Source organism: Triticum aestivum, chromosome 3A, assembly GCF_018294505.1.
Source record: "Triticum aestivum cultivar Chinese Spring chromosome 3A, IWGSC CS RefSeq v2.1, whole genome shotgun sequence".
Lineage (NCBI taxonomy): Eukaryota > Viridiplantae > Streptophyta > Magnoliopsida > Poales > Poaceae > Triticum > Triticum aestivum.
The window spans coordinates 682,444,950-682,515,646 of NC_057800.1; the positions used below are offsets into that span (position 1 = coordinate 682,444,950).

The 70,697-nt window shown below is 47.1% G+C and overlaps 5 protein-coding genes across 5 annotated transcripts in view; 3 read left to right on the forward strand and 2 right to left on the reverse strand.

Annotated features, from left to right (window-relative positions):
* The first annotated feature begins 24,680 nt into the window (after nt 1-24,680).
* LOC123063175 (2-hydroxy-palmitic acid dioxygenase MPO1) lies at nt 24,681-27,058 on the forward strand. The gene is made up of 4 exons (XM_044486907.1): nt 24,681-25,177; nt 26,341-26,403; nt 26,507-26,578; nt 26,661-27,058. Exons 1-4 carry the CDS (start codon nt 24,869-24,871, stop codon nt 26,775-26,777), a joined length of 561 nt encoding a protein of 186 aa, XP_044342842.1. The 5' UTR covers nt 24,681-24,868; the 3' UTR covers nt 26,778-27,058.
* A 7,390-nt stretch (nt 27,059-34,448) lies between these two features.
* Nucleotides 34,449-35,773, forward strand: LOC123063177 (uncharacterized). The gene is made up of 3 exons (XM_044486909.1): nt 34,449-34,887; nt 35,000-35,181; nt 35,265-35,773. Exons 1-3 carry the CDS (start codon nt 34,578-34,580, stop codon nt 35,448-35,450), a joined length of 678 nt encoding a protein of 225 aa, XP_044342844.1. The 5' UTR covers nt 34,449-34,577; the 3' UTR covers nt 35,451-35,773.
* A 20-nt stretch (nt 35,774-35,793) lies between these two features.
* Nucleotides 35,794-40,354, reverse strand: LOC123063176 (probable serine/threonine-protein kinase At1g54610). The gene is made up of 7 exons (XM_044486908.1): nt 39,961-40,354; nt 38,984-39,289; nt 37,454-37,771; nt 37,159-37,374; nt 36,794-36,894; nt 36,586-36,709; nt 35,794-36,395 (listed from the first exon to the last, which is right to left on the reverse strand). The coding sequence occupies exons 1-7, from the start codon at nt 40,201-40,203 to the stop codon at nt 36,033-36,035; spliced, it is 1,671 nt and encodes a 556-aa protein (XP_044342843.1). The 5' UTR covers nt 40,204-40,354; the 3' UTR covers nt 35,794-36,032.
* Nucleotides 40,355-41,901: 1,547 nt separating this feature from the next.
* Nucleotides 41,902-43,947, forward strand: LOC123059068 (uncharacterized protein At2g34160). Its single transcript, XM_044481711.1, has 5 exons — nt 41,902-42,279; nt 42,989-43,037; nt 43,133-43,195; nt 43,305-43,369; nt 43,473-43,947. Exons 1-5 carry the CDS (start codon nt 41,902-41,904, stop codon nt 43,563-43,565), a joined length of 648 nt encoding a protein of 215 aa, XP_044337646.1. The 3' UTR covers nt 43,566-43,947.
* Nucleotides 43,948-69,949: 26,002 nt separating this feature from the next.
* Nucleotides 69,950-70,697, reverse strand: part of LOC123063178 (ubiquitin-conjugating enzyme E2 27) — a 4,713-nt gene continuing 3,965 nt past the window's right edge. Inside the window, exons 4-5 of the mRNA XM_044486910.1 lie at nt 70,339-70,428; nt 69,950-70,254 (exon numbers count right to left, since the gene is read on the reverse strand). Coding sequence (XP_044342845.1) covers nt 70,147-70,254; nt 70,339-70,428 — 198 coding nt within the window. The 3' untranslated portion in view covers nt 69,950-70,146. The remainder of the gene's footprint in view (nt 70,255-70,338; nt 70,429-70,697) is intronic.

Below are 70,697 nucleotides of genomic sequence, written 5' to 3' on the forward strand. Positions count from 1 at the left end.
TTGCCTAAGCACCGCTACAATATGATCGAGATGTAATATCTTGGAGGGGGGCACCGCACACGGCTAAGGAACGATCATGAAGATCAATTTGTGTGTCTATGTGGTGCCTCCTGCCCTCGTATATAAAGGAGTGGAGGAGGGGAGGGCCGTCCCTCTCTATGGCGCGCCCTAGGGAGTCCTACTCCCACCGGGAGTAGGATTCCCCCTTTCCTAGTCCAACTAGGATTCCTTCCATGTAGTAGGAGTAGGAGACAAGGAAAGGGAAAGGAGAAGCGAAGGAAGGAGGGGGCGCAACCCCTCCCCCTCGTCCAATTCGGACTAGGCCTTGGGGGGGCGCGCGGCCTGCCCTAGGCAGCCCCTCTCTCTTTCCCGTATGGCCCAATAAGGCCCAATACTTTTCCCCCGTATTCCCGTAACTCCCTGGTACTCCGAAAAATACCCGAATCACTCGGAACCTTTCTGATGTCCGAATATAGTCGTCCAATATATCGATCTTTACGTCTCGACCATTTCGAGACTCCTCGTCATGTACCTGATCTCATCCGGGACTCCGAACTCCTTCGGTACATCAAAACTCATAAACTCATAATATAACTGTCATCGAAACCTTAAGCGTGCGGACCCTACGGTTCGAGAACAATATAGACATGACCGAGACACGTCTTCGGTCAATAACCAATAGCGGGACCTGGATGCCCATATTGGCTCCTACATATTCTACGAAGATCTTTATCGGTCAGACCGCATAACAACATACGTTGTTCCTTTTGTCATCGGTATGTTACTTGCCTGAGATTCGATCGTCGGTATCCAATACCTAGTTCAATCTCGTTACCGGCAAGTCTCTTTACTCGTTCCGTAATACATCATCCCGCAACTAACTCATTAGTTGTAATGCTTGCAAGGCTTAAGTGATGTGCATTACCGAGAGGGCTCAGAGATACCTCTCCGACGATCGGAGTGACAAATCCTAATCTCGAAATACGTCAACCCAACATGTACCTTTGGAGACACCTGTAGAGCACCTTTATAATCACCCAGTTATATTTTGGAAATATGCCCTAGAGGCAATAATGAATTAGTTATTATTATATTTCCTTGTTCATGATAATCGTTTATTATCCATGCTAGAATTGTATTGATAGGAAACTCAGATACATGTGTGGATACATAGACAACACCATGTCCCTAGTAAGCCTCTAGTTGACTAGCTCGTTGATCAATAGATGGTTACGGTTTCCTGACCATGGACATTGGATGTCATTGATAACGGGATCACATCATTAGGAGAATGATGTGATGGACAAAGACCCAATCCTAAGCCTAGCACAAAGATCATGTAGTTCGTATGCTAAAGCTTTTCTAATGTCAAGTATCATTTCCTTAGACCATGAGATTGTGCAACTCCTGGATACCGTAGGAGTGCTTTGGGTGTGCCAAACGTCACAACGTAACTGGGTGGCTATAAAGGTACACTACAGGTATCTCCGAAAGTGTCTATTGGGTTGGCATGAATCAAGACTGGGATTTGTCACTCCGTGTAAACGGAGAGGTATCTTTGGGCCCACTCGGTAGGACATCATCATAATGTGCACAATGTGATCAAGGAGTTTATCACGGGATGATGTGTTACGAAACGAGTAAAGAGACTTGCCGGTAACGAGATTGAACAAGGTATCGGGATACCGACGATCGAATCTCGGGCAAGTATCATACCGCTAGACAAAGGGAATTGTATACGGGATTGATTAAGTCCTTGACATCGTGGTTCATCCGATGAGATCATCGTGGAACATGTGGGAGCCAACATGGGTATCCAGATCCCGCTATTGGTTATTGACCGGAGAGTCATCTCGGTCATGTCTGCATGTCTCCCGAACCCGTAGGGTCTACACACTTAAGGTTCGGTGACACTAGGGTTATAGAGATATTAGTATGTGGTAACCCGAAAGTTGTTTGGAGTCCCGGATGAGATCCCGGACGTCATGAGGAGTTCCAGAATGGTCTGGAGGTAAAGAATTATATATAGGAAGTGCTATTTCGGCCATCGGGACAAGTTTCGGGGTCACCGGTATTGTACCGGGACCACCGGAAGGGTCCCGGGGGTCCACCGGGTGGGGCCACCTGCCCCGGGGGGCCACATGGGCTGTAGGGGGTGCGCCTTGGCCTATATGGGCCAAGGGCACCAGCCCCAAGAGGCCCATGCGCCTAAAGATAGAAAAAAGGGGAAGAGTCCTAAAAGGGGAAGGCACCCCTAGGTGCCTTGGGGAGGAGGGAGTCCTCCCTTGGCCGCCCCCCCCCCCTAGGAGATTGGATTTCCTAGGGCCGGCGCCCCCTAGGCTCCCTATATATAGTGGGGAAAGGAGGGCCTCTCAACCTAAGCCCTGGCGCCTCCCTCTCCCTCCCATGACACATCTCCCTCCTCCCGCAGCGCTTGGCAAAGCCCTGTTGGAATCCCGCTACTTCCACCACCACGCCGTCGTGCTGCTGGATCTCCATCAACCTCTCCTCCCCCTTGCTGGATCAAGAAGGAGGAGACATCCCTACTCCGTACGTGTGTTGCTGGATCAAGAAGGAGGATCATCGGTGATTTGGATCACGATGAGTACGACTCCATCAACCCCGTTCTCTTGAACGCTTCCGCGCGCGATCTACAAGGGTATGTAGATCCACTCCTCCCTCGTTGCTAGATGACTCCATAGATTGATCTTGGTGACACGTAGGAAAATTTTGAATTATTGCTACGTTCCCCAACAGTGGCATCGTGAGCTAGGTTTATGCGTAGTTTCTATGCACGAGTAGAACACAAAGTAGTTGTGGGCGTTGATTTTGTTCAATATGCTTACCGTTACTAGTCCAATCTGGATTCGGCGGCATTGTGGGATGAAGCAGCCCGGACCGACCTTACACATACTCTTACGTGAGATTGGTTCCACCGACTGACATGCACTAGTTGCATAAGGTGGCTAGCGGGTGTCTGTCTCTCCCACTTTAGTCGGATCGGATTCGATGAAAAGGGTCCTTATGAAGGGTAAATAGCAATTGGCATATCACGTTGTGGTTTTTGCATAGGTAAGAAACGTTCTTGCTAGAAACCCATAGCAGCCACGTAAAACATGCAAACAACAATTAGAGGACGTCTAACTTGTTTTTGCAGGGTATGCTATGTGATGTGATATGGCCAAAGGATGTGATGAATGATATATGTGATGTATGAGATGATCATGTTCTTGTAATAGGAATCACGACTTGCATGTCGATGAGTATGACAACCGGCAGGAGCCATAGGAGTTGTCTTAATTTATTTATGACCTGCGTGTCAACATAAACGTCATGTAATTACTTTACTTTATTGCTAACCGTTAGCTGTAGTAGTAGAAGTAATAGTTGACGAGACAACTTCATGAAGACACGATGATGGAGATCATGATGATGGAGATCATGGTGTCATGCCGGTGACGATGATGATCATGGAGCCCCGAAGATGGAGATCAAAAGGAGCAATATGATATTGGCCATATCATGTCACTATTTGATTGCATGTGATGTTTATCATGTTTATACATCTTATTTGCTTAGAACGACGGTAGTAAATAAGATGATCCCTCATTAAAATTTCAAGAAAGTGTTCCCCCTAACTGTGCACCGTTGCGAAAGTTCGTCGTTTCGAAGCACCACATGATGATCGGGTGTGATAGATTCTTACGTTCGAATACAACGGGTGTTGACGAGCCTAGCATGTACAGACATGGCCTCGGAACACATGCAAAACACTTGGGTTGACTTGACGAGCCTAGCATGTACAGACATGGCCTCGAAACACAAGAGACCGAAAGGTCGAGCATGAGTCGTATGGTAGATACGATCAACATGAAGATGTTCACCGATGATGACTAGTCCGTCTCACGTGATGATCGGACACGGCTTAGTTGACTCAGATCATGTAATCACTTAGATGACTAGAGGGATGTCTATCTGAGTGGGAGTTCATAAGATGAACTTAATTATCCTGAACATAGTCAAAAGGTCTTCGCAAATTATGTCGAAGCTCGCGCTTTAGTTCCACTGTTTAGATATGTTCCTAGAGAAAATTTAGTTGAAAGTTGATAGTAGCAATTATGCGGACTAGGTCCGTAAACTGAGGATTGTCCTCATTGCTTCATAGAAGGCTTATGTCCTTAATGCACCGCTCAGTGTGTTGAACCTCGAACGTCGTCTGTGGATGTTGCGAACATCTGACATACACGTTTTGATGACTACATGATAGTTCAGTGCGTAATGCTAAATGGTTTAGAATTGAGGCACCAAAGACGTTTTTGAAACATCGCAGAACATATGAGATGTTCCAAGGACTGAAATTGGGATTTCAGGCTCGTGCCCACGTCAAGAGGTATAAGACCTCCGGCGATTTTCTTAGCCTACAAACTAAGGGAGAAAAGCTCAATTGTGGAGCTTGTGCTCAGATTGTCTGAGTACAACAATCATTTGAATCGAGTGGGAATTGATCTTCCAGATGAGATAGTGATGTTTCTCCGAAGTCATTACCACCAAGCTGCTAGAGCTTCGTGATGAACTATAATATATCAGGGACATATATGATGATCCTTGAGATATTCGCGATGTTTGACACCACAAAAGTAGAAATCAAGAAGGAGCATCAATTGTTGATGGTTGGTGAAACCACTAGTTTCAAGAAGGGATACTTCATAAAACGGCAAATCAGCTGCTGCTCTAGTGAATAAACCCAAAGTTGAACCCAAGCCCGAGACTAAGTGCTTCTGTAATAAGGGGAACAGTCACTGAAGCAGAACCACCCTAGATACTTGGTAGATGAGAAGGATGGCAAGGTCGATAGAAGTATATTGGATATACATTGTGTTAATGTGTACTTTACTAGTACTCCTAGTAGCACCAGGGTATTAGATACCGGTTCGGTTGCTAAGTGTTAGTAACTCGAAATAAAAGCTATGGAATAAACGGATACTAGCTAAAGGTGAGCTGACGATATGTGTTGGAAGTGTTTCCAATGTTGATATGATCAAGCATCGCACGTTCCCTCTACCATCGAGATTGGTGTTTGCGTTGAGCATAGACATGATTGGATTATGTCTATCGCAATACGGTTATTCATTTAAGGAGAATAATGGTTACTCTGTTTATTTGAATAATACCTTCAATGGTCTTGCACCTAAAATGAATGGTTCATTGAATCTCGATCATAGTGATACACATGTTCATGCCAAAAGATATAAGATAGTAATGATAGTACCACCTACTTGCGGCACTGCCACTTAAGTCATATCGGTATAAAACGCATGAAGAGGCTCCATGTTGATGGATCTTTGGACTCACTCATTTTTGAAAAGTTTGAGACATGCGAACCATGTCTATTGGTGTATATGCATGAAGAAACTCCATGCAAATGGACCGTTTTGACTCACTTGATTTTGAATCACTTGAGACATGCAAATCATACCACATGGGCAAGATGACTGAAAGCCTCATTTTCAGTAAAATGAAACTAGAAAGCAACTTGTTGGAAGTAATACATTTTGATGTGTGCAGTCCAATGAGTGCTAAGGCGTGTAGTGGATATCGTTATGTTCTTACTTCACAGATGATTTGAGTAGATGTTGAGTATATTTACTTGATGAATCACGAGTCTGAATTATTGAAAGGTTCAAGTAATTTAAGGGTGAAGTTGAAAGATCGTCGTGACAAGAGGATAAAAGATCTATGATATGATCACAGAGATGAATATCTGAATTACGAGTTTGGCACATAATTAAGACATTGTGGAAATTGTTTCACAACTAATACAGCCTGGAACACTGTAGCGTGATGGTGTGTCCGAACATCATAACTGCACCCTATTGGATATGATGCATACCATGATGTCTCTTATCGAATTACCACAATAGTTTATGGGTTAGGCATTAGAGACAACCACATTCACTTTAAATAGGGCACCACGTAATTCCGATGAGATGACACCGTATAAACTATGGTTTAGAGAAACCTAAGCTGTCATTTCTTAAAAGTTTGGGGCTGCGACGCTTATTTGAAAAAGTTTCAGGCTGATAAGCTTGAACCCAAAGCGGATAAATGCATCTTCATAGGACACCCAAAATAGTTGGGTATACCTCCTGTCTCAGATCCGAAAGCAATAAGGGATTGTTTCTAGAATCGGGTCCTTTCTCGAGGAAAGGATTCTCTCGAAAGAATTGAGTGGGAGGATGGTGGAGACTTGATGAGGTTATTGAACCGTCTCTTCAACTAGTGTGTGGCAGGGCACATGGAGTTGTTCCTGTGGCACCCACACCAATTGAAGTAGAAGCTTATGATAGTGAACATGAAACTTCAGACCAAGTCACTACCAAACCTTGTGGGATGACAAGGATGCGTACTACTTCAGAGTGGTACGTAATCCTGTCTTGGAAGTCATGTTGCCAGACAACAATGAACCTACGAGCTATGGAGAAGCGATGGTGGGCCTGGATTCCAAAATGGCTCGAGGCCATATAATCCGAGAGAGGATCCATATATGAAAACAAAGTGTAGACTTTGGAAGAACTACTTGATGGTCGTAAGGCTGTTAGGTACATATAGATTTTAAAAGGAAGACGGACAATGATCGTAAATGTCACCATTAAGAAAGCTCGACTTGTCGTTAAGAAGTTTCCCGACAAGTTCAAGGAGTTGACTGCGGTGAGACTTTCTCACTCGTAGCGATGCTAAGAGTCTGTTGGAATTATATTAGCAATTACTGCATTATTTGTGAAATCTTGCAGATAGGATGCCAAAAACCATTGTTTCCTCGACGATTTTTGAGGAAAGGTTGTATGTGATACAACCGGAAGGTTTTGTCAATCCTGAAAGATGCTAATAAGTATGCAAAGCTCCAGCAATCCTTTTGAGGACTGGAGTAAGCATCTCAGAGTTGGAATGTATGCTTTGATGAGATGATCAAAGATTTTGGGTGTATACAAAGTTTATGAGAAACTTGTATTTCCAAAGAAGTGAGTGGGAGCACTATAGAATTTCTGATAAATATATGTTGTTGACATATTGTTGATCATAAATGACGTAGAATTTCTGGAAAGCATATAGGGTTATTTGGAAAGTCTTTTTCAATGGAAAGCCTGGATCAAGCTACTTGAACATTGAGCATCAAGATCTATAAGGATAGATCAAAACGCTTAATGGTACTTTCAAATGAGCACATACCTTGACATGATCTTGAAGGTGTTCAAGATGGATCAGTCAAAGAAGGAGTTTTTGCCTGAGTTGTAAGGTGAAGTTAAGACTTAAAGCTCGACCACGACAGAATAGAGAGAAAGGACGAAGGTCGTCCCGTATGCTTAAGACATAGGCTCTACAGTATGCTATGCTGTGTACCGCACCTGAAATGTGCCTTGCCATGAGTCAGTCAAGGGGTGCAAGAGTGATCTAAGAATGGATCACAGGACATCGGTCAAAGTTATCCTTAGTAACTTGTGGACTAAGGAATTTTCTTGATTATGGAGGTGGTAAAAGAGTTCGTCGTAAAGGGTTACGCCGATGCAAACTTTGACACTAATCCAGATTATTCTGAGTAGTAAACTGGATTCGTATAGTAGAACAGTTATTTGGAATAGCTCCAAATAGAACGTGGTAGCTGCATCTAGGAGATGACATAGAGATTTGTAAAGCACACACGGATCTGAAAGATTTAGACCCGTTGACTATAACATCTCTCACAAGCATAACATGATCAAACCCAGAACTCATCGAGTGTTAATCACATGGTAATGTGAACTAGATTATTGACTCTAGTAAACTCTTTGGGTGTCAGTCACATGGGGATGTGACCTTGAGTGTTAATCACATATCGATGTGAACTGGATTATTGACTCTAGTGCAAGTGGGAGACTGTTGGAAATATGCCCTAGAGGCAATAATAAATTAGTTATTATTATATTTCCTTGTTCATGATAATCGTTTATTATCCATGCTAGAATTGTATTGATAGGAAACTCAGATACATGTGTGGATACATAGACAACACCATGTCCCTAGTAAGCCTCTAGTTGACTAGCTCGTTGATCAATAGATGGTTACGGTTTCCTGACCATGGACATTGGATGTCATTGATAACGGGATCACATCATTAGGAGAATGATGTGATGGACAAAGACCCAATCCTAAGCCTAGCACAAGATCATGTAGTTCGTATGCTAAAGCTTTTCTAATGTCAAGTATCATTTCCTTAGACCATGAGATTGTGCAACTCCCGGATACCGTAGGAGTGCTTTGGGTGTGCCAAACGTCATAACGTAACTGGGTGGCTATAAAGGTACACTACAGGTATCTCCAAAAGTGTCTATTGGGTTGGCACAAATCGAGACTGGGATTTGTCACTCCGTGTAAACGGAAAGGTATCTCTGGGCCCACTCGGTAGGACATCATCATAATGTGCACAATGTGATCAAGGAGTTGATCACAGGATGATGTGTTATGAAACGAGTAAAGAGACTTGCCGGTAACGAGACTGAACAAGGTATCGGGATACCGACGATCGAATCTCGGGCAAGTATCGTACCGCTAGACAAAGGGAATTGTATACGGGATTGATTAAGTCCTTGACATCGTGGTTCATCCGATGAGATCATCGTGGAACATGTGGGATCCAACATGGGTATCCAAATCCCGCTGTTGGTTATTGACCGGAGAGTCATCTCGGTCATGTCTGCATGTCTCCCGAACCCGTAGGGTCTACACACTTAAGGTTCGGTGACGCTAGGGTTATAGAGATATTAGTATGCGGTAACCCGAAAGTTTTTCGGAGTCCCGGATGAGATCCCGGACGTCACGAGGAGTTCCGGAATGATCCGAAGGTAAATAATTATATATAGGAAGTGCTATTTCGGCCATCGGGACAAGTTTCGGGGTCACCGGTATTGTACCGGGACCACCGGAAGGGTCCCGGGGGTCCACAGGGTGGGGCCACCTGCCCCGGGGGGGCACATGGGCTGTAGGGGTGCGCCTTGGCCTATATGGGCCAAGGGCACCAGCCCCAAGAGGCCCATGCGCCTAGAGATAGAAAAAAGGGGAAGAGTCCTAAAAGGGGAAGGCACCCCTAGGTGCCTTGGGGAGGAGGGAGTCCTCCCTTGGCCGCCGCCCCCCCTAGGAGATTGGATCTCCTGGGGCCGGCGCCCCCCCTAGGCTCCCTATATATAGTGGGAAAAGGAGGGCCTCTCAACCTAAGCCCTGGCGCCTCCCTCTCCCTCCCATGACACATCTCCCTCCTCCCGCAGCGCTTGGCGAAGCCCTGTTGGAATCCCGCTACTTCCACCACCACGCCGTCGTGCTGCTGGATCTCCATCAACCTCTCCTCCCCCTTGCTGGATCAAGAAGGAGGAGACGTCCCTGCTCCGTACGTGTGTTCAACGCGGAGGTGCCGTCCGTTCGGCGCTAGGATCATCAGTGATTTGGATCACGACGAGTACGACTCCATCAACCCCGTTCTGTTGAACGCTTCCGCGCGCGATCTACAAGGGTATGTAGATCCACTCCTCCCTCGTTGCTAGATGACTCCATAGATTGATCTTGGTGACACGTAGGAAAATTTTGAATTATTGCTACGTTCCCCAACATTACGTTGTGACGTTTAGTAGCACACAAAGTGTTCCTCCGGCACACAGGAGTTACATAATCTCATAGTCATAGGAACATGTATAAGTCATGAAAAAAGCAATAGCAACATACTAAACGATCCGGTGCTAAGCTAATGGAATGGGTCATGTCAATCAGATCATTCAACTAATGATGTGATCCCGTTAATCAAATGACAACTCTTTGTCCATGGTTAGGAAACATAACCATCTTTGATTAACGAGCTAGTCAAGTAGAGGCATACTAGTGACACTCTATTTGCTATGTATTCACACATGTATTATGTTTCCGGTTAATACAATTCTAGCATGAATAATAAACATTTATCATGATATAAGGAAATAAATAATAACTTTATTATTGCCTCTAGGGCATATTTCCTTCACGTGTGTCTATGGTGAGGCCCAGACCCACTTACGACACCAAACATGGACCGTCCTGAAAAACATTAGCACGACTAGCTCGCTCCCATGGTTGTGCATTGGCAATTTTAATGAAGTTCTACGTCAGAATAAACATGAAGGAATTGGTAGGCGTAGTAGTGCTTAAATGCAAGCGTTCAGAGATGCGATAGATATTTGCATGTTCCTAGACATTGGATATAAGGGGCGGTTTTGGACTTTTGAGAAAAAGGTTGCTGGGGGATCTTATACGAGATGCAGATTGGATAGAGCGCTAGCGGACGCACAGTGGATGGCTCGGTTCCCAATGGCTAGTATTGAACATATATCAGTCGCGACGTCTGATCATGGCCCCATTTATCTTGATCTGGGGCGAAGTCTGAATAACACAGCCAAGAAAGCTTTTCGGTATGATGTTATGTGGGAAAAACATGAAGGATTGTGTGATGCAGTGCATGCAGAATGGACGAGTATGGGTCCTTGTGGTAGCATTCAAGAGCTGCATGACAAATTGATGAGGGTCTCGGGGGGACTAACTAACTGGAGCAAACAATCTTTTGGTAGCATCCGACATGAAATAAAGGCACTGAAAAATGAGTTGGACAAGCTCCGGGGTGATCCTCTCAGAACAGTGCCAACACATGCAGAACTAAAAATCAACGAGAGGTTAATCGAGTTATATCATCGCGAGGAGATTATGTGGAGACAGCGTGCACGGATGGAGTGGCTTTCATCTGGAGATAAAAATACGAAGTTCTTCCATCTTCGTGCGAGTTTAAGAAGGAAGAAGAACATGATTCGAGCGTTACAGAACTCATTGGGAGTGCATGTGGATGATCCGATAGAACTTAAGGTCTTGGCCAACAACTTCTATCAACAACTGTACACATCCGAGGGAGTGCAGGGGCTTCAGAATGTGATCGATCATGTGCCTCGGAGAGTGACAGCGGAGATGAATTCTAGTTTGTGTGCGCCATATACAACCGAAGAGGTAAAATGTGCCTTGTTCCAAATGTTTCCAACGAAAGCACCGGGTCCAAATGGTTTTCCTGCTCAGTTTTATCAGAATCATTGGGAGGTGTCTGGGGAAGATGTCACCAACATTGTTTTGAGGATAGTCAGAGGGGAGGAAAGCCCCAAGTGCATCAATGACACCATCCTTGTTTTAATACCAAAGGTGACAAACCGAATGCTTCTTTCTCAATTCAGGCCAATCAGTTTATGCAATGTGTTATACAAGATAGCTTCTAAGGTTGTGGCGAACAGATTGAAGCTTATCCTTCCAGATATTATCTCTCAGGAACAGTCGGCATTTGTACCTGGAAGACTAATAACTGATAATATCATATGTGCTTATGAGTGTCTACACTTTATGAAACGATCCAGTTCAAAGAACAACAATTTCCGTGCTCTGAAGTTGAACAACAATTTCATAAAGTGCAGACACTCATAAGCACAGATGAAAGCCTACGACAGACTTGAGTGGCCGTACTTGAAGGCTATAATGTCAAAACTTGGTTTTGCAGATGCATGGATTGATACAGTCATGGCCATGGTCTCAACTGTGTCTTTTTCAGTTCTGTTTAACGAGGAAAAGCTTGAGTCTTTTAAACCATCCAGAGGGATCCGACAAGGAGATCCAATCTCCCCTTACCTTTTTGTGATAGCGACAGAGGGCCTTTCGTGCCTCCTGAAATTTGATTCTCAGTCATCACTTGTTGCAGGTATTAAGGTGGCGCCGACGGCTCCGGTTGTTAACCATCTTTTATTTGCAGATGATAGCATGTTGCTTTTCAAGTCAAGTGTGGAGGGGGATGATGAAGTATCAAACCTGCTGGACATTTATTGCAATGCATCGGGCCAGAGGATAAATAATGAGAAGTCTTCAATTTATTCAGTAAAGGATGTCCTCAAACAATAAGAGATGGAGTAAAGAACAATCTCCATGTACATAATGAATCTCTCAGTGAACGGTATTTGGGCATGCCAACAGATGTGGGGCACTCTAAGAATGGCACATTTAAATACCTGCGAGATAGAGTATGGGAAGAGGTGCGAGGATGGATGGAAAAACTCCTGTCTATAGCTGGTAAGGAGGTACTTATAAAGTCCATTGCACAGGCAATTCCGGTTTACTCTATGTCATGCTTCAGACTACAAAGAGGAGTTTGTGACAGTGTAACATCCATCATCCGTCAGTTTTGGTGGGGGAGCAAGAGAGTTAGGCGGAAGCCAGCATGGGTAGCTTGGGATGTAATGATCAGACCTAAATACATGGGGGGTCTCGGGTTCAGAGACTTGGAGATGTTTAATTTGGTCGTCTTGGCTCAACAAGCGTGGAGAATTATGAACTACGATGACTCTTTGAGTGCTAGAATATTGAAGCCAGTCTACTATCCAGAGTGTTCCTTGCTAGATGCAGTTCTTGGGTCTAATCCATCACAGATTTGGAGGGCAATAATAGATGGCAGGGATGTCATGGCCCAAGGAATTATATGCAGAATTGGACACGGCGAGTCTACTTATATTTGGCGCCACAGCTGGATACCCATGTCAAGTTTCAAACGTCCCATCACTTCCCTTGTACAAGACCCACCGCAGCGGGTTTCTGAGCTCATCGAGACTACTACAGCATCATGGAGGGAAGATCTGGTGCGTTCGGTATTCACACCTTTTGGCGCAGAAGAAATTCTGAAGATTCCTATTTGCACTAGACGGGTGGGAGACTTCTGGGCCTGGAGTGAGGAGCAGCGTGGACACTTTTCAGTTGGTTCGGCCTATAGGATGTTGGTGAGCACTAAAATCAACAGGGAAAACTGGCTAGATAGAGTGGAAGGGCCATCCAATATCAACACTGAAAGCAATGAGTGGACCTCCATCTGGAAGTTGAAAGTTCCGTCCAAGATCAAGGTTTTCTTGTGGCGTCTTGCAAGGCACTCGATCCTTGCTGGTGAGGTTCTTCACCGCGGCAATATGTCGACGACGGCATCCTGCCCATTATGCGGAGCGCATGACACCTGGAAACATGCATTACTAGATTGCCCGATGTCTCGTAGCACGTGGGCTCTGTCTTCAGATGAGGTGATTGATCAGTTAAGCGGAGTTCAACATGAGGGGGCGAAGCGCTGGATTTTTGCAATGAAAGATAAACTGAAACCGGATGAGTTTGTGAGGCTGGCTGTGACTTTGTGGGCAATATGGGAAGATCGAAGGAAAGCAATCCATGAGGGTATTTTTTAGAGTCCACACACAATCCATAGTTTTATTATCTCTTACTTACGTGAGATCGCAATGATAAATCAACCAATGTTGAACCCGGGCAGAGCAGCAGTGGCGAGGTCACAGCGTTGGCTACCTCCTCAAGAGGGTCATTTCAAGATAAATGTGGATGCAGCTGTAGGTCGTCGAGGCGAGCATGGATCAGTGGGCACTATATGCAGGGATCAAGCAAGACGTTTTGTGGGAGCATCAGCCTTTGGTTTCACAAATATAGGTGACCCACCCACCCTGTAGGCACTCGCGATCACAGAGGCGCTTGACCTAGCCGATGATCTTAACTTACATCACATTCAAGTAGCCTCGGATTGCAAGGAGGTCGTTGAAGAAATCAAGAAGGGAGGTGCAGCCAGATATGGTGCGATCGTCGAGGAGATAAAACTTCCTTCAGTTTCTTTTATTTCATGTTTGATAGGTCATGAGTTTAGAAGCTCAAATTATGAAGCTCACAATCTTGCGAAGTATGCTTTATCTTTGGGGTCGGGCCGGCATGTCTGGCTTGGGCAACCCGAAGGGATTCCTTTCGTCCCTGTAAACATTGTGACGGTTGAATAAAAACTTCGTGAGATTGCCTAAAAAGATAAAAAAAACTCAGCTTCTCATTCGATAAAAAGAAAACATGACTCATTCGCTCAGTCAATAGTTTATTAAAAGAAACCCTGTTGCTGGTTGACAGTTTACTATGAAACAAAAAAATCACTAAAATAGAGAAAAAAACTGATGGATTCAAAAAAATCATTTGAAAAGTTCATGAATTTCGAGAAATACGATTTCAAAAAAAGCTCACCAATTTTGAGAGAAAAGTTCACTGATTTGGTAATTAACGATATTGAAAAGTTCACGGATTTTAAGAAGTTCATTAATTTTAAAAATAGTTCCTCAAATTTGGAAAAAGGTCCACTGATTTTTAAAAATATTCGCGAATTTAAAAAATTTATTCAATTAAAAAAGTACATCATTTTTTTAAAACATATTAGTCAATTTCATAAAATGATCATAGATTTAGGAAAAGGGCCATCCAATATCAGAAAAACTTTCATCGATTTTTTTAAATCATTAATTTTCAAGAAGTTCACAAATTGTACTAAAAGTTTATCAATTTTGAGAAAAATCATCAATTCTAAAAAACGGTTCACAAATTTGAAAAAAAGTTCATCAATTTTGACAAAAAGTTATGGATTCAAAACAAAGTTCACAAATTTAATAAAAAATAGCAAAAGAAAAATAAATAAAAAATAAAAGAAAAAAAGAACAAATAGGGAAAGGGAGAAATTATAACAATAGGTGTTGTGTCCCAATTGGTTTTCGCAGTTTACCCACGAACAAAAGATCGTGGGTTCGAATCACCGGTGCGTGCACGTCTTTTCTTGTTTAGGAGAAAAAAATAAAAGCTAGCAAGGCCAGCCTACTCGAAAGGATCGATATGCGCCCGATTATAGGAACTATATGAATGGGTGCTTAAGACATCGTTTAGGAATCGCCCCACGTTAGTGGAGCTCCTATTCCAAGGGCAACTAACCAAAGGTATCCCTTGCCGAGCCCAAGTCATGACCTTCATTCTCCTCAAGTGAGGAGGGCATATTGTTGGACTAACAAAAGCTTGACTAGTTCATTTTCCCCATTCACCATTCTCGTTGCCTGATACGAGTTATTTAGTTCATGTCTCCTTGTTCTTGGGATGAAACGAAGGTTCATTCGCGACACTCATAGACGTAGTTTTATTCCAGACCCTCTTCTTTCCCTAAAAAGCTAATAAGTTAAACAAGAGAAAAGTAGAAGCGGAAGCTGGAGTCCCAGAGTGGAGGTCGCTCGGTAACTCGAGTCGATCAGTCCCATTCACTCTTGCCCGAAACAAGTGGGTTAGTCATTCCGCCCCACAATGGGTCATTTTTGATTGGCTGAGAGAGGGCCAAGTGGTGCGCTCCCACCCACCGTCACATGTCGCATGTTAGGCGCTTCCTTGGTTTTTTGTATGCGTTTTGGGTTTTTTCAGGTTTTTTTGGCCTTTCGGTCTTTGCTAGGGTTTTCCAAGGTTTTAGGGAGAAAAAATGAGGAAATATTTTTGCTCAAAACCACGTTTTTTTCCATCCACGAGAAGCACAAATTTGCTTTTCGTGGAGGCACAGATTTACTTCCGCGAAAGGTACAACCCGCCTCTCGAAATGAAGAAAATTTGTTTTTCCTTTGCTTCCGTGAGAGGCACAGATTAGCTTTCGTGAGAGGCACATCGCCTCTTGGAAAAGGAAAACCATATTGTTTTTTGCTTACGCGACAGGCACATATTTACTTCTCATAGAGGCACAAATTTACTTCTGCTTTGCTCCTTTGCCTCTCGGAAAGAGAAAAAAGGTGAGAAAAAACCGTGCTTCCGGCTCTTTTTTTCTGTCGCTTTAATTTATGAAAAAAAAATCATAGAAACCTATTGTCATGGGATCTAGTTTCAAATATCTTAGCGTGAAAAATTCAATGGTAAAAATTGTTCGAGATTTGGACGCACAGTTTAAGAGATAAAATATTTTGAATAAACAAATCTATGATAAAAGGGAAAACTTCCAAATTGTGACAATTGACGCACATGCGGGAAGGTGACAGTGATCTTTAAAAGGGATACCCTTTAATTAGTGATTTCGCCTATTCTGCCCCTCGAGCGCCGGAAAGGAGAGCTAGCGCTCACACGCGCCCAAGAGGGCTGGAGCCCAGCAACTGAGTTCGCTCGCCTGCCCTCGTGTGTTTGCTTCCTTTGCTGGATAGTTTTTTGTGCTGTTGGTATGGTAGAAAACCTTTTAGTTTTCTACCACTCCAACAACACACAAAAAAACTTTGAAAATGTGAAATAAAAAAATATTACGGATTTTATAAAAAATTCCATCCATTGGAAGAAAGTTTGTGAATTTTGAAAGATATAGAGAATTTGAAAAAGTTCATGAAAAAGTGAAAAGGTTCACCAAATTGAAAAGAAGATCATCATTTTGAAGAAAAGTTCACAAGCTTGAAAAGAGTTTATCGGTTTCGAAAAAATTTCATCAACTTTAGAGATAGTTCACAAAATTTGAAACCAAATTCATCAATTTTGAAAAAGAGTTCAAAAATTTATTTAAAAAGTTCATCAATTTTGAGAAAAAGTTTGGGGGTTTTGAAAAAAGGTCATGGAGTTTAAAAAAGATCATGAATTTTGATAAACAAAGTTCAAATATTCGAAAAGAGTTAATGGTTTGAAAAAATATTCATGCTTTTGAAAAAAAGTTAACGGATTCGGAAAAAAGTTCATGCATTTGAAAAATAATCATGAATTTAAGAAAATCACCTCCCACCGTTAGATTTGTTGCTCCGAGATCTTTGAAGCTAGATCCCATGTTAATAGACATCGACAAAAAGAATCACAAAAAAGCCTGTAAATAATAATAATAATTAATGAACAAAAACTGGAAAAATGTCAACCACAAAGACATATTCTAGAAAAACACGGAACTCGGAAGCATGATTGCCGTTTTCTCTTTTTTGGGGGAAAGCATCATAAGTGCTTTTTCCCCCATTTTTCGAGGAAAGCACAGGTTGTGCTTTTTTTCGAGAAGCACAACTCGTCGAAGGTTGTGATTCTAACGGAAACACAGGTTGTGCTTTAAGTAGAAGCACGTACTTGCTTCTTCTGAAGCACTTGCTCTATTTCCAATGGAAGCACGGGATGTGTTTCTCGCGAATGCATACATTTTTTCCTTTCAAAAAGCACAACTGTGTTTCGGATGAAAAAACATGTTTCTTTCCTGCAAAACATAGGGAAAAACCAAGTAAAAACCAAAAAGGCCAAAGAAAAACAATCTAAAATCAGAAAATGGACAGGAAAAAAAAATCTAAAAGCCTAGCACACGGTACGTGACAGCGACAGGATGCACTGCTTGACGCGCTCCCAGACCAAAAGGGGAGTAAGGGTGACCCTTGAGGGAGCCTCCGAGGGGTGACCATTGGTTAGTTGCTTCCTTACAAGGGCAACGCTTTGTCTTGCCAGCAACCACACAGAGGTAGGTTCGGCCTAGCAGGCGCCTCATATTGTTAGCGTTCTTGTTCATTCGTTTTTTTGCTCTCTTTATATATTTGAAATATTCTAGAAAACAAATATTTTGAAACTTTTTTATAGAATTTTCCAAAACGTTCACTGAAAATAGGGAAAATGGTAACACACTGTAAAAATTTTGTTCATGCAATTTCAGAAAAAAAAACTGTTTGTACCATTTAAGAAATCATGAAACTTAGAAAATGTTAATGAGTTTTTAAAATTTTGGAATTAAAAAAAGTTTGCATAATTTCGAAAAATGTTTTGTACCATTGAAAAAAAAACATACTCCCTTATATCCATAATATGTGATGGTGCTTTGTACTAAAACAGCAGAAACTAATATGCATCGAAGGGAGTAATAGACATTTTAAAAATTTCCGCTCCTTTCAAGTATATATTGGTGACATTTCCAAAAACAAGTGTACAATATATAAAAATATTGGCGTAATATTCTAAAAAAGCGTCCAATTAAAAAAATGTGACCTTTTAGAAAATCGTTGCTCGTTTCAAAAATATTTTTGCGAATTTTAAATTTTTTAATACAATGTAAAAATGTTCATTTAACTTTAAAAAATCTTTTATGCATTCAAAAACATTCAGCATCTGTTTGAAAAGTGTTTAACATTGATCCGAAGAAATGTTCAAACATTTGAACAAAATATGTTCGTTTTGTATTTTAAAATATGTTCTACGTGTATAAAAAAGTTTCGCATATATACGAAAAATGTATAACTGGTGTTTATTTATTTTTTTATTTGAAATAGATGAAAGGAATAAGCATAAGAAAATCGATGAAGAAATATAAAAAAGTACAAAATCGCATGTAAGGTTGTCAAATCAATCCAAACTGGTGTACAAAACCTTCCTAAAATCGTTTTAATGGGCGGCCCACTAAGGCGGCGTGCCCCAAGCGCCAGAAGTGAGGCAGAGGCAAGTCTTGCAATCTTTCTCAAAAAAAAAAGGCAAGTCTTGCAATAATCGAGACATAGCTTCCACACATACAGACGCATGTCCCTGAACTCGTGAGCCCTAGTCCGCCAGTCTTGCCCGTGACAATGCTACAATGCCCACACGAGGGAGTCCAAGGATTTTTAGGGCCCACTCCAATGGGCATTTTTATTCTCACCCAAATGTTGGAATTGTACTGTGTGGGAGAAAACGCATCGGGCGGACTTTACCCAATACCAATGAACAACTTGATGTCCCTTATCTCTCAAAAAAAAATCAACTTGATGTCCCTTGCCCAGTGTCAAATGGAGGAAAGTAGGAAAGTCTGAATTGTCACTCATGCCGGCCCAGTAGCTTGCTCACCTAATTATCCAACTTGGACCCTTCCTCGTCCTCACTATACCCCTGTCTTCCACTACCTTCCCGCACCCGAATTTCGTTGCCTCCACCGCACCCACCTCAAACATTGTCACTTTTTAATCAGTTGCATTATAAGACTTGTGGATTTAACACTCTTTCTTTGACATATAAGGGTCGCACAACAATATCAGTGTGTTTCAGCGGTCTCCATTGTTCGCAAGGTCTTGACAATGGTACCTATCCTTTGTGGGTGACTTTTGTCAATACCATCTTCCATCCAAGAGGTGACAAGAAAGCCCACTTTACTCAAAGGCAATAAAATGCTTGAAATGATGTGGAGAGAGACATTTGGAGTGCTCTAAGCACGTTTTTGCAATTGTTCATAGACCTACTAGACAATTGGACCCCGAGAGATAGTGGAAGATGACGGCATGTTGTTTGATCCCGCACAACAAGATTTTGAAGGACGACATAGTATGCAATGTTGGGTGATCCTATGAACCTTGCACTTTAAGATTTGGTTGTGTTTGAGAATTTCGTCGAGATGCATTGCATGATTTGTAGTTCAGAAATGCATATGCAACTTCTTAATGATTTAGTGGAGCATGTGTGTGGGTATTTTCCATAGAAACCAACAAAAGCACTTCTGGTCGAATAAACTGAACTCAAATTTAAAGTATTAATTTTGTTATAATATTTATCTTTGAGTTATTACGACATCAAATGCAAAAGAATTAGTTTGAGAGAAAGAAGAAGATGATGATTGGACAAATCTGAAAAAAAAACGATGCACATCATGGATAGTTTTTTTGTTTTGTTTTGAACAGATCATGGATAACTTCTCTTTTTTCTGAGTTGAGACCATGGATAGTTGGACGAACGGCCTAAAACTGCTCCAATTGCACGCGCAACTGCGGGCACATCCACCGCTTCGTGTCCTTATCCTCTTCCGCGGGGTCTTTTTCCTCCACTCATTCGTTTCTTTTTCTCCCAAGATCTCTCTCTCTCTCTCTCTCTCTCTCTCTCTCCTACCATCACTCGAGCTCGAGCTCTTCCTCTTCCCTGTCCTTTGTTCTTTGGTTCACCATTCACCCTTGCAGCACGCTACACCATGCGCCACCATGATAGGCCACCAACTCCCTACGACCCCTGCTGGAACCTTGGCAGCTAGATGTTGGAAGCCTGCAGCCGCCGATTTGTGACATGCCGACGGGGGTGTTGCAACCATGATGGTTAGTTGCTGGAACCATGGCATCCAGATGCTGGAACTATGGTGGCTAGATGCTGGAGCCACGGTTGTTCGTGGTGACCATGCCGACGGGTGTTGCAACTATGGCTCGCAGATGCTAGAACCGTGGTTGTGGCTCCAAGATGCTGGAACCGTCCAAGCTCCTACGACGGTGCTGGCGTCTCACGTTGGTGTTATAACCTCGGCTGACGTGCTGCAAAACGTCTTGGTAGCAGTGCTACGATTGGTTACCGGTGAGCGCCGGTGAACTGCAACCGGTGCCTCTCATGGCTGCGCAACCAACTTCGGTGGCCACGGAAGATGTTGTCGGGTCTCGATGCGACGCGGATGCTGCCGTGAGCGGGACCAACGTCGGGGGGAGAGAGGTCGCCGCCGTGCCTCGCCGGAGCTGGAGATGTGTGTGCATCAAAGAGGTGAGGACGTGCCTAGCACAGAGGGAGAAGGGGCTTTTTTTCTGGTTAAAAAAGAAAGAAAAAGGAATTGTATGGTTCTAAGAGCATCTCCAGCCGTTCGGCCTCCCAAGACGCCGAGAAAACGCGGTTTGTGGGTGAATCAGTGTTTACTTTCGGCGTGGGGGCAATTGCGTTCACAGTCGCCGCCCGCAGGTCGCCCCCCAAATCGGCGCAAACACGGTGATTTGATTCAAATTTGTACAAACACGGCACAAACTCGGCCATTTCATTCAAATTTGTATAAAAAACAGAAAAGAACTATGCCTACTACGTCGCCGCCGCCCACCTTCTACATGCCGAGGAGCCTGTAGAACCGGGTGTAGTCGCCACCGCCGCCGCCCTGCGTCCCGTCAGATCCGCCGCCGTCCCTGCTGCACCCTTGACCAGGGTCACCAACGTGCGGGTTGGACGGCCCGGGCGCGTCCTCGTCGCGTCCACGGCGCCGGGCCTTGATCTCCTCGTAGGCCCGGCGCTGGCGCTCCACCTGCTCGCGGACGTAGCCCGCCTTCGCCCACTTGAGGGCGGTCTCGTCGGCGGCGGCCATTTCCAGGTGCTCCTTCTTGACGGGGAGCAACCTTGGCTCGGTCTTCGACGGACAAGGCGGAGGGAACGAGGAGAGGGACGGCCACCCTCGTTGATGACGAGGGCGCCGCTGCGGGTGCGGCGCCCAAGCAACGTCTCCTACGGCTCCGGCTTGATGGGGCGGAGCGCCGGCAACCCCGAGGAGAGCAAATCGGAACTCGACGACGAGGAGATCGCTGCCTCCATTCGCTGCGGTGTCCAGGAACTACCGCGGCGGCGAGAGAAGGATGGGGGCGCTGGGTACTCGAGGCGCGGCGTCTTGATGTGGTCGAGGACGACCTCGAGGGTGCGGCCAGGCACGCCCCACCATTTGCGCTTCCCGTCGGTGTTGAGGGGGCCGCGAGGGATGGTGCCGTTGGCGGAGGCGACCTGGTCTTCGTGGCGGCGGTCGAAGTACATCGTCCACAGCGTGTGGCTGTCGGCGGCGTACCTCGGCTCGTTTCGCTGCGCCTCCGACAACGATGAACAGATGCAGGCGATCTCGGCGCGCCGTTCAGCCCCGGTGAGCACCGGGGACACCGGGACGCCGCCGGCGCTCAGCCTCCACGAGCCCGGCACCCGCATCTCTAGGGGCGCTGGGTAGTCGGCCTCGTAGAGGAGGCGCGCCTCGTCCTCGCGAAGATGGCGTCAGCCGAAATCGTTCCCGCCGCGGTGTCGCCTGGGTAACGCTCAGCCATTGCTCGTCGGCGGGGGAAGAGAGGGAGAGTGGCTTCTGTGGCGAGACGAGGCGAGAGAGGAGGCGAGGTGTAGCGACTGTGGCGTTCCCCTGCGGGGAGGTCGGCTTTTATAGCCGAAGCGGGACAGTGAGAACCTGCTCGCCGGGTGCCGCATAGCGGGAGAGGGTGGGTCGCGCGTCGCGGCACCTTCACTGCGCCGCCCGTGAGGCATCAATGGGAGGCTGACCGGCGCGGCAGCCTTGGCAATGATTTCTGTGGAACCGAGGCGATGAGGATGACGAAGCGGCGGGTCGCTAACTCGGCGGGCCCATTCCCGTTCGCCCAAAATCAGTTTCCCCGACGCCCCCAGCGCGTCGGGTTCGGTCTGGATCTGCCGGCGTCAGTTTTGATACTAACTAGCTAAAAACGGGCTCCCAAGGACGCGACTAGGCCGTTTTTTAGATGTCGATGTTAAAGAATAGTTGAGAAGGCTGATGAGGACGCGACTGAAGATGCTCTAAAGGCTGCATCAGGGCGCCCGGCGACCGGCTCAAATTTGCCCGGCCGACCGGCGGCGTCTAGCGCTGGCCTTCGGTGAATGTTGTTAGAAAAAGAAACCGTAGATCGAGCTGTATTCACCGGACGCGTACGGGCCGGTGCCGGGGACGCATGCGCGATGCATGCCTTGGCCGCAAGTTCTCTGCTGTAGCGGGAGCAGTCGTGCCGTGCGAGCTAACGAGCGAAGGCGTGAGCGTTACGACCTCCACCGCTGACACAAATCTTCAGAATTTTATATGGGAAATGGAAAATGAAGCAACGCCAAGATTGACCAAGCATACTCTTTTTTTTGTAATTGACTAAGCATACTCTCCTGCATTGTTCTAGAACATAGAATATACCTTCTAACTTTCCCCCCCTTTTTGCGGTTGATAGACCTTCTAATTAACCGTACCAATTTCGTACCTCCGTTGGAAAGCTTTGAATGAGTTTGTAACGAACTCAAGTATGGCCTGGCATATGCTCCGTGTACTGGATAGGAAGTTAGGAACATGATCCAAGACGAAAAAAGACCTGTTCCAAGCCGATCCATCAAAGACCAACACCTATCGAATCCCCTAAAATTTGCCAGAGGCACACCTCCAAGCACCCTCTAATAACGCAAGTCGCATCAACAGAACAAGAGCTAGGCGGGAAGAACCTTATTACATCTTCAGGGAGCTGTCACCGCCTTGTCTTCTTGAACAGGACACAAAACTAAAACGAACTCACAAAAACACCTAAAAATGGAGCGAGACCCCTTCTTGCCGGCAAGAGTCAGGGTCCACCACACCTCCATGGTCCTTAGACCCACCAGATACAAGGCGGACCGACGGCAGCGCCGGCGGAAGGCAAAGGAACCCTAAGTTTTCTCTCTTTCTTGGAGAGATGACGGTGACTACTTTGTGTCTACCATGAGCCTAGCTTAACAACTCGTTGGTTAAGACATTGAAATCTTAAGGTTTGCATGTGAGGACTGTGCACCTACTTTTTTTTCGGGAGGTGCTCGTAATCAGTCGAGTTTTTTTTGTGCGTGTGTTTTTCCGTTCTATTTACACAAATTGCCATGCATATGACTTTTTCGAATGGAGACCCCTTTTGAAATTTTCATACATATGCATGCCATGGTATTTTTTGTTTTTTTTTCTGAACGGGATCTTGTTTCCAAACGCATAGTAGCTCAGTCCCTTGGAGGCACTTTGAGTATGATTTGCATATACTCCCCAGAGTCAAAATGGTCATCATCAAAGAACATTATACCCTTAACATTGCACGATGGAAGTGGGACGCAAAGTATCTTAGCTTGAGCTCGAGTGAATAGCAAAATCCAAAAAATAATGTTTTTGAAAAAATAAATTGATTTTTTTGTGGCAAACATTGATGGATGTTTTGAGTGTTTGCGAAGTTTCATCACAGAATAATGTTCTGGAAGTTGTGACAAAAAAATCAGTGATCCAGAAATGTTAACTTTGAAGACATTTTGGAGCATCGATTTTTTTGGCACAACTTCCACGAATGTCATTTCCTAATAAAATTTTGTAAGCACTCAAAGTTTTCACCAATATTTGCTATGATTTTGAATTTGTTTACTATTTTTTGAATTGATTGTTCACAGCAGGTGCATATGAGCTCGAGCTAAGGAGTTTTTTTCAATGGAAGTGTTCCTTGTGTCGAGTGAGACGTTATAAAGGGCGGGCTCCACGGAGCCCTTTAAAAAATCATAAAAGTATATAAAATTTTGAAAATATATTTTTCTACAAATACATATATATGTTCTTCAAATATGTATAAAGTTTCATGAACCAATTCTATTATTTTCAAGAAAGACGAATATTTGGCCCAAATACAACAAAGAAAAAACCCATTGTAAACTATGCATTTACCTTTTCCGTGTGGATCACATATGAGTTATATGTCCACAAATTTGTACTCACATGATATTAAAAATACATGCTTGTGTGTATAATTGTTTTCAAAATTTTTTTTGAGCATCAGTACAGACACAAGCGCTCATATACACGCGCATACACTCACCCCTATAAACGCACACACGCACACCCTACCACTCTGAGCACCTCCGAGAGACTGAGCCGGCATATCATCTTGAGATTTACGAAGTCACCGTAGGCGCCTCGTCGTCGACGGGAACGTCTCCTCCCACTGAAAGCGCATCGCCGGAAATCCTGAAATAAATCCAGAAATAATGCGAGCACCAGGATTTGAACCCTGGTGGATTGGGAATACCACTGTCCACCTAACCAACTCAAGATGTGGAATACTAGTATTTTCGCAGAGAAAAAGGGCTCCATGGGGTCGGCCACCATATGCATTTTTCGTCCCTGTGTCCCGATTCTTTGATTTAATTAATCTATTTTAATATAGTACTCCATAAAAAAGGTTTGTGTGACGAAAATAATTCTGAATACTGTATATTTCATCTGACCGGAGCACGGTCTGACCAAACTGTAGAATGAATGATAGAGCCGCCAGAGCAGTACCAGCGACATGCCCCCGCCTTGTTCTCTGTCAAATAAAAGGAAGGCAAAAGTCGACGGCAATCTCTTAGAGTAGAGCGACACTCCTCCCCGCCCTTCGTAAGTACTGTAGGCGCCGCCGTTTCCCCCATCCGTTCCCCCCGGCGCTCCGCCTCGGCCGCGCCTCCTCCGTCTGCGAGCGGCAGCGCCCGATCGACGAATCCCGCGATGGCCGGCGGCGGCGGCGGGTTCCTCGACCTGGAGCGGCACTTCGCCTTCTACGGCGCGTACCACAGCAACCCGGTCAACGTCTTCATCCACGCGCTCTTCGTCTGGCCCATCTTCCTCACCGCCCTCCTGCTCCTCCACATCGCCCCCCCGTTCCCGCGCGCCGCCGCGGTCTTCACCGCCGTCTACGGGGCCTTCTACGTCTCCCTCGACCGCCGCTCGGGCGCGCTCGCCGCCCTCCTCTGCCTCCTCTGCTGGGGCGCCAGCTCCGCCCTCGCCGCCCGCCTCGGCTTCTCCCTCGGATGGAAGGTTTTGCATCACACAGCCCCGATCGCCACTCCTGGCTTCTTCCTTTGTTTGACTTTGTCTTCAGTATTCATCCTTCTCTGATCTGGTGTCGTGGTGATAAGCTATGAGATTTGGGAAGAAAATAATTGACTTGCAGTTGGATTGATCAGGCTATGTGCGTTGAATTTCTGTAGTGGGGAAAGGGATTTTTAGAGTTTGTGGTCATGTTCGTTCAACAGCATCACAGATAACTTAAACTGAAAAGGGATATGGAGTAATCAAAGCTTGAGGCTATTTTATTGACTGCAAATGTCTAAATACCACAATTCGCTCTGAAATGCATCGTAGTGTACAAAAATTAGATAGCAAGTAGTAAAACTTGTTGTTGCCTTTGAATTGATGAAATGAAATCCTGGTAGAAGATGAGACTGTTGGTCGTTTGACAGTTGATGATTTTATCTTATAGTGTAGCAGAGAAGTTATATTCTGGAACAAAGCATGGAATTGTTCTGAGGGGAGCTCATATAGTCATATGTAAAATTTCATGTATCTGTCGTAGAAACTGATCTGATCATTGTTCGTGGTTGATGCACAGCTCCTTACGTTGAGCTACCTGTAACTCGCAATAAACCACACTGCACTAGATGTTTGCTTGCTCCTTCTACTCCTAATTACTGCACTTTTAAAGGTCATTACACATGATATTGATCAGTTAATATCCAGCATGTACTTTCATGATTGTGATGGCAAGAAGGCGTCAGCTGTCATAGCATTTTTGTTGCTCCATGGTGTTTGGGGGATGGGGGGTAAGGGAGGGGGCTTATCTGATTCTGCCGCACTTCCGAAGTTCACGCTTTTTTTTTTATCTAGTCTCAGTGGGTCTAGGTTTCTGAGGCTTAAAGTTTCAAAAGCTAGACTGCAGGCACCTACTTGCAGATTCAATGCCTTTTTCGTCACCCCTCAATTTTTGCTTTTAGGATGAAGGATGCTGCATAGTTTGCCGTGTTGAAGATGCTTACATGGGGATTCAATCCCTTTTTCTTAACTCCTGAAATTTTGATTATGTCGACGTTTGCTTTAGGATGAATGATGATGCATGGTTTGCGCTGAAGATGCTTTGTGGCTATAGAAAATTAGATTGCAAAACATAATCGATCAAGCATAAATTCTTTGTTTTTCCGCAGGTGGTATTGGTAGCTCAGCTGTTCTGTTGGACTATGCAATTCATTGGCCATGGAGTTTTTGAGGCAAGTCTCTACCAAGCTACTATTATTAATACTAGGTTGAGCACCACCTGTAGAAAATTCTTGCCCAAGGATTACTAATACTTGACACTTACTCTGATTGTAGAAGCGGGCACCTGCTCTAGTTGACAATCTTGTCCAGGCTTTGTTGATGGCCCCATATTTCGTGCTTCTAGAGGTACGCATTCTGTAGCATCATCACTCTGATAATCGACAAGATATTGCCTTACAAGTCATGCCAATCTTGTTGTTTGCTTCAGATTCTCCACAAGTTTGCCGCTTATGAACCGTATCCTGGCTTCCATGCCAATGTGCAAAAGCTGATTGACGCCAAACGCAAGGAGTGGGCGGACAAGAAAGCAAAGAAGATGTCATGAACTGTGCCCAAGAACTCCTGATGCCTGATGCTACGTTTGTTGTGTAACAGGGTAAGACGAGAGTGATCTACCCTGTTTGCCATCTCTGTGCTATTGAAAGATGAACTGAACTGTAGACTGATATCATCTTGAGATGTGATACGCTTGTTGTATGACATCGGTGTAAGATGAGATACGCCATGTTTGGTGTTGTGTTCGTGTTGGGGAAGATTTTTTATAGAATGAACAATAAAGTAATAATATATTTTTAATAAAGATTCTGGTGCTGTGCCTGTGGTAAATTTGATCAACGGCCTGGAACGAGGTTTATGTGTACCGTGGAGGCCCAAGCACTGCTTGTCATCGGTGTGTTTGTTGTGTCGATCTTGGTTTTCCGCTAATTAACTGTGCAATTCCATTCTCCTTAATTAATGAAGGGAAATGAGACAAGTCATTTACCTTGGATTCCAAATATAGAAGCCTCCAAAGTTGAAATGTAGGCCTCTTGGATGAAAGAGCCCTGAAATGAGAGAGAGGGAGTGTTGCTTGTTCCGCGAAGAAAACTAAGGCCCAGTTCTTTTGCCAGAATCTAGGGAATCCGACCTTTATCCAGCTTCTATCAGAATATTTGAGCCCCATTTGTTTTACAATCCTATCTAGTTAAGATCTAATTAGACATGATTGTAAAACAAATGGGGTTGTTTTACAATCCTATCTAGTTAAGATCTAATTAGACATGATTGTAAAATAAATGGGGCTCAAAAATTCTGGAAGAATCTAGGTAGGAGTAGAATCCTTAGATTCTGACAAAAGAACTAGGCCTAAATAGATGAAGGTAGTGTTGCTTGCTCCGCGAAGAAAATGTTCCCTCGCAGGCAGTGCCGTAGCCTGTGACGTCTGTCTGTCCACTGGCTCCAGCTCCATCATCACACCACATCGTTTTCTTTGCGGCGCGTACATACGCGAGTCATGGCGATGACTTGCAAGCGAAAGAAGGAGAGGAGAAAGGGCCCGTGTCTGCCAAGCATGGTTTGGTTGACACTTCGACGGATGGACGGATTGATGGATTTGTTCTTGGAAAAGCAAGCAACCAACCAATCCACACAACCCACATGTGCTAAACCAGGACACAGCTATCTGCTGGGGTCACGCGTGCGCGGATTACCAGTCAATCATCGTCCAGGTACAACAAATGATGGTGCCTTTTCAGGGTCTACAACAACGATGTTAGGGCATCTTCAACGTCGCGTCTCTGTGGCCACGGATACAGGGTCAGCCATCCAATCATGTTCATCAAATTGGAGACATTTCAAATGAAACTTTAACAAACCAGGTGAAAATTATGAGAACCGGACATGACTGTTTTGTTACTACGTTTTTTTACATAGCACAAAAGTACACCTAGCCTAATCTACGTTTCGCTGGATGTGGGCGTGTGTCTCCCACGTCCAGTGAGGGCACGTCCTCCACTCCTCGCTGGATGTGGGCGTGTTCTCACGTACTACTCTTTGTCGTCGTTCGCCGAGGAATCAGAGATTGCCTGTAAACGTGCTCGACGTACTCACATGAGGTGTCTATTTTCCGTTTGCGGCTTGCCATATACCTATGTAAAATAACCACCACCGAGTCCTTGCCCGTCTACTCCACAGAATTCTCTCGTACCTAGTCTGCCTTTCAACCTTTCAACACGAACTGAAGCTTGCCTAGTTTCACATAGAAGACAAGCTTTGGGTGTTGGTTTGAGTGAGTGTGGTTGTTCCAAACTAGGTGATTTATTGGGCCTAGTGGTACTCCACATTGGAGCCCGCCAATGTTGCCAAGTCCATGGATGTTGCTTCATTCGTCTTCTGCCTCTTGATGTCCTGTGAGGTAGTGTCATCATGTAGGATCAGAAGTATGTCTAGAGGGGGTGATTAGACTACTTGACCAAATAAAAATCTAGTCTTTTTCTAATTTTAAGTCTTGGCAGATTTTTAGTAACTTAGCACAAGTCAAACAATCAACCTACACATGCAAATCTAAGAGTATAGCAGCGGAATGTAAATCATTGCATATGAAGGTAAAGGGGAGGAGTTTGGAGGAAGCAAACACAATGTAGACGCGGAGATTTTTGGCGTGGTTCCGATAGATAGTGCTATCGTACATCCACGTTGATGGAGACTTCAACCCACGAAGAGTAACGGTTGCGCGAGTCCACGAAGGGCTTCATCCACGAAGGGTCCATGAACAAGCAACCTTGTTTATCCCACCATGACCATCGCCCACGAAGGACTTGCCTCACTTGGGTAGATCTTCACGAAGTAGGCGATCTCCTTGCCCTTACAAACTCTTTGGTTCAACTCCACAATCTTGACAGAGCCTCCCAAGTGACACCTAACCAATCTAGAAGACACCACTCTTTAAAAGGTAATAGATGGTGTGTTGATGATGAACTCCTTGCTCTTGTGCTTCAAATGATAGTCTCCCCAACACTTAACTATCTCTCACAGATTTGGATTTGGTGGAAAGATGATTTGAGTGGAAAACAACTTGGGGAAGGCTAGAGATCACGATTCTTATGGTTGGATTGGAATATCTTGGTCTCAACACATGAGTAGGTGGTTCTCTCTCAGAAAATGAATGGTAGAAGTGTAGGCACGTTCTAATTGCTCTCTCTCGACTGGAGGAAGGGTGGAGGGGTATATATAGTCTCCACACAAAATCTAACCGTTACACACAATTTACCAAACTCGGTGGGATCGAATAGTTAAACTCGGTCAGACCAATTTAGTTCAAAATATGAACGTTAAGATTTTTGGTGGGACCGACATGTCAACTAGGTGAGACCGATTTCATTAGGGTTAGGGCATAACATAATCTTGGTGAGACCGATCACATGAAATCGGTGAGACCAATTTCTGTAATAGGCAAACAGAGAGTTGGTCAGGCAAACTCGGTGGGACCAATCGCTCTTTTCGGTGGGACCAAAACGTTATGAAAAGAAAACCGAGAGTTTGCATTGCGAACTCAGTGGGACCGATCGCTCATCTCGGTTAGACCAAAACGTTACGAAGGGAAACAGAGAGTTTGCAATCCCATCTCGGTGAGACCGAGATCCCTATCGGTGAGATTGAACTGATTAGGGTTTCTAGCTATGGCTATGTCAAAAGAACTCAGTGGCGCCGGATAGATCAAATCGGTAGGGCCGAGTTTGACTTTTGGTTTGGGACATATATGGATATGAGAAAGTGGTTGAGGGCTTTTGGAGCATATCACTAAGCATTTTGAGCAAGCAAGCCATTAAGAAACACCTCATCTCCTTTTAATAGTATTGGCTTTTTATATGGACTTAATGTGATCTTGGATCACTAAAATAAAAATGTAGAGCCTTGAGCTTGAGCCAATATGTATCCTTAGCATTTTGAGGGGTCCACATCTTTTGAGGGGTCCGTATGTATCCTTAGCATTTTGAGGGAGCCAATATGTATCCCCTTTTGGTAATTGATGACAACATATAGATCAAAGCTTCGACAAATGATAATAAGAATGAAATATATCGTCGCTTTGAGAAGTATCTGATAAGCAAGAGCTCCCCCTAAATTTGTGCATTATTTAAAATTTGCTTTTGAATGCAAATGCACAATCGATTAGGATCATGGGTTACTCTTTTATGTCACATACATCTTGGTGGAGCGCTCAAAATGATAGAAAATGAAATATGCACTCATCACCAAGGCAAAGTGAATGATCATACATGAGAGATAGATAGTAACATCATTCAAACACAAGCATTAAGGTATGATATGATCAAACACATGATCATACAAGTATCTCACACAAAGAGTAACATAGAGTATCATCCAAGCAAGAACACGAAAAAGTATCAAACAAGTCGCAAAATAAACAACGAGAAGCAAAACACTAAACAACGAGAAGCAAACAAACTCTCTCTCACGAAGCCTATGATCTATACACTTTCTTCCCCTTTGGCAACAAGTTACCAAAAATCTCAAAAATGCATAGTGATATGCGTCTCTCTAGGCTTGATCTTCGGGAGGAGGCGTCGAGAGGACTCCAAGGATGAAAGTGATAACCCACAAGTGTAGGGGATCAATTGTAGTATCTTTCTATAAGTAAGAGTGTCGAACCCAATGAGGAGCTAAAGGTAGAACACATATTCCCTCAAGTTCTATCGACCACCGATACAACTCTACGCAAGCTTAACGTTCGCTTTACCTAGAACAAGTATGAAACTAGAAGTACTTTGTAGGTGTAACGGGACAGGTTTGCAAGAATATAAAGAGCACGTAAATAAAAACTAGGGGCTATTTTAGGTAAATAAGCAATACAGTTAGTATAGCGAGTGTGGAAAAGTGATGGTAGGAGTTGCAAAATTGTCCCTAAGCAATTGACTACGTTACTAGACCGATAGCAAGTTTTATGTGGGAGAGGCCACTGCTAGCTTGTCATCCCTGACTTGGAATTCTATGCACTTATGATTGGAACTATTAGCAAGCATCCGCAACTACTAACATTCATTAAGGTAAAACCCAACCATATCATTAAGATATATTGGCCCCCCTTCAATCTCGTATGCATCAATTTGTATGCTAGGTTGAAGCTTCTGTCACTCTTGCCCTTCAATACATAGTCCTATCAACATACAACTAACCCTATGGTGTGATCCACGCGCGCGCTCATATGATGGGCACCAAAGGACAGAAACATAACCACAAGCAAATTAAACCAATCATAGCACTTCACCAATTATCGATAGGACAACGAAAATCTACTCAAACATCATAGGATGGCAACACATCATTGGATAATAATATAAAACATAAAGCACCATGTTCAAGTAGAGGGTACAACGGGTTGCGGGAGAGTGGACCGTTGTAAATAGATGGGAGAAGGTGATGAAGATGTTGGTGAAGATGACGGAGGTGTTGGTGTAGATCACCGTCACACGATGATGGCCCCGGCGGCGTTCCGGCGCCACCGGGAGAGAGAGGGAGAGAGCCCCCTTCTTCTTCTTCTTCTTCTTCTTCTTCTTCTTCCTGGACCTTCTTCCTAGATGGGAGAAGGGTTTCCCCTCTGGTCCATGGCCTCCATGGCGGCGGAGAGGCGAGAGCCCCTCTGAGATTGGATTTGTCTCTCTGGCTCTCTCTGTTTTTGAGTTCCAGATTCTGGCCTTTCACTGTTTCTTATATTCCCAGAGATCCGTAATTTCGATTGGGCTGAAATTTTAACACGATTTCTATCCGGATATTGGCTTTCTTGCGGAGAAAGAAGGGCACCAACCGGCTTACGGGGTGTCCACGAGGGTCAGGGGCGCGCCCCTGCCTCATGGCCCCCTTGGGCATTGTCTCGCGTTGATTCTTCTTCCCAAAAATCACATATATTCCAAAAAAATCTCCGTAAGTTTTTATCCTGTTTGGACTCCGTTTGATATGGATTTTCTATGAAACAAAAAACATGCAACAAACAGGAACTGGCACTGGGCACTGGATCAATATGTTAGTCTCAAAAATAGTATATAAAGTTGCCAAAAGTATATGAAAGTTGTATAATATTGGCTTCGAACAATCAAAAATTATAGATACGACGGAGACGTATCAGAATGCATATGTTGAAGTTGTAGGAGCTGGTGGAGTGGCCACTGGAGGGGCTACTGATGCTGTGGCTGCAAGTGCTGATGTAGTAGCTCGTGTATCTGTCACAGACACTGCTGCAGATCTCTGTGCCCTAGGCACTCTCTGAAAGGAATCTATGGTAGCTTTCCCTTTCCTCTCTTCAGCTTCTTCCTGAAGCTGCTCAACAACTGTCTGCATCTCTGCCACCTTCAAGTCAAGATCATAGAATTTTGTTTCAATGATCCTCTCCAGGCTCTCTTGGTTCCGAGTTAGGGTGACCAATGCTTTCTCAATCCTCAAGGTGGCTTGAATAAGATATCCAAGTTGATCTTGCTTTAACTTGAGGAACACTTGAGAAGCCTCTTCAACACTTGGCATCTTTGCTGCCTTCTTAGCTTTTGCTTTCTCCCTCTTCTCTTGAGCCTCTACAGATGTGGGATCTTCTTCATTCATGACAACTATGTTGTCTTCAAAGTCAGGCCTCAAGGGAAGATGTTCCTTGTCCAATAGGTATGTGCCTGTGCCCATCTTAAAGTTGATGAGCATTTGGATGTGTGGAGCATACCCACATGATCTTTTCTGGTCTGCAGTTGTCCTCTTGATTGTCTCAACAATCAAACTCATCACTTTGAACTTCTGGGGCACATCAAACAACTGCAAAAAATTGATGGAATGGCCTCTGATCATCCTGTGATATCCTGATTTGGGCAACATGGTGTGCTTCAAGATGGTGTTGATGGTGGCCAGTCCAGATACCAGATAATATACAGAGCCTAGCTTATGATTATCCAAGGCTTTGTCAGGAATCTCCTTATACATGTTGGCCATGGAGTTGTGATCTTTCTTCTTCTTGACATAGACATCTATATCATCCTCATGCTCTGCAGGGGCATTGATCAGTTTGGCCCACTCAGCAACTGTTGATTGGTACCTTGTACCTTCAGACATCCAAACGATCCTTCCATTCGTACTTCCAGTATGTGGTCAGACTTGAGTCGAGATGATTGAATCTGTCAAACTTATTGTGGTCAGACCTTGGATGATTGAATCTATGTCAAAAAATATTGTGTTTGTGCTGCTAATTTACTATTGTTTTGCTTCTCTAATGGAAGATTGTTGTCAAAATAATTGTTCTTTGTGCTGCCAATGTACTGTTGTTGTGCTGCTATAATGTATGATTAAATCTGTCAAAAGTTTACTGCAGTTTTACTCCTCTTTTACTGCTATTTTGTGCTGCTAATATACTGCTGTTGTGCACTTGTGCTCCTCTTTTACTTATGCCAATATACTATTGTTGTGCACTTGTGCTTCTCTTTTACTGTTGTTTTGTTGTTGTTGGTATCCATGGAGATCCCCATGGGGATCGGGTACCCGTTGTTAGCGGGCATGGGGACTCCCCCCCCCCCCCCCCCCCCGCGAAGGTGGGCGGGGCTAGCGGGGATCGGGGCGGGGACGGTGGCATGCCCCCCGGTGATCCCTGTCTCCGTTGCCATTTTGAACTCTCGCACATGCCTGATACATGAATACCTTTGTCTCATCCAGATCCGGCCAACCATCATAGTTAGCCAACAACACCGGTAGCCGCGGAATAACCACGGACCATCTCGCATCACACGCCCCCAGCCTACCAAGCAATTTAGTTTCACCGAGAACTAATTATCTTTGGTTGCCCTAAATTCCACCTATACCACACCATGGTTGTTTGCATGCTTGATCGTACATGGGAATAAACAAAGGATTCTCTCCATGTTGTTGGAAACGAATGAATCCTAAGAAAAAAATCCTATGAATCGAAAGAGCACATGTACAAAATAATCTAAAGATTAGATCCAAATTTCCTTTAGAATTTTTTTTCTCGAGACTATTAGAAATATTTTTAATCAAAGAGGCCTGCTTACCACTAACAGCCCATCTTCACTAAAGGCTCTTTATAGGCGGGCTGTGATTCTTACCGCAGCCCAGAAACGCGAACGGTAAACTGGCCCAGCAAAGCACATCCGCAGCCGTCTTCCCGCCAGGCCGGACCCACCTGTCATCAGCCACCTCACCCGATCACCCCCTTCCCCGCCAAATTTGGGCTCCGCGCCCCCGCGAACCCCTCGCCGCCGCTCGCGCGCCTCCGGTACTAAGGGCACGCGCGCAATGGCGCGTCCGCCCGTGCTGCAGCTCCCCGTCGTCCCCCTCTCGCCCACCCTCTCCTTCGCTCGCGATGGGGTCCGCGGCGTCGACCGACAGGGCCGAGCGGCGGAGGCGGGACCGGGCGCCGGGGCACAGCGGGGCCTCCGATCCCCCGGCGGCGCCTCCGCAGGATCCTTCGGCGTCGGCGTCGGCATCGGAGGTGGATGTGAGCAGAAAGGGGTGTAAGGTGGCGCCAGAGCCCAAGGATGGGGAAGAGACGGCGCCGCTGCCGGGCTCTCCCAGCTTCCGGATCTACTGCCAGAAGGCGGCCCGGGTCGACGCTCTGGTGGCAGAGGAAGCCGATGAAAACGCGGACGACGACGGGTTTGCCAGTGCCGAGGGTAATTTGTTCCCCTTCCCCTTCTCCTGTCACTGTTCCTTGCTTGTTCTGCATCACACAAGTTTCATTCAGGCGCATTGCGCTGACACCTTGAATCGCCCTATTCCTTGCAGACACTACTATGGCGGTCAGGAAGGACGATCCTCCACACTGCTCCGGCGACGCCCTACTCCTTGCAGACACTACTCTGGCGGTCAGGAAGAACGATCCTCCACACTGCTCCGGCGACGCCCTACTCCTTGCAGACACTACTCTGGCGGTCAGGAAGAACGATCCTCCACAATGCTCCGGCGAGGTAGGCATCACAGCAAATTCAGCATTTGCAAATGCACCAATGGCTTACTCTTCTACTCTGAATCCCGCTGATACGCACCGCAGTTGCCCAAATGTAAGGATGGGTGGCTGAAGTTCAGAGGCCAGACGGTCGTCGGCGCGCTGCACAGCTTTATCGTCTGTCACAGCAAGAGAACTTCAGCTCCTCCTCCTCCTCATCCTCCTGCTGCGAAACCTCCCCACCGTCCCGGTGCTGCTTCACAATCTGTTGCTGCAGAGCCCTATCTCTGACCAGGCAGTGCATGTGTGCTTCACGTTTTATGTGTCATCATGTAAAATGTGGATGATTCAGTCACCTCCTATGATGCTTTGCGGCGTTAATTTTCTGTACTTAATCCTGGTTGTTGTTTGTGAGCTAACCCTGCATATGAGCAACTGGTTTCGAGGAGCGCCAGTATGTGAGTGCTCCTTTTGTTCATTAGAGAAGGATTACTGGTTAGTGTTGCAGAAAAATGGATAAGCATACTAGTTTGGAAACTGTTCATGCAAGCCTTCTCTTCTGGGAATTTTTCTCTGTTCTTGAAATGCTAGAGGGTCGGAAGCAAGCATTTCCCAAGATTAAGACCATTTCCAGTTATCTGCAGTGTCTGATATTATATCATCTGAATCCATGTCACTGGTGAAATCTCATATGTACATAGAATCGTTGTTCACAACTCTACTTTATTATGCTCTCTAACTATACAAGTATAGCCTATCAGTCGTGTATTAAGATGAACAGCTACTACCCCACAAAAAAAAAGCTACTGGGACAATGGGATGTAAGAAAAGAAGAAGAAAAAAAGATTAGAAAAGAGGGACATAATTAGCTTGTCATTTGACTGCACCTACTGGGAATTTTCCTTTGGCTCTAAGCTGATCCCTATTCTTTCTTCTCACCTCCATCGGATGGCCAAGCGAGTACGGCCGGAATGCACCTATTAGAACCGTGGAAGGCGCCATCGTGAGGCTTGGCTTCGCTTTGTGCATTCCCTTCTTTGGGCTGTTCAGGTAAGATTTCACGTGACCAAATAGTAGGCTCGGCATTTTCTTTAGCTCCACAACCGATGATGAGAAGAACTCGTTGGTTGTTACATCGGCCAAGGTATCTATGCTATGACCAATTGATGCATCCAGATGCGGCGGAGGAAATCTCTCGAGTTTGGTTGTGCTTGTACTTGTCACCAGTCTTGGTATCTATAGAACAATATGTACATTTTCCTTTTAGTCATAGCTCTATTATATGTCTAAATAGAGCGTTGATAAAAGCGTCAATAGAAGAGGACACAAGAAGTAGAAATGCAATTATTTTGTCAGGCATAGTGGTAATTTCCGCATGATACAGTTGGGACAAAATTCTTGCAGAAGGAAAAGAAGGGGAACATACCTTTGGGTTTCCATGTGGCTTATTATTGACATCTGGAGTAAATACTCTTCTGCGACCATGATTTTGTGAGATGGGCTTTCTGGTATTTGTCTGGCGTTCTACCGACCCATTCGCCCTCAATTTTCTGAAAGATATAGTATAACGGATGTTGAAGCTTCTGGTGACACAAGAGAATAGCAGAAATAAGTTCGAAAGGGTTGAGCAGGACCTTTTGTGCTTCTCATACTTCAGTTTGATATCCATTTCTTTACACGGCGGATACCGTGGAAGGCTTGATGGTTCACAGGCATATGGTTCTGTCTTGAAGAACTGAATTCACAGCAAACAGTAAGCTCTTGTGAGGAGAAGATTATTATTTGTTGTCTTCTTATTTTAAACTATGTATCTAACATATTATATCAATGCCAACTCAATTTTAATCCATGTACTGTGACCAATCACAAATTATCTTCTTGCATAGTGGCTACTCTGTTTTTATCGCTAGCTTCCAGATGAGTTTTTAGCAGTATTTCAAGTTATGCCTGACTCCTACTGTTTCAAAGTAGATGCCTTGAGGGTGAAAGCAGTATTAACCTCACTGTTCAGAGCATCAGTTGCAGTGCCTCTCATATCTGGGTCAATAGATAGGAGAGTCTCTAGAAGTGATAGGGTAGATGGTTCCAGGTCCTTAAATTTCTGAGCCATACACCGCTCATATGGCTTGAATGTATGGTGTGGTAACTTCAGTTTATCCCAGTAATCGTCTGCTGGAGTTCCACATAGCTTGAAAACCTTGTGAAGTTGTTCCACCTGACGAGCACAAGTTAGTCTCCAAGTGTGCAATTTTCTGCAAATAATTGTGCGAAGCTCGTATTTCGTGTGGACCGACCTCTGTTCGTCCGGGGAATATAGGCTCGCTGAGAAGGAGTTCGGCCAACACGCAACCCACACTCCAAAGATCAACACCAACGCTGTAGTGAGTGGCACCTAACATTAGTTCAGGCGGACGATACCAAAGTGTGATCACTTGGCTAGTCATGGGCCGCGGGTTATCAGGATCAAAATGAGTGGCCAGTCCGAAGTCAGCTATCTTAAGGATCCCATCCTCGCTGACAAGCAGGTTCGAACTCTTGATGTCGCGGTGAAGGACACCCTTGTTGTGGCAGTGCTCGATTCCAGACAGTAGCTGTTTCATGTAGCACTTCACCTGCAAACAGACAGTTACACTTCATGAGAAAAGAAACACAATTCAATGATATCATAAGTGTGTCCATGGAAAAAGATGATCCTTGTTGGAGCCTTGCTTTTGGGAAAAGAAAGGCATTTTCACACTTTCGACAATTCTAAATGAAATGATTTAGTTGCAGCCAATGTTGACAGTTGAAACATCTGATGGGAATTCTTGCAAGCAATGTGTGAACAGAAAACATTGGAGTGTCTGTCTTTGTCAATTGGACTGGAAGCCGTGTTCAAAGTTCAAACCTAGTAAAAAAAATACTCTACTTGGGTAGTCCAACAGATTTCCAGGTCCACGTCATCACGGTGTTTCTGAGCGACTGATTTGGTTGCATCTTTACAAAAAGCCAAAGGAAAAAATTCCTTGCAGACGATCTGTCAATGATTCTTCTTCTGTTCCAGAAGAAATTTTGGTTCCATTCGGGAGAGTATCAAATTTTAGTTCTGACTGAGTATACTTCAAAATTACTGTATCCTACTTAATCAGCTATGTGTTCTAGCATCTAGACTAGATTTCTGCAGAGACTATTATTATTTTGGACTTGTTTTTAATACTTTTCATACAACAATTCTTCTGTTTAGAAAAAACACATATTTGTACACATACAGCCATTTGCAGTGGTCCAAGATATGTTCAATTTTGTCTTGAAAACATCTACATGATCCATCTTTTTTCTTTTGACAGCTCTTATATTTGACTATCAAGAGACTACGGGAATATGTCAACTCGCCACATCATCAATTATAATTCAAGCATGTCATTTAACCAGGCAAGCAAGAAGTTCCATTCCTCAGATAACCTAATCCCTTCTAGAAACCATGAAAAATCAATCTCTTCGAAATGGCGCCAAAAGGTTTAGTTCAATCATGCATATATACCTGATCATTTTTAATTAAAAGTGTAATAGTCCGTTAAGCTGACAAAAGAACAGGTTTTATGCCAACGTAAATGGAGATCATCATCTCACGTACATTATGAACAAGCAGTTTTTCACGAACCCGAGTTAACAAGTTGGTTCAGGTGATATATCCTGCTCGACTGTAAAAAATGCTACTACATCTAGTTTTTCAGGTACACACAGAATTCTCGACGATGAATGCGCATTTCAATTCATGGACAAAGGTTTTCAAGAAGGTGTATGTCACTCTTACAGTGATGAGGTGAGCAGTATGCTCTGGTTACCTGGGGCAAGGTGAAGCGTGCGCCGGAGGCCGTGGCAGCAGAGACGAGCCCAGTGAGGTCATGGTCCATGTACTCGAAGACGAGGTACAGGGATGGTGCGGTGGCAAGGCGCGACGTGACGAGTCCGTGGAGCCGGACGACATTGTCATGCTCGCCGAGGCAGCGGAGCAGGGCGATCTCCCGCGCCATGAAGCGCGCGCTCTCGGCCTCGCCCACGCCATCCACCCGCACCTTCTTGAGCGCCACCACCGCCCCGGTCTCCACCTCGATCGCCTTGTACACGTTGCTGTACGTGCCCGACCCAATCTGCACACACACAAAAGAGGAACAAAAAATTCAGAACCAAAACAAATTACCAAACACAACACAGCAGAACTCTACGGAGTGCGAGCAGCCGGGTTGACTTTGTTTGCCGATATTTTTTCCCGTTCGGAGTTGCTACGAATTCCTGTGATGCCGACAGTAGAGAAAAAGTATCAACGGAAAGCGAGGCTGTTGGTTTCTTAAATCTCAACAGAGCTCGGGATTTGTTCGTGCCTGCTCTTGTTTAACGGCCCGGCTCTTGGAATTTGGGGTTTGTTTATGTGTTGAACTACGGAGGGGGCATCATCAACGACCACTTTTTTTTGTCCTCTCACCCTTGTTCTTTACTTCTTGCCGCAAAAGAGGTTGTTTTTTTCCTTTGGAAGCACTCCTTGTCAGCAAGAACTCGAACGGCAAGCTATCTGATTATTACTGGCTCAAGAACGCGGCAGGGCAGACACGGAAGAACGAAATCGCGAACCAAAATCGAAGCAAAGCCGCCCAGAAAGGCTTCCCCCAACCACTCGCCGCTCCAGCTTCGGCGTTTCGAGAGAAAGAGGCCAAGCTTTTCCGGCAACAACCACCAAAGACGGCCGGACGAGCTACCTAGCTAGGCAGCGGCAGGGAACAGAGGGAGGATCAGGCCATCAGGGAGAGTGGTGCTCCTCACTCACCTTCTCGAGCTTCTGGAAGGCGTCGGCGGAGCGGGGCGCCCAGCCCTGGAGCGCGTCGCCGGCGGCGGAGGAGAGCCAGAGCGGCCACCCGGAGGCGTCCTTCTTCACCGCCGCGATGTGCACCGGCGCCGGCGCGCTGAGCTGCGCCTCGGCATCGCCCTCCCCGGCCTTCGCGGTCACGGCGGCGGGGAAGAAGAGGGAGGAGCCCGGCGCGTCCGCGAGCTTACCGAGGAGGCATCCCATGGCCGTCCTGCGTCATGTGGCGGCGGGAGCAGGGCGGTTGGTCGCGAGCAGAGGGGGAGGCAGGGGAGACGACGGGAGGGAGCGGGAATCGTCTCGTCCGTCGACGAGGAGGGCGGGAGGGAAGGAGGGAAATGGGCGACCGGTCTACGACTACACGCTGCGGCGGGTCTTTTGTGACGACCGTTCGGCAGTTTGGACCTTAGGACTTTTTCGACCACGTTTTGTGCATTTCATACTCTTCTTTTGTACTTTTGTACCCCCTAGCTATTTACCATGGAGAACATTACATGTACTACAGTTAATGCATCCTGGGTTGTACTCCCTCTGTAAACGCTCTTATATTTCTTTACGGAGAGAATATTCAAGATTATAGAAATTTGCAAAAAAAAAGGAAGTACAGCCTCGTTGGGTACATGTCACTCCTACTTGTGGTTACAGGATGCCCCAAAATGCCATAGCAGATCTTTTGGCTGCTGACTGTAACTCTGCTATTTGAGTAACTAGTAAGTGTGCACGTGCAACGCACGTCTATATGAACTAATAAGTGTGCACACACAATACGCATCTATTTGGATTAATATATTATACTAAACTTAATACAAGACAATTTATTCATAAATTTGAAATTTCCCTATAAAGTACACGATCTCTTATTTCCAACTTGTATAAATAATTTGAAATATCATTTCTCCTTAATCAACATGTCTCATGTATTAAAAGACCACCCATTTTTCTCAATATATAAAATTCAAAATTATTTAGAAGATTCATCATGATTCTTCATATGCACACATTTATGCAAGTATAGTCACACATGAAAATTTGGAAGATTCATCATGATTCTTCTTATATTGTATCAATTTTTTTGTTGTTAGCACTTATGCAATTTGGATATATTTGGAATTGAGCCAACACCCGCCGAACCAAACCGAACCAAATAATCGGCGTTGATCGTGTGGTGTGTGTCCATTTGGAATGGGAGCCAAAAAATTTGGCTTGCCTAGGCTTGATCTGCGGTGGCAGTTCAATTTTACACCAATTCCTCGGCAAGAAGATGGCCACCAAAACGTCAGCCAATTAATTGGCGTGCCAAAGATTTGGCGTGACTGGTGGAGACCGAATCTAAACAGGCCTTCTAACTTTGCATAATATTGCAATGTCTAAATCGTATAAGATAATTACCTGACAATTATACATAATCTTCATGGAGACCATTCACTCTTTTAAAATGACAACCTCGGCGACATAATGTGACAACTAATGGGGACCAAAGAAACTATTGTCAAAATGTATCAATATAAGGTCTTGTTTTGAAGCCCTCGTCGAGGCAAATTCATCGGTGAAGACGGATCGCAAATCGTATTAATACTTTGTGAGATAAATCATTTAAAAAGGATTTGAAATTAATATGTTGACATCAGAATGTTGTGTGAGGTTCCTCCATGCATGCATGTGCTCTTTATATAGGCAAGATCTCATTGGCATTCGACAACATCGGAGTGCATGCATCCACACCTATGCAATGTGGATTTTACGATATTTGAAATTCTTGTTAATCTATTCCCCGGTCCAGATGGATGAAAACATGCACACATATGCACCAGGAATAACCACTAGGGCAACCGGCACCTCCGGGTGACCACACAAACGATCGCAACCACCGGTGCCAGGCTTCTAGTGCTACTTGTATGCACCACCATGACCGGGTATCCACTCTCAACCTCTCTCTCATTGTCCCATACCAACGCACGCACACCATCAAGCGTTCTAGCCACCATGCAAGCGGTGAGGCCGTCGGCGAGGGAGGAGGCGGTGGAGCAACTGCATGCGCAGGCCATGGGGGAGTCGGAGGCGCAGGAGGTCAGGGAGGTGGTGAAGGCGGTGGAGGAGGAGGCGCCTGAGGAGAAGGAGGTGGCGGTGGTGGGAGAGCAGAAGGCCGCCCATGCCGAGGTGGAAGCCGATGAGATGGAGGTGGAGGCGGATATTGAGGCTGAGGCTGGGGTGTCGGCCAAGAAGAACCGGATCCAGGTGTCCACCAACAAGAAGCCGCTTTACTTCTACGTTAACCTCGCCAAGGTATGCCTTATCCAAATCAATTGATTTGGAACAAAACTAGGATAGTTCTTTTATACTTCCATGCAAAAATGAGTAATTTTTTATGGAACCTCGTCACGAGGAAGAGAGCTCCCACAATTGCATTATGAAGAGGAGAGTTGTTCTTATTAGTGAGAGAAATTGGATTCAAAACCCATACACATATCCTTTATGTAAGAAAAACCAAGCGAAAACCAAATACAAACACGAAATACAAAAAAACACTCGAGCTTGAGGATAGGATTAAGACGAACATACACATACTCCAAACATCACGGAACATCATGTGAGCCAGACACAAGAGCGCCAAGGCCCAAAACCTCCAGAGGCAACTCATGAGCAACCTTATTTGATTCACATTAACAACGGGTCGTGTTGCAATCACATGCTTATATTTTCGTAGTTTAGAAAATGGCCAATCAATGACCTTGCATACAATGGACAATATAATGAAATTGATTAATATCAGGCAACTGAATAATAGAATTAAGAATAGTAGAATGAAACTAATGATATCAATGAACACAATACCTTGGTATCTTCCATTTTTTTCTTTTACAATACATGGACAATAGGCCAAGGATATATTTTTCCAGTTTACTTCTTGGCATTGAAACTTCATGAATCTTTTGTTCTAAAGGGGTCGAATTAGCATGCTATTTCTCTCATTCGTAAAAATTGCTGGTTGCAGAGGTACATGCAGAACTATGATGAGGTTGAACTCTCTGCTTTGGGGATGGGTACGAATGCTTACTAACCTTACCTTTTACTGCTTGATGTTTTCTTTAATCACTTCATTGTTGGCTATGTATTTCTAAGCCAATTTTTGTTCCAGCCATTGGCACTGTGGTGACTGTATCGGAGATCCTAAAGAACAATGGTTTGGCCACAGAAAAGAGTAAGCCACATAATTGTTGTATACGATCTAAATAATCAAACTTATCCTCATATAATGATAGTAAATTACACTTAAATTTGTCAATGATTTTGTTCCTCTCCCTCTCCAGAGATCCTGACATCAACAATTGGCACCAAAGATGAGTCGAAGGGGCGACTCGTCCGTAAAGCCAAGGCAAGATGCCTTGACATTACATGTCTCATGACTAGTGAAACTTCATTTGTGACATGAGTCCATGCATGAAACCTTCATTATCTATTGTTGTCATTTGTTTCAGATTGAGATCCTGCTATGTAAATCAGAGAACTTCAATAGCATCATGTCCAACAAAAAATCACACAAGTCTGTTGATGATGAGATGAAGGTCTGATAATTGTTGAGAAGAGGTAGATACCACTATGCTTGAGATGGTGAGAGGCAGCACGAACGTTGATTCAGTAGTAATTAGGGTACCTTAGTCCTAGTTAAGGAGGGATGGATCATATCTTTGCGAGTGCATTCAAGTGATATGTGTCTTGTCTCCTCTTAATTGTTGCTCTAGTGTTCCAGCTCAAATCTGCAAAAATGCAACTCCTTACAACTAGTTGCATCCGTATGAGATGATGATGAAATGTACTTAGAATCCCGCCATAGGCTGGAGATAGTATTCCTAAGAGCACCTTACTTTTCAGTGTGTTGTACCTTTTGTGCATGTAGCGAAGCATTTGGACATGCAAATCGGTACTATGATCAATAGTTGTAATGTTTTCAAAGCTGTACTTGCAAATGGTGGTTTGATGGTTTTTCCTTACTTATCTGAACTAGGAAAGGATGTTCCTCCAGTCCAAAAGCTTTTCGATTTATTTGTTTTTACGATCCACCATGCATTAATATTTTTAATGGATCATACTACATGCGACGCCACACCATGGTCTTACTTTGTAGTACATACTCTGTATATTCTCTCAAAGGAATGAGCTGCGAAAAGGTAAAAGGCAGTTGAGAAAAATTGCTAGCACCACATGCATCTAAATCAAGGCTAATGCATGCTCCCAACTACTCGCACATTGGATTCTAGCTATGCACGGCCAGTAAGTGCATGCATGCTCAATTATTAGCATCTCCATGAGTGCATTCTCCCATACTATCATGCTCCATATTAGTAGCACATAGAATTACAATCAATATGCCTCTTTGCCTTGTAATATTTGGAAAATGGGAGTACTAGGTTGGCTCTCCTATGCAGTTCATAGATTGTTTTAATGTAGTTACTGCATTTAACAAAGCAATTACTAAGTTATCTGATGAAGTTGGCAAACAGTCTTGATGCAGTTGTCGGGTTTTACGAATGTAGTTATCGGTTTTTTTTATGTAGTCACCAAATTAGTTGTCTTAGATTTGTCTATATACGGATCTATCTAACACTACCGATTCAGGATGGAGGAAGTATGAAATAACCAACGTGATTCGGTTTTGTAAGCTTCCATCATTGATTTTTCACGCATGATTTTTTGTGTGTATGCTACTCTTTCATCAATGCATCAACTATTTTACTCAAAAGCTCGAAATATTGGATAAATGATGACATACATTGTACTTCAACATTCCCTTTTACATGTGGGTTGTAACTCTTTTTCGTGTCTGCTGGCTCTTGAACTCAAAAGTCCATATGTATGGATAAAATGTGAGGTATACTTGTACTTCAACACAAATATAGAAGAACGTTTAATTCATCCAAATACTTGCTACTTCATGTTTTTGAAGCGCTATTTCCATTAATTACCCCCTCCCTTCCTCCTTGTACCAGTTGGCGCATATCTCGTGGTCCCAAGGCTATAGCAAGGGTAATTTGGCCACAATATTGCCATCATCAAAAGTGATATGGGCTTGTGGAATCCTACAACAAACAAAACCAGATAAATCCCCAAGAAGAGATCTTTCTCAACTTAAAGTCCATATGGATCTTTATGGCGCAATCATGCGATGCAAAGGATACAAATACACATTTTTTTCACATATAATTTTCAATCATGATCACAAATGATAGGCAAATCCGCTGTAGAGAATACAAGATGGTTGCATATACTAAAGGGGCATGTAGTTTCTGCTCCCGAGCTCAAATATTCCCTCATGAACAGTGTAATTAAAAAAAGACTAAAAACATTCTAGAATTGTAATAGTTTGGCAATAAACATTGACGAATTGTGTACATACATACAAAATTTGGTGAATAGAAACATTCCAAAATGCTCTGATAAAAATATGTCGGTACTCCCAAAAAGACTAATTTTGAAAGCATTTTAGAGCAATGATTTTGTTTTTTTTTGTTTTTGCCTAGAGAATTAGGATTTTTTTTCCTTCATAAAAATTTGCAGGTATGCAGAAAAAATCAGCAATGTTTTTTCTAAAAAGAAAAACCAGTTTGTATATATTTTTACTATTGTTTATTGTCGGTTCATGAGGGAGCATTTGAGCTCGGGTGCGGAAGGACACTTTCGATACTAAAGGGAAAATTTTAATTACAGATCTGAATTCCGTTGTAATGTAAAATCCGTCAAGCCTGATGTCTGATGTCAAAAGAGGAACTATTGTTCATAGATGGATGCATTGTACTACTAGCTAGGAGCCATATATTACGAAATTATCAAACCAATGTCAACAGGGAGGCGGCCGGCTATTTAAAACTGAAAACGATAGTTTACGAGGGTACAGTACAGGGGTTGGGAGATGTTCTTCCATCGTCTAGAAAAAACCTTTAAAAGTAAAATAACAAGATAGCTCGCTTTCTTGTGTTAATTGTTCTGGTTGCTCGCCAATAATTAGGGTTTGACGTTTAGAGCCGATAGGTACAGGTACCTACAACCTGCGCCTTGTTTCAAACGGAAACTTTGGATCTGCCCGAGAGTTTAGAGCTTCACACGTCCGCCCGTTCTTCGAACACAAGCTTGGCCCGTGGCAAATCATCCACTAAAAATACTTGGATGTTTTGGGCTCTAAACGACTAGCATTTCCCGCCTGTATTTTCCAGGCCATGCAGGCACGTACTCCTACATACTTCCTCCGTTTCTAAATATTTGTTTTTTTAGAGATTTTAAATGGACTACCACATACGAATGTATATAGACATATTTTAGAGTGTAGATTTACTTATTTTGCTCCGTATGTAGTCACTTATTGCAATCTCTAGAAAGATACATATTTAGGAACGGAGGAAGTACGTACGGTTGCGATCGGATTTCAAAAGTAGATGGATGTAGATGCTACAATTGCTATGCTTTCATGGTCCTGTGGTTTGTCGTGAGGAGGCGTCCTAGTGGCCGCCGCCGTCGGCGTCGTCGGGTAGGGTACGAAGATGGCAGAGCTCGGGGTGCGTACCGGCGATACCTTACCTGCTGCTGCTGGTGCTGGCGGTGGTGGCCCGTCTGCATGGATAAGCAGATGGAAAGCAACGTGACAAACAGTGCCCGTATGCATGCAGTCCGACCATGCCGCTGTCTATGGCTACAACCACAAAACATGCACGACAGGATCGTTCACTCACGCCGCTCGATGAAGGCTGTCAAAGTTTAAAGTGCTGTGTAATCTGGTCGCATGCATCGCGTGCGTGAGGCCATGGCCGACGTGTCCATCTGCACAGGGCTGGCTGCACATATATATCAGCTGGGCAGCTGGCAAAATATTGCTACTAAAATGTTTGGCCTTTGGCCGTGCTGACCGCTGACCAGTGACCATGTGCGTTGACCGCGTCACGCAAATATTCTTACATGGAGTGCCCAAAAAGGAGGCCGGGAACAAAAATTTACTACTCCTACTACCAACTAGCAGTGCCAGTGTTTTAAGCAAGTGCAACACTTGGTTTAGCTGCATTGAAGTGCTTAACAGCCCGACATTACGCACTAATTAATTGAAGCACAGCCGAGCCCGAAAGCGAGACGAGGCAACCGATCCATCCATCAATCAATCAGGCTAGCGAGCGGTGCCTGCCCTGCGTGCCCTGTAACACAAGGAAACAGTGAGCAAGACTGAGACAGGAACTGCATAGAAGCTGCAGCAGTGAGAGAAACCGACCGTTTCCTACGTACTCCACGTACGTACGTTCGTCCAAGTACGACTAATCACACCCTGAGAAAAAAGAGGTACGTACTACGACTGATCACAGCTCAAGGATTTGACGTGCCATCGCATCGTCGACCGACCGACCGATCCATCCATCCATCGCACGCGGTGACTTCTCATCTCATCAAGTCTCAACGATAAGCGCTGCTATTGCACGGGCCGTCGGGATCGTTTTTATTGGTGTACTTTCATGTGTGACATAGAGTTGAAACTGGGGGGTATGTGGATTAATGTCTATATGGGACGACAACGTCATTTTCCTTCCGCGTGGAAAATCTATATGAATATATGATTGTCTCTCGGCCAATACCGATGTTTTAAAAGAAGGAAAATTCTTCTTTTTATGTGGCAACCAAGCACCTCCACCGTTGTTGGAGGATGTCGTAGCCATATCCAGCCTTGCGGTGGAAGGTGGCAGCCGGGCTCGCGTTGTTTTCATGTTCTGATGGTTGCAAACACGGAGCCCGGGGGAGGGGATAGAAGAGGTAAAAGGTTAGAGGCCGCTAAATATCTAAATTTTGTGCTAACAATATAAATTTTTTTTTAGAAAAACAATTAGCATGGAGGGAGCCATGGCCCTGGCCCGGCCACCCTTGGCTCCGTCCCTGGATGGTTGGTCAATGATGATGGCATACAAGAAGGGGCAATGGCCTCGAGTGATACGAAAATCCTAGACGCATGGATAGTTACGGGCATCTCACGTGTAGAAAGGTGTAGGATGCAACTCATTGTATTCTATGAAGTAGGTTACAATATATACACAGGATGTCTTGCATGATAAGGAAACTAATCCTACCATATCTCTAGAAGTCAGCTATACAAGGCTAGAGAAGATAGGAATAGCAATACAAGATATGTCACGTTCAACACCCCCCCCCCCCCCGGCGCAGTCGAAGCATCGGCGTCGGCGATGCAAAGACTGGAGCGAAACTCCTGGAATGCAGCGGTTGGAAGCCCCTTGGTCATAATGTCGGCAAACTGTTGGGTGGTCGGTACATGAAGAACACGAAGCTGACCCAACTGTACCTTCTTGCGGACGAAGTGAACATCAAGTTGATCAATATGCTTGGTGCGCTTGCGCTGCACCGGATTGGCCGCGAGATAGGTGGCCGAAACATTATCACAAAAAACCACCGTAGCTTTCAGGATTGGAACCCGAAGTTCACCAAGTAGCTGACGGAGCCAACATGTCTCGGCAACAACATTGGCGACAGCACGGTACTCGGCCTCGGCACTCGAGCGGGAGACGGTGGGCTGTCGCTTAGAGGACCAAGAGATGAGAGAGTCACCGAAGAAGACACAATATACCGACGTGGAGCGTCGAGTGTCAGGACAACCGGCCCAATCCGCGTCAGTGTAAACAAGCAGCTCGGTGGAGGCGGAGGCGCGAAGACGAAGTCCAAAAGTTGGTGTGCCACGAATATACCGAAGAATGCGCTTGACCAGAGACCAGTGAACATCACGGGGCGAGTGCATATGCAAGCAAACTTGCTGCACCGCAAACTAAATGTCTGGTCTGGTGAGCATGATGTACTGAAGAGCACCAACAATACTGTGGTAGAGAGCGACATCAGTGGCAGACTGCCCAGCAGTAGCAGAAAGCTTCGGCTTGGCCTTGGCGGGAGTGGCAGCAGGCTTGCAGTCGGTCATACCAGAACGATCCATGAGATCAAGAGCATACTGTCCTTGATGAAGAAAGAATCCGAAGGCATCACGTCGCACATTAATGCCGAGGAAGAAGTGCAATGCGCCCAAGTCCTTCAGCCGAAACTCAGAACCAAGATGACCGATGATGTCGCGAAGTAGATCCGCGCGAGAGGCGGTGATGACAATATCGTCAACATATAAGAGAAGCATGGCAACATGATCAGCTCGATGAAGCACAAATAGCGACGTGTCCGAGGTGGTGCTGCGAAAACCAAGAGCAGTGAGGAATGCTGCAATGCGTTAATACCAAACATGAGGCGCCTGTTTCAGACCATATAGAGACCGTGAAAGCAAGCAGACATCATCAGACCGAGTGGGATCAACAAAACCAGTAGGCTACTGACAGAGAACACGCTCGTGGAGATGACCATAAAGGAAAGCGTTGTTGATGTCAAGCTGATGAACAGGCCAATGACGAGATGCAGCGAGCTGAAGAACGACACGAATTGTGGCGGGTTTGACAACCGGGGAGAAGGTCTCCGATAAATCAACGCCGGCACGTTGTGCAAAGCCGCGAACAACCCAACGGGCCTTGTACCTGTCCAAAGAGCCATCCAGAAGAAACTTATGCCGAAATACCCACTTGCTGGTGATGATGTTAGCACCAGGGGGACGAGGGACCAACGTCCAAATCCGGTTGGCGACGAGGGCATCATACTTAGAACGCATGGCTGCGAGCCAATGCGGATCACGCAACGCAGAGCGCACCGAGCGCAGTACGGGAGAGATGACCGTGACACTGAGGTTATGATAACGAGGGTTCGGTTGCCGGATCCCATCCTTGACGCGTGTCACCATAGAATGATGAGGCAGCGGAGGCGGGAGCCGAGCCCGACATCGAGGAGGAGCCGCAACCTCGGGTGAAGGCGGGGCCGTGGTGACAGCCACGGGTGACGAGGCGGAGGTCGAGGCCAGAGACGAGACCGCCGATGACGACGGCGTGACCGCGGCCGAAGCCGCGGATGGCGAGGCCGGCGAGAAGGCCACTGGCAACGGCGACGAAGCCGCGGGCAAGGCCGCGGGTGGCGGCATCGGCGACGGCGACAGAGCCGTGGGTGAGGCCACGGGTGGAGGGGAGGACGCCTCGGCGGGCGAGGCCGCAGCCAGCATGGGCGGTGTCGCGCATGGAGAGGCGGCCCATGACCCAGCCGACGAGGGACAAGTCAGCAGACCAGCAGATGCTGGTGCTAATGCCTGCCGAGGCGAGGCCGGCTCCTCCTGAGCCGGTGAGAGAGGCCCCACCGAGAGACCCGAAGGGGGAGGCGGGCGCGGCGAGGGAAGCGCAAGGGCTCCCCGAGGCCGCCGGGAGGGAGCGTCCGAGGGCGGGGCTGCTGATGAAGCTATGTACCTAGGGTAGGGTCACAGACCTGTCCTAACTGCCCTACCCAAGGACATCTCTAGAAGAAATCACCTTTCAATCGACTTGGAGGTGTTCCACTCGACAGACTCGAAGACACTCGATCAAGAAGCAATCACTCGACCTAGATCCAACCACTCGACGGCTAGGAGACCTAAAGTTACTCCGGACGCTAACGGTCGGTCATTAAGTAGCTTTTATGGTCATCATAGCACTTTATTACTAGCGTTATCAGTAACGCCCTGCCTTAATGTACATTGAACCCTTCGTAACGTGGGCTGGCCGGGGTCCTGGCGCACTCTATATAAGCCACCCCCCTCCTCCGAGACAAGGGTTCGCACCTCTGTAACTCATGCTCACATAATCCAGTCGACCGCCTCCGAGCTCCGAGACGTAGGGATATTACTTCCTCCGAGAAGGGCCTGAACTCGTAAACCTTGCGTTCTTACAACTTCTCCATAGCTAAGATCTTGCCTCTCCATACTTATCCCCCTACACTACTGTCAGACTTAGAACCACGACAGTTGGCTCCCACCGTGGGGCAGGTGTTTTAGCGTTTTGTTGGAGGAGTTGCGATCTTTTCCGACCCGAATCATCATGGTTTTCGACGGAGTTTTGGTGGAGGGCCGCGAGATCCGTCTCGGCGCGCTCACGTTCATCGCCGACGACTCCGCTTGGCTTCAGGAGGCTCCGCTCGACGTGGACGCGCTCCCTGTCCGCGGGGCAACGCACTTTAGCGCGTGCGTCCGCGGCGTTCTCCTGTGGCAACCGTCGACCCCCTACCGGTCGGCTCCTGTGTTGTCCTTCCTCCCCGTTTCCCGTCGGCGCAAGCGCTCTGGTCGGTCGAGACTTCAGCGGTGGGTGAGACACGCGGTGGCACGTCAGTCGGCCACCCCTCAAGTCGCGGCGATCGAGCCCGACGAATCCCTCTACGGCCTGTTCGACTGGCTCCGAAGAGACTGCATCCGAGTACGACAGCAGCGATCCGGCGGCGGAGGTTCTGATGGTCGATGGACCGCCCAGTCCTCCCGATTTTACCCGCACCGACGAAGGCGCGGGAGGAGGCGACCCGTCGCGTCCCCATGAGGAGTATCTTCCCGAGCCTCTCACGTCGCTGCAGAGAGAAGAACTTCGCCGCCGAAACGTGGATGCGCTGCACACTCCTATCATTGGATAAACCCCCAAGGCTTGCGCCTTGGAGGACGCGCGCTTGGCAAACTTGGCCGAGCGCACTCGACTGGAGAACCTCCGGCGAGCACTCGACGAGCGTGCGCGACAACGGGTTCCCGAATCTAGTCGACGTCAGCTCTTCCCGCCCCCGCAGGTATATCGAACTCCGATTCAGAATTTAGCAGCTGCGGCTCGTATAGTGGAGTCGATTCAGCCTTCCCAGTCGGAGGCTGGCAGAGGCTTGCTGCAGATCAGAGCGTTACTCCGGGCAGCAGGAGATCAGAATTCCGCTGTTTCTCAGTCGCGGAACAGAATTCATAGTAGATCCGTTGCCGCGGACACAGTCCAGTCGGCTCACAGCCCGAGATCGCCCCCGAGGCGTGAGGGACGTGGAGACCGGCGTGACCAGTATGGGAATCATGAGCAATATGATCACCGAGTCGATCGTGACGGTCGATGTCGAGTGCCCACGCCTCCCCTGAGGAGCGGGTCGTATGTGCCTCGCCAGCAGGATGACAGGCGCCCTCATAGTGGTGGGCGAAGGATTCCAGTCGACCCCAGAGGGCTAGGCTTTGACACGTGATCCATCCTCGTCCAAGGTCTGGTCGACAGGAACAGGGCTCACCGAGAAGGCCACGACAAAGATGCACCTACCAGCAGCAGAGTACATGTTTCGGGGCCAGAGTGCTTTAGTAGAGCCATCAGGGTTGCTGTGATTCCTCCCAACTTCAGGTTGGCGATTGGAGTCAGTAAGTTCACTGGAGAGTCCAAGCCTGATACTTGGCTTGAGGACTACCGAGTGGCCGTCCAGATTGGCGGCGGCAATGATGAAGTGGCCATGAAGCACCTGCCTCTCATGTTGGAGGGCTCGGCCAGAGCGTGGCTAAACCAGTTAGCACCTAGCAGCATTTACACTTGGGAAGATCTCTCCCGAGTGTTCGTCACCACATTTGAAGGCACATGCAAGCGACCGGCAGGACTGACGGAACTGCGGTCTTGTGTGCAAAAGCCGAATGAAACTTTGAGGGATTACATCCAGAGATGGATCACGTTACATCACTCGGTGGAGAATGTGCCTGACCACCAAGCAGTTTGTGCCTTCAAGGAAGGCGTCAAGTATAGAGAACTGAATTTGAAATTCGGTCGAACTGGGGATATGTCCCTGAATCGGATGATGGAGATTGCCACCAAGTACGCTAATGGTGAAGATGAGGATCGACTCAGGAGTGGCAAGCTCAAGTCAGTCGCCCAAGAAACCGGAGGCAATTCCAATTGGAAACAGAAGCGGAAAGCCGAGCCAGCGGCTCCTGGGGAAGCCTTAGGTTTGGCCCAAGGAAAGTCTAAAGGGAAACCTAAAGGACCTTGGAACCCCAAAAAGGTTAAAGACCAGGAGGGAAATGATGTGTTGGACTTACCATGTCTCGTCCACACAAAGAAAGATGAAGAGGGTAATTTCATTTACCCGAAACATACCACTCGGCAGTGTCGACTCTTGATCCAGCAGTTCCAGGGCAAGCAGCCCAAGGGTAAGGAAAAGGAGTCAGACAAGGTCGAGGACAAAGAAGACAGTGATGACGGATACCCTCAAGTCAATTCCACCCTGATGATTTTTGCTGATGTAGAGAGCAAAAGTCGACTGAAAGTTATTAACCGAGAGGTGAATATGGTCGCTTCGGCGACACCTAGTTACCTGAAATGGTCTCAGACTGCCATAATATTCGACCAGTCCGACCACCCAACGCACATCGCCACCCCTGGGAGGCAAGCTTTGGTGGTCGACCCAGTTGTTGAAGGCACTCGACTGACCAAAGTCTTGATGGATGGTGGCAGTGGTTTGAACATATTATACGCTGAGACGTTGAAAGGGATGGGCATTCCGATGTCCAGACTCAGTGCCAGCAACATGAGTTTCCATGGAGTCATTCCTGGGAAGAAGGCTGAATCACTCGGCCAGATTGCTCTTGATGTGGTTTTCGGTGATTCCAAGAATTACCGCAAAGAAAAGTTGACATTTGAAGTTGTAGACTTCCAGAGTGCCTATCATGCTATTTTGGGCAGGCCGGCTTATGCACGCTTCATGGCCCGACCATGTTACGTGTATCTCAAATTGAAGATGCCTGGCCCCAAAGGTGTGATCACCATTACAGGCAATCGGAAGAAAGCGGAAGAATGTTTTTAGAAAGGTTCGAAGATCACCGACGCACAGATGGCAGTGGTGGAGTTACAAGAATACCAGAAAACTGCAGACCCGAGTGATTTGTTGCGAGCCAAGAAGCCCGCTACAGAATCAGCTTTTTAGTCGACTGGCGATACGAAGACAGCTCACATCCACCCGACCGATCCCAGCGCCGCTCCGACTCATATCTCGACAACACTCGACTCCAAATAGGAAGAAGCGCTCATCCAGTTCCTCCGTGAGAACTGGGACATTTTCGCATGGAAGCCTTCTGACATGCCAGGTGTTCCCAGGGAGCTGGTTGAGCATCGCCTGAGAGTCAACTCAAAAGTAAAACCTGTCAAGGAACATCTCCGACGGTCCGCCGTCCAAAAGAGAAAGGCTATTGGCGAGGAGGTGGCTCGGCTCTTAGCAGCGGAGTTCATCCGAGAAATCTACCACTCCGAGTGGCTCGCCAATGTTGTCATGGTCCCCAAGAAGGACAAGTCACTTCGCATGTGCATTGACTTTAAACATATCAATCGGGCCTGCCCGAAAGATCATTTTCCTCTCCCCCGCATCGACCAGATAGTTGACTCGACTGCGGGATGTGAGCGATTGTCTTTCTTAGACGCCTATTCCGGGTACCATTAGATCCGTCTGTATGGACCTAACGAGATCAAGACAGCTTTCATCACTCCATTTGGGTGCTTCTGTTATGTTACCATGCCATTCGGCCTCAAGAATGCCGGGGCCACATTCATGAGGATGATTCAGAAGTGTTTACTCACTCAAATCAGTCGGAACGTGGAAGCATACATGGATGATATTGTGGTCAAGTCACGGAAGGGTTCCGACCTACTGACTGACCTTGCTGAAACCTTTGCCAACCTCAGGAGGTATGATATCAAGCTTAATCCATCAAAGTGTACATTCGGAGTCCCTGGCGGAAAGTTACTCGGTTTTCTCGTTTCCGATCGGGGAATCGACGCCAATCCAGAAAAAGTTGGCACTATACTCCGAATGAAAAGCCCTGTGCGAGTGCATGACGTCCAGAAGCTTACTAGTTGCTTGGCCGCCCTAAGTCGATTCATATCTCGTCTCGGTGAAAAGGCATTGCCTCTTTACCGATTGATGAAAAAGTCCGACAAGTTCGAGTGGACTCCTGAAGCTGATGCAGCGTTTGCAGAGCTCAAAGCTCTGTGCTCCACCCAGCCGGTGCTTGCTGCCCCAATCAGCAAAGAGCCTTTGCTGCTTTACATTGCAGCCACAGGACAAGTCGTCAGTACGGTACTTACGGTCGAGCGGGAAGAAGAAGGGAAAACCTTCAAAGTTCAGCGCCCAGTATATTATATTTCTGAAGTCTTGACCCCGTCGAAGCAAAGATATCCTCACTATGAGAAGCTTGTATATGGGATTTATATGACCACCAAGAAAGTTGCTCACTACTTCTCTGATCATTCCATTATAGTCGTCAGCGACGCTCCATTGTCAGAGATCCTGCATAACAGGGATGCAACTGGTCGAGTGGCAAAATGGGTGATTGAACTCCTTCCCCTAGATATCAAGTTTGAGGCAAAGAAAGCTATCAAGTCCCAGGCAATCGCAGATTTCGTTGCCGAGTGGATTGAACAGCAGCTGCCGACTCAGATTCACTCGGAGCATTGGACTATGTTTTTCGACGGCTCCAAGATGCTGAGTGGTTCCGGTGCCGGAGTGGTGTTGGTCTCCCCTAGAGGAGATAAACTCATATATGTTCTTCAAATCCACTTTGATTCCTCCAATAATGAGGCAGAATACGAAGCACTTTTATATGGGTTGCGCATGGCCATCTCACTTGGCGTCCGTCGCCTCATGGTCTATGGCGACTCAGATTTGGTGGTTAATCAGGTGATGAAGGAATGGGATGTCAGAAGTCCAGCCATGACTGGTTATTGCAATGCAGTGAGAAAGCTGGAGAAGAAATTCGAGGGGTTAGAGCTTCATCACATACCCCGACTGAAAAATCAAGCAGCTGATGATTTGGCAAAAATAGGTTCCAAAAGAGAAGCCATTCCCAACAATGTGTTTTTGGAACACATCCACACACCATCGGTCTAGGAGGATCCCTTCACTGAAGAGGCCCCGCAGCCAAAAAGCGCCATGGATCTGACTGAAGTTGAAGTTCCAGCTGTGGTCGATCTGATCATGGAAGTGTTGGTTATCACTCTCGTCTGGACAGAACCGTACATCGCGTACATCCTAAGAAAAGAACTCCCAGAAGACGAAGAAGAGGCTCGACAGATCGTCCGTCGATCCAAGGCCTTTACAGTCATAAAGGGACAGTTATATAGAGAAAGCGCGATTGGGGTCGGCCAGAAGTGTATTACACCAGAAGAAGGTCAGATGATCCTTAACGATATCCACTCGAGGACCTGTGGTCATCATGCGTCCTCTCGGACCATTGTGGCTAAAGCATACTGAGCGGGGTTCTACTGGCCAAGGGCCAATGAGATGGCAAAGGAGATAGTAGACAAATGTGAAGGATGTCAGTATTACTCCAATATGCCGCACAAGCCCGCGTCAGCCCTGAAAACCATTCCACTCGTCTGGCCCTTCGCTGTTTGGGGGCTGGACATGGTTGGGCCACTGAGAACAGGCAGGAGCGGCTTCACTCATGTGCTGGTAGCAGTCGACAAGTTCACCAAATGGATTGAAGCCAAGCCTATCAAGAATCTCGATGCTTGCACCGCTATCAGTTTCATCAGAGAGTTGATATTCAGATATGGAGTTCCGCACAGTATCATCACGGACAATGGGTCAAACTTCGATTCCGACGAGTTCAGAGCCTTTTGCGCCTCTCAGGGCACTCGGGTCGACTATGCTTCGGTCGCTCACCCCCAGTCGAATGGGCAAGCAGAAAGGGCAAACGGCCTAATTCTCAAAGGACTGAAACCCCGATTGATGCGCGATCTCAAGCACGCAGCAGGTGCATGGGTCGACGAGCTCCCATTAGTCCTTTGGGGATTGAGGACAACCCCGAATCGATCGACCGGAAGAACCCCATTCTTTCTGGTCTACGGAGCCGAGGCAGTCTTACCGAGTGACCTGCTTCACAACGCTCCCAGAGTCGAGCTCTACTCAGAAGATGAAGCAGAACAAGCCCGGCAGGACGCAGTCGACCTCCTAGAAGAAGAAAGAGAAATGGCCTTGATTCAATTGACCATCTATGAGCAAGACTTGCGTCGATTCCATGCCAGAAACGTGAAGAGCCGAGCCTTCCAAGAAGGAGACTTAGTCCTTCGAGTGGATCAGCAGAAACCACACAAGCTCGCTCCTACTTGGGAAGGTCCCTTCATAGTCACTAGAGTCCTCCACAATGGAGCATACCACCTCTACAATGTCGATCGCCAGATTGATGAGCCACGAGCCTGGAATGCAGAGCTACTCCGCCCCTTTTATACTTGAATTCTCACTCGAATGAGATGTAATAAGAAAAACTCCTGTAGTTTATTTATCAAAGACAAGAGTGTTATAATTTTCCCAGTGATTATTATTGTTTTTGTTTGCGTAAGAAATCCCCCAGTGGGTGGCTTAGCTGCGAATCCGCTTCGCCTAAGTTTGTAAAAACAGTTTCCTACCGAGTGGCGAGCCAGCCTCCCACTCGGGGGCTTAGCTGCGAATCCATTTCGCCTAAGTTTGAAAAATCCTACCGAGTGGAGAGCGATCCTCCCACTCAGGGGCTTAGCTGCAGTCCAGCACTCGCCTAAGTTCTCTCACTAGGAGACTTAGCTGAATTCCGGCACTCGCCTAAGTTTGAAAACATCCTACCGAGTGAAGAGCAATCCTCCCACTCGGGGGCTTAGCTGCAGTTCAGTACTCGCCTAAGTTCTCCCACTTAGAGACTTAGCTGCAGTCAGGCACTCGCCTAAGTTTGAAAAATCCTACCGAGTGGAGAGCTATCCTCCCACTCGGGGGCTTAGCTGAAGTCCAGTACTCGCTTAAGTTCTCTCACTAGGAGACTTAGCTGCAGTCCGGCACTCGCCTAAGTTTGAAAAAATCCTACCGTGTGGAGAGCGATCCTCCCACTCGGGGGCTTAGCTGCAGTCCAGTACTCGCCTAAGTTCTCTCACTGAAGACTTAGCTGCAGTCCGACACTCGCCTAAGTTTGAAAAAATCCTACCGAGTGGAGAGCGATCCTCCCACTCGGGGGCTTAGCTGCAGTCCAGTACTCGCCTAAATTTGAAAAAATCCTACCGAGTGGAGAGCGATCCTCCCACTCGGGGGCTTAGCTGCAGTCCAGTACTCGCCTAAGTACGAAACAAGTCTCAATCCTCAAGGAAGACGAGGGGCGGGTCGACTGCCACCTTCTCCTGGAGAGCTTCGCCACAAATACAATGCGCGATTCATCCCGCTCTACAGTAACGAAGTGCGGGTCGACTGCCACCTTCCCCTGGGGAGCTTCGCCACAAATACAAGACATGGGTCGACTGCTTCCCTCTCCTTCGGAGTTGCGCTGTGAATACAGAAAGTTGTCTCGAATGAAGAATGGGTTCACTCAGCAGGAGATTCATAAAGATATTCAACGGTAAACCAAGTTCAGATAAATCCTAAAGGTTCCGGATCACAGATCGAAGTACTCGGGCACGCAGCCCGAAAAAGTTTAACGGTTACAAAAACCACTCGGCATTCCGAGGCAAATTTAAGATGGAACATAAGAGTTTGTTCACTCCGCGGGAGGAGGGCTGGCAGGCTCGACGAACTCATCTAGGTCGACGCCATCGGCAATCCGAGTGGCGGCAGCTATGAAAGTCTCCATAAAAGTTCGGAAGTCGTGCTTCTGGGTGTTGGCGACCTTGATTGCGGCCAGCTTGTCTTGTCGCACCTCCTTGCAGTGGACACGAACCAAGGACAGAGCCACATCAACGCCACACCGAGCAGAAGACTTCTTCCACTCCTGCACTCGGTCAGGGATTCCGTTAAGTCGAGTCATCAGAGACTCAAGATCGTTTTGGAGCGTAGCCTCTGGCCAAAGTGACGGGTCGATCCGTGACATGGCGACCTTTAGTCGCGCCAAGTAGTCCACGACACCGTTGATGCAAGATTCCAGTCGGAGCAGATTCATGGCAGTTTCATCTTTCACGGGGGAGTTGATTGGATCCAAACCTGGTTCGATCCGCCCAGTCTCCTCTTCAAAGTTCTGAAAAACTCTGCATTCACAAGGATAAGTCAATTTTCGTACACCGAGTCGACACAAAAAAATCAGTCGGAACAGAATGTGCACCTTCAAGCTTGATGTACAGCTTCTTGGCAAGACTCCTCAGATAGCTCTCCAGATCATCCCTCCTGCGAGCAATGCCTTCCATTTTCTCGCCTTGAACAAGATTCGCCTTCTTCCAGCGCGAGCACTCCTTGTTGGAGTCATTCAGAGCGGTCTTCAGCCTGGTATTCTCTTCTTCCAACTGGCCGACTGAAGCCAGCTTCTGTTCGGCCAGAGCGGTCCTGTCGTCAGCCTCCTTCTGAGCAGCAGCCAAATCCTGATCCTTTTTCGCCAAAGCTTCTATCAGTTTTTCTGTAAAGAAATGATGATTGATTCAGAAATAGCAGAAGGGTGCTCGAGCCTAAAACTGACCAGTCGACAAACTTGTCTTACCAGCGGCGCCGTCTCTGACCGTCTGCAGTTCTGTCCTGGCCAGCTCCAAGTCAAGTTTCAGTTGAATCTGCTGCCTTTCCAAATCAGCGAAGCGAGCTCCAAGATCATGAGATTTCTGAAATCAAAGGGGAGAAATTATTCCACAGCAAAAAACGACGAAGACATTAAGTACCAAGACTACGGTCGACCACCCGCAATCCACCATAGTCTCGGGGACTACACCCAGTGGGTGCACTTTGCGTGCCCCCACTGGTTGCCCCCACCGGTTCTGATCCCACTCGACCGGCCCGCTGAAGTCGAGTCCAAAAAAAAGGGAAAGAAAGTAGAACTCAGACCACAGTCGACTGCCAGCAGTCGACCGCGGTCTCGGGGACTACACCCAGTGGGTGCACTTTGCGTGCCCCCACCGGTTCTGATTCCACTCGACCAGGTCGAGCCGAAGAAACAAACTACTAGTTCGGTTTTTACTCGACTAAATACAAAGACTACAGTTGACTGCCAGCAGTCCACCGTAGCCTCGGGGACTACACCTAGTGGGTGCACTTTGCGTGCCCCCACCGGTTCTGATTCCACTCGACCAGGTCGAGCGGAAGAAACAAACTACCAATTCGGTTTTTACTCGACTAAATACAAAGACTACAGTCGACTGCCAGCAGTCCACCGTAGCCTCGGGGACTACACCCAGTGGGTGCACTCAGCGTGCCCCCACTAGTCCGAAACTTCAATCGACGCACCCAGTGGGTGTACAGATGCAAAGATTTTCGGAAAGAATCTTCAGATAGCCGACTAACCTGAACGTTGCTCTGGAGAGCCAAGCTGGCATCATACGCGGCTTGGCTGGCGTCCCGCACCGTCTTCATCTTCTCCATCATAATGCCCACCTGGCGTATGGCTTCCCTAGCAGCATTCACCTCGTCCTCTGGGACATGATGGGTTGAAAAAACTGAAGGCGGGTCGACAGGGGCCCGAGCAGTCGACGAAGAAGGCAAGGCACTCAACAATGGCTCGGTGAAGGTAACATAACCCCGATTGACGTCGCCAGTGCCTTGAACGACTGGTTCCGCCCTCGGCGTCGACTGTAGCGCCTCACTTACAGGGGCTCGCCTATTCTTCCTCGTCAAATGCCTCTCGGGCTCTTCATCATCATCAGGGAGGTCAATAATGTTGGGAGCTGTGCAAAGTTCAATTGCCAAAATCACGTCACCCAGTGATGCACGTTGCAGTTGAATCGACCGAAGAAAGATAGCATGGCAGAAATCATACCCGGATTAGAAGTGACCGCATCCTCCATCACCTCATCATCATCCCTGTAAGCTGAGGTCCCGGAAGTGGCAGCACTGACAATTCCAAAGTTCGTCCAGTTAAAACAAGAAAAACAAATAGCGCGGAGCGTCGAGTGAATACAAGGAGAGGCACTCACGCGGAGGTGACAGGGATATCGATCTTGATCTTCGGCAGCGCCTTCCGAGTCTTCGGCTCTGCAACTTTGGGGTGCTTTGGCGCCTTCTCGGTCGTGGTTGGTGAAGAGATCCGAGGACGCTTCAAAGACTGACCAGCCTGGGCAGTTGCCTTGTCGCGGGCACTCGGCCGTTCTTGGTCAAGCTTGGATCGTCTCTCTATGCGAGGAGGTGACTCGACTTCTTTCCCATCACTTGAGTCGTCGCTTCCTCCATCTCCTTCACCATTAGAAGTCCACTCGCCACTTTCGCCACCACTCGCCTTGCCTTCCAGAGCTTGCTCTTGCTCCCCGTTGGGCATCGAATACATTTCAATAATGGCCTGAAAGAAAGCAGGGAGAACAAAGTCAGTCGACGCAATACAGACAGTTGCGCGAGTGAATTCAGATTACAAGCAAAAACTCAGAATCAGGCCTGCTCTGGTGCACGCGACTGGTCGAATGGGGGAACTCTCCTGGCTCCTCTGGGATTGTCCTTGTTCCCGGTAATGCTCGACAGCCACTTCTCCAGTGTGTCATCGTCGACCTCCTCCGGGTGGATCCGAGTGGAGTCTTCTAGACCCGAATACATCCACATCGGATGGTCTCGGGCTTGGAGAGGCTGGATGCGCCGCTGAAGGAAGACCTCCAAGAGATCCATACCAGTGACCCCGTCACGAATAAGCTGGACCACTCGGTTGACCAACACCTTCACGTGCGCCTTCTCCTCCGGGAGCACCTTCAAAGGGGAGGGTTTTTCCACTCGGTCCATGGTAAAGGGAGGGAGGCCAGTCGATTGCCCTAGCATCGACTGGTCTTTACAGTAGAACCAGGTTGACTGCCATCCGCGAACTAAGTCGGGAAGAATCATGGCCGGAAAGGAGCTTTTCCCCCTCGTCTGGATGCCAAGACCCCCACACATTTGGATCACTTGGGTCCTCTCGTCACTCGGATTAGCCTTTTTCACTGTCTGGGAGCGACAAGTGAAAATATGCTTGAAAAGACCCCAGTGAGGCCGACAACCCAGGAAGTTCTCACACAAGGAAATGAATGCTGCAAGATAAACGATTGAGTTGGGGGTAAAATGGTGGAGTTGAGCCCCAAAGAAGTTCAGAAACCCTCGGAAGAAAGGGTGAGGAGGCAAGGAAAACCCACGGTCGACGTGGGTGGCAAGAAGAACGCGCTCACCCTCCCGGGGTTGCGGCTCGGATTCCTTCCCCGGAAGCCGTGCCGAGTCGTAGGGGATCAGCCCTCCCTCGGCCAGGTCGTCGAGGTCTTCTTGGGAGATCCTTGAGTGGATCCAGTCGCCCTGGATCCAGCCCTTCGGCAGGCCAGTCCGTGAGGAAGATCCGCCCCGGCTCGTCGCCTTCCCCTTCGACCTCGCCGTCGCCTTCTTTGCCCGCTCCAGAGCCGATGTCTTCTCCTTCACCATTGTCGCCGGCGAGACACGTGTGGTGCGGTGGCGCTGGGGCGAGAGCGAGCGCAGCGGAAAGGCGTGAGGAGGAGAAGAGGTAATGGGGTGCACTATTCGGGAGACTCCGGTCCAACGCCTTTTATGAGGCCGCTTCCGAGTGGCTGACAGGTAGGCCCAGATGGCTCTGTCAAATCCCGTAACGACCGCACGAGCGATACATGGCGAAAAAGGTGGCGCAGGGATCGAGGCGGCTCCGCTCTGTCCCATCCAATTACTGCGGCCTCCCCCGCCCCGCGCGCTTCCCAAAATTCGGATCCCACGAAATCCGCGGGCAGCAAACAACTTGTCAGACCAAAGATCTCCTCCGCACCGTCACTCGGAGCCTTACAAGTAAAGAAACTCACTCGACGAAGAATTAAGAATGGATCGAGGCGACTGAAAAGGAAGTTGCTGTCATCACTCAGGTCCGTTGATTCGAAACAAGATATGCTCACGGCATGGAAAACAAGTCGGAGAAGTCCTCAACTCCTTCCCCACTCAAACCTCGATCCATTCGGGGGCTAATGATGAAGCTATGTACCTAGGGTAGGGTCACGGACCTGTCCTAACTGCCCTACCCAAGGACATCTCTAGAAGAAATCACCTTTCAATCGACTTGGAGGTGTTCCACTCGACAGACTCGAAGACACTCGACCAAGAAGCAATCACTCGACCAAGATCCAACCACTCGATGGCCAGGAGACCTAAAGTCACTCCGGATGCTAACGGTCGGTCATTAAGTAGCTTTTATGGTCATCATAGCACTTTATTACTAGCGTTATCAGTAACGCCCTGCCTTAATGTACATTGAACCCTTCGTAACATGGGCTGGCCGGGGTCCTGGCGCACTCTATATAAGCCACCCCCCTCCTTCGAGACAAGGGTTCGCACCTCTGTAACTCATACTCACATAATCCAGTCGACCGCCTCCGGGCTCCGAGACGTAGGGCTATTACTTCCTCCGAGAAGGGCCTGAACTCGTAAACCTTGCATTCTTACAACTTCTCCATAGCTAAGATCTTGCCTCTCCATACTTACCCCCCTACACTACTGTCAGACTTAGAACCACGACAGCTGCCGTCGGCGAAACCTGCTGAAAGGGAAAAACAACTTCATCAAAGTAAACATGACGTGAGACGAACACACGACGAGAGACCGGGTCGAAGTAGCGAAATCCTTTGGTGTTGGGTTGATAGCCAAGAAAGACACACGCGAGAGACCCGAACAGAAGATGATGAGGGGTATAGCTCCATCATGGTTTACATGGCCGGATGTTGAGTAGGAGAGTGGCGGTGGCGAGAGCATCTGGCCAAAAGCGAGCCGGCATGTGTGCATGAAGGAGCAAAGCACGTACACTCTCATTGAGGGTACGGAGAACACGTTTGGCACAACCGTTTTGTTGTGATGTGTATGGACAGGTTAGGCGAAATATGGTGCCATGAGTGGAAAGAAGATGTCGAATGGCGAGGTTATCAAATTCTTTTCTGTTATCGGTTTGAAGATGAGCGATGGTGCGATGAAAGTGGGTGTTGACATAGGCATAAAAAGAGTGAAGAGTGGAGGCGACGTCGGATTTTCGGCGTAACGGAAAAGTCCAAGTGAAGTGAGAAAAATCATCTAAAATCACAAGGTAATATGATAAACCCGAATTGCTAGGCACTGGAGATGTCCTAACATCACAATGAATAACATCAAAGGGAAAAGTAGCAATTGATGAAGATGAAGAAAACGGTAGGCGAACGTGTTTGCCTATGTGGCAAGCATGACAAGTGTGAGCCGCTGATTTATTACATGAAAAGGGAAAAGTGCGCAAAATTTTATGAAGAGCGTCGGCGCCGGGATGACCAAGACAAGCGTGCCAAAGCGAAACATCGGCATGAAGTGCAACTGGGCCGCCGTGTGTAGAAGCACCGCACGGCTAGAGATCATCGGGAGTCACATCGGTGCAGAACTCTCCGGGAGCGAGCATCCTTAACAGAAAAACCGAGAGCGTCAAACTCAACAGTGACATGATTTTCATGAGTGAGAGTACGAACAGAACATAGGTTTTTAATTAAGGATGGTGAAACGAGCACATTATTGAGAGTTAAGGAGGAAGAGGGTAACGGAAGGGAGGATGACCCATGATGAGTGATGGGAAGAGAGCTCCCATCACCAACCATGATGCGCGAGGAGAAGGGATAGGGGGAGGCACGAAATAGGATACCGGGGTTAGAGGCCATGTGAGCAGCAGCGCCGGTGTCCATGTACCAATCGTCGCCTCTGTTGTAGGTGCTCGGCGAGGGTGCAGCATGGAGAGCGGAGAGGAGCGCCGGGTCATATACCGGAGGGGCGCCGCCATATGCACCATAGCCCGGAAGGCCGCCGTACATCGAGGGACCACCGTAGGCCGCAGCGGTGTCGTACGATGTGGGAACTGGCGTGGTCAGCAGCGCTTGAGGAGGAGTCGACCGTGGTCCGAGAATACCCGGAGCCGGTGGGCGGGGAACAGGCATGGAGTAGGCATGCACGACACCCGTACATGGGTTATACCCCGAGAGCCAAGGAGGAGGAGCAGCCGCCGCGGGCGCGGGAAGGCGCGGCGTCGTGTTGGAGTTGCGGTCCCGGCCCCCGTGACCATTCTGCTTGCGGCCACCAGAGGATGCAGGCGCGGGTGGCGGGGCAGGAGCAGGCGTGCGCGGCCCCGGCAGAGTTGGGGAAGCACCGTGGCCGGCGGCGAGGCCAACGTGAAGAGCAGCGTGGGTCGCCTGCCGGGCGGAGTGGCGGAGGCGCTTCTCCTCCATACGAAGGTACGTGACCGCCTTCACGTACGTTGGCGTGACGAGGGAGAGGTTGGCGGCAGACTGGCTGAGGTCGGGGTGGAGGCCCCGGAGGAGGTTGGTGAGGAGGATGGAGTCGTCAATGTTCATGCCGACATCGCGTAGCTTGTCGGCGAGAACCTTTAGCCGCGTGCAGTACTCATCGATCGAAAGATCGTTTTGTTGCATAATGAAGAATTCCCCTTGGAGGAAGACACGGCGTTGGAGCTGATTGTCGAGGCAGAGATCGCACAGCCGTGTCCACATGGCGTATGCCGAGGGGTCACGGGAGTTCACCATGTTGAAGAGGCCTGGAGAGATGGTGAGGAAGAGCCACTTGACGATGCAGGCGTCCACAGTAAGCCACTCATCGTCGTCCTTCATGTCGTGGAAGTCGACGCTCCCATCAACGTGCTCGATGAGACGGTAGGAGCGGAACAAAAGCGAGAAGTAGGTGCACCATGTGTTGTAGGACGGTGAGTCGAGGTCGAGGATGACGGGCACATGATCCTTGATGTGGAGCTCATTGAGACGATCTGAGGTAAACATGGCATCGACAAAGGAGCCGGCATCGGAGGGGTCGGCCTTGGAGCGAGACATGGTGGGGGAGGAGCGTGGCGCGGTTAGGGTTTTGGGAGGTGGTGGAGGGAGAAGATGGCAGCGGCGAAAGACGGCGGCTGCGTGGGAGGGGAAGGGAGGGTGGCGGCTGCGAGGAGGGGCAGCGGCGGGTTAGGGTTTGGGAGGGGTGCGACGGCTGCTATGGGAGAGGAGCGGCAGCGGCGGGGTTGGGTGAGTTGCGGTGGCGGCGGCTGCGGGAGATGCGGCGGCGGCCTAGGGTTGAGGAGGCGCGGTGGCGATTACAGGGAGATGCGGCAGCGGCGGCGCAGGGCGGAAGCGATGAGAATCGTAGGGTAAACTAATACCATGTAGAAAGGTGTAGGATGCAACTCATTGTATTCCATGGAGCAGGTTACAATATATACACAGGATGTCTTGCGTGACAAGGAAACTAATCCTATCATATCTCTAGAAGTCAGCTATACAAGGCTAGAGAAGATAGGAATAGCAACACAAGATATGTCACGTTCAACATCACGGGATCAACAACGTTAATTAATCTCCAATCAAAAACCTCCACCTAATCACGGTCTGTTGAATCCGTCGAAACCATCCCATATGTGTAGCATTACTCCGAGTGATTACCGTGGTATCAGCTCCTTCCTCTTTGACATGCGATACAATTTCACTTCTCCTCAATAGTTAGGACACAAGTTGATAGTACGTGCAGATCTGGTGAGGATGCCATGGTTGCCATGGCACCCCCTCCCAACATGCAAATTTTGTTTTACTATGTCTAATTAGGCAGGCTAACATGTGTGTAATAGAAGTGCTCAAATGCAAAAGTGTTAAGCTTGCCACCCCTATGATGAAATTCTACATTTGTCACTGGCTGAGTGTGCGGGTCGAACCGATCGATTGACATAGTTTCTTCTTGAGTTTTTGTTCGGATCCGGCATGTGGTGGCCTCTAGGCAGCTGGTTCTGCATCGAGGATCAGAGGCGGAGCCATGAATGGACCATGCATAGGCCGTCCTTATTAGCGAAGGATTTCTGGGCCAAGGCCCAGGGCCTGGCGCTGCCACTGTTGAGGATGGCAACCAAACACCTTCGATGCAGACAGTGGCAAAGCCAAGAGTTTAAAGTTGTGATATCAATTTACAACTGTGATGTCAAATATAAATGTATTTATATAATTTTTTGGATGATTTCAAGTACATATATGTTGTTTTAGCAAAATCCTATGCAGCCTCTCGCGCCGCCATTGGGTGCAGACACCTGCATGCATGATTTCTTTTTATTTCATATGTAATAATCAATTTGTTGTAGCTGTTAAAACATTTTGCCGCCTTTTCGTTTGTCTTTGTAATAGTTTGCTTGCATCTGTAGTTGGCGTAGAGCCCAGGGGTGATAAAGTTACCATTTGCCCCCGCCAAAAATAGATAAAGCTAGGTAGCTTCATCACGGGTCGTGGCAAGGCCAACTGCCCTCTGGAAAACTAGTCATACACGTACCAATACACGTAAGGTTTTGACTAGAGTGATGCCATTGATCGATCCATATATGTACAGGACCGCGGCCTAACCAACCACCATGGAAATGCCTGGCTAAAAGCTAGCACGGCCCTACACGAGTGCATACGGTAATGGCAACGGCAACGACTACACCACCAAAAGTCTCGCTTCACCGGGACACCAAAATATGGTTGATGCCAGCCAAATGATCGAGCTAGGTGGATGTCACCTTCATCATGGCAACGAGCAATTCATGGATCACTATCTTGCTAGGCTAGCTATTCATGCATCGATCACTATTTCTAGGTAGGCTGTGGACATCCCGATGGCATCCATGCGTTAGGGTTTAGGCCATCTGCAAAAGCATGACCTCGGGTTGAAATGAACTCTACTCGCATGAAAGGGAGAGGAGAGGAAGTGCACCTCTAGGGTGGTATATGGCCGCGTATTTGGAAATTTTATATGGTCATACTTTCTTTCAACACAGTATAGACGCAGACGCTCATATACATGCACATGCACTTACCCCTATAAACGCACGTACACTCTATCCTATGAGCACCTTCAAGAGACTGAGCCAGCGCATACTCTTAAAATTGACAAAGTCACCACCGACGTCTTCGTAGTCGACGAGAACGTCTACTCTCACTAAACCGACATCATCGAAGGGCCTGAAATAAATCCAAAAAAATGCGACCATCAATGGCAAGTCTAAGACTTGAACTCTGATGGGTTGGTTTGACCACAAAGAACCTAACCATATACGGTCATATTTGTATGCCGTTGTATTTCATATCGATTATCTCGACTCAAGAGACAACTTGTTTTTTTAACACAGTACAGCCGCAAGCGCTCATACATACGTGCATACACTTATCCCTATGAACGCACACACGCACATCCTACCCCTATGAGCATCTTTGAGAGACTGAGCCGGCTTATCATCTTGAGATTTACGAAGTCATTGTAGGCGCCTCGTCGTCAATGGGAACGTCTTCTTCCACTGAAAGCGCATCGCCGGAAATCCTGAAATAAGTCCAGAAATAATGCGAGCACCAGGACTTGACCCTGATGGACTGGGGATACCACTGTCCCTCTAACCATCCAACCACATGTTGGTTCGCAAAGAGACTACTTGTTGGACCAACGAACAAAACTGAGGGAGCGACTATATGTCAGGTGACTGGATAAAAAAAAAATCGGGTCACTTTGCCATCCCCCATCCCTCTCCGGCCAGGTCCTGGCTCGGCCTCGCCGGCGATGCCGCGACCACCCTCAGGGCAGGTTTCGCTTGAAGATTTGACTGGCACCCGAATCATTTCTGGCGGCCGTCGAATAGCGAGGGAGCGGATCTTAATCACCACTAACTCCAACTTTGCTATGAACTTTCCCGTAAAGAAACAAAAAACTTTGCTATGAACTTACCATAAGGAATCTGCGACGGTCACCAAAATCGACCTGCTTTTTCCCAACAACAACGGAATTCGGCAGACTTTTTGGTCGGGAGCAGGTGAGTCCGGCGACTTTCCCATGCAAACAAAACAAACAAAAATCAAGGCCCGTTGATGGCCCTGCTTTCGGCTTCGGGGGTCAAACACGGGAGAGACGGTCTTAAAAACCCTGACGAGGACGGGAGTTGGGCTGGACGCTCGATCGTACCAGCACCAGCACCGTACCACCAAAGCTGTTCAACACGGCTTGGCCTGGCATGGCGCAGGTGTGAATGAAGCGAAGGTGGTGCGTGACTGCTACTTCGCTAGTGCTCCATCCCTTTTCCTTTTGCCCGTTCCAATCGGCCGTTCGCGTGTGGTTGCTGTTAGGCGTCCCGCACTCACCGACGGATAACCTCGAGGCAGATATTATCGTTGTCTTCTCAGCAGGTGTCAATCGTTCGTTGCTGTGAAGAAACTCTCGTCTGTTTTCAGGTAGAAAGGGGGCGATGAGCTGTGGATATACCACCAGTGGTGAGGTGGCCGATTATTTAGGTTTTCAGTTTTTGAGCTGACAGCTAGGTGACTGACGAATTTTTTTTGCGTGTATTGAACGGTTCTTGGCGCCAGGAGTACGTAGAAAGCTGAGCGTGCGATGCATTTGACCAGAGAGCTCCTTGTTTCTTGGTGCAGGAACACGATGGATTTGCAGGTGCTACCTCCCCTGTTGTTATCGCAGACAAAGAGGATGGAGGTCACGCAAGTGTCGATGATAATGATGGCTCAATCATTGCCGTGCAATCTAGTTAACGGGCAGCCAACCGAGGCATCATTTTGGTATCATTGCAGTGTCTTAATCGCCGAGCTGAAAACCCCCCGGTGCCTTTGATTCAGATGAGTCTGCTCTGATCTTTGTGTGTTCGGCTGCACTCGTCAGTGTAGGATGCGGTGCTCTGAGCCCAGCCATTTCCTGTAGGTGCAACACTGATGCTCCGGCGCGCAGACACGACGCGACCATTCCGTCAGTTGAGTGGTTTTCAGTCAGCAGAGCAGCAAGAAGGAAACGAGCTGCATGGAAAAGAGGCTCGAAAGCATAATCTCGTTGGACACACAAGGTTTGCAGGACACAGAAACAACAAGCCAGTGGTCCGGCAGGTAAAAGGGATGCGCACATCATCGAGTAGTTTTCAGTTAAATAGGCTTCATGCCAAAGAAGCGTCAAGAGTGCACACTGAACCAAGAAACTCGTGTCACAGTCACCGGACACACAGGCTTTCCAGGACACAGGAACAGCCAAGATCACAACTCTACCCGATATATGACCCATCACGTCCGGATTCATCAGGTTATTTGCCAAACAGACGCTTTGAATCAGACACAAATGGGGCGAAATCCGACATGACCCTGCTACTAATTCAGGGTCATGGTTGACAGGGGAGGAACCATGAGAATGAGAAGATAAGGTAGACAATCTGTCTAGTTATGATAGGCACTCTTCAGTTCAGTCCCATGGTTCAGTCCACTATATATATATATATATCGCTCCTATAGGCCAAACCGGAATGGCATAACAGGAGCATTAGCTAGGATCGTTGTTCCGTAATGAATGGGCAAGCAATTTACACTTCTTATAGGCCACATAGGGCCTTCAGCCAGAGCAGAGCTTCTCGAGAGCCATGTTCTCGTCGCCGTTCACACTCATCAGGGCGCTTCTCACCATATCCTCGGGGAAGCCCATCTCGACCAGCTTCTGCACCTGCACTCGCACAGACAGGATATTGCTAAGGTTCATCCAAATAGATAGCTCTCCAGTACATGATATACAGCTGGATAACCGTACCTTTTCTTCCATGCCGGTGGAGTCACTCTTTGCAAATGCCTCGGTCCAATAGCGAGCAGTACTGACAAATGTGGCCTTGTCACGCAGATACTGCAAACATAAATGCAAAGAAAAATAATTAGTGGAATGCAACAGCGAGTCTGATAACCTGACATTCAAGACCACTGTCTCGAAATCCATAAGCATTTCCAGGTCTGCTCTGTTCATGAATACCTATCATAGCGAAACGTCAGGCCTTATTATGCTTGTGCACTGTATCAGTTGAATGACAGTACCAAACAACAGAAAGGGCCCACTCAGGTCTTAGGCCAGCCATGGAGCATAGCTAATTGTGGACCTGCCTAGACCGACTAACCAAG

Excerpts from the sequence above, each read along its gene's own strand:
- LOC123059068 (XM_044481711.1), top strand. The coding sequence starts at position 41,902 with ATGACCGGGTATCCACTCTCAACCTCTCTCTCATTGTCCCATACCAAC. Across the intron at positions 42,280-42,988 it reads TCTACGTTAACCTCGCCAAG|AGGTACATGCAGAACTATGA; the intron begins GTATGCCTTATC and ends TGCTGGTTGCAG. Across the intron at positions 43,196-43,304 it reads TGGTTTGGCCACAGAAAAGA|AGATCCTGACATCAACAATT; the intron begins GTAAGCCACATA and ends CTCCCTCTCCAG.
- LOC123063176 (XM_044486908.1), bottom strand. The coding sequence starts at position 40,203 with ATGGGATGCCTCCTCGGTAAGCTCGCGGACGCGCCGGGCTCCTCCCTC. Across the intron at positions 37,772-38,983 it reads CACGCTTCACCTTGCCCCAG|GTGAAGTGCTACATGAAACA; the intron begins GTAACCAGAGCA and ends GTCTGTTTGCAG. Across the intron at positions 36,396-36,585 it reads AGCCACATGGAAACCCAAAG|ATACCAAGACTGGTGACAAG; the intron begins GTATGTTCCCCT and ends ATTGTTCTATAG.
- LOC123063175 (XM_044486907.1), top strand. The coding sequence starts at position 24,869 with ATGGCCGGCGGCGGCGGCGGGTTCCTCGACCTGGAGCGGCACTTCGCC. Across the intron at positions 25,178-26,340 it reads GCTTCTCCCTCGGATGGAAG|GTGGTATTGGTAGCTCAGCT; the intron begins GTTTTGCATCAC and ends GTTTTTCCGCAG. Across the intron at positions 26,404-26,506 it reads TTGGCCATGGAGTTTTTGAG|AAGCGGGCACCTGCTCTAGT; the intron begins GCAAGTCTCTAC and ends CTCTGATTGTAG.
- LOC123063177 (XM_044486909.1), top strand. The coding sequence starts at position 34,578 with ATGGGGTCCGCGGCGTCGACCGACAGGGCCGAGCGGCGGAGGCGGGAC. Across the intron at positions 34,888-34,999 it reads CGGGTTTGCCAGTGCCGAGG|ACACTACTATGGCGGTCAGG; the intron begins GTAATTTGTTCC and ends TATTCCTTGCAG. Across the intron at positions 35,182-35,264 it reads CTCCACAATGCTCCGGCGAG|TTGCCCAAATGTAAGGATGG; the intron begins GTAGGCATCACA and ends TACGCACCGCAG.